At 35.1% G+C, this 72089-nt stretch overlaps 4 protein-coding genes across 4 annotated transcripts in view; all 4 read right to left on the bottom strand.

Moving 5' to 3' along the window:
* Positions 1-3082: 3082 nt before the first annotated feature.
* LOC125676258 (uncharacterized) lies at positions 3083-5119 on the bottom strand. The gene is made up of 3 exons (XM_056158773.1): positions 4522-5119; positions 3822-3989; positions 3083-3675 (listed from the first exon to the last, which is right to left on the bottom strand). The coding sequence occupies exons 1-3, from the start codon at positions 4577-4579 to the stop codon at positions 3377-3379; spliced, it is 525 nt and encodes a 174-aa protein (XP_056014748.1). The 5' UTR covers positions 4580-5119; the 3' UTR covers positions 3083-3376.
* A 3753-nt stretch (positions 5120-8872) lies between these two features.
* On the bottom strand, positions 8873-10858 carry LOC125676900 (uncharacterized). The gene is made up of 4 exons (XM_056158772.1): positions 10718-10858; positions 10581-10642; positions 10360-10488; positions 8873-9206 (listed from the first exon to the last, which is right to left on the bottom strand). The coding sequence occupies exons 1-4, from the start codon at positions 10828-10830 to the stop codon at positions 8929-8931; spliced, it is 582 nt and encodes a 193-aa protein (XP_056014747.1). The 5' UTR covers positions 10831-10858; the 3' UTR covers positions 8873-8928.
* Positions 10859-30996: 20138 nt separating this feature from the next.
* LOC125677174 (tripartite motif-containing protein 5-like) lies at positions 30997-53901 on the bottom strand. The gene is made up of 8 exons (XM_048915148.2): positions 53613-53901; positions 50888-50991; positions 50685-50780; positions 47907-48140; positions 47255-47277; positions 41349-41449; positions 40939-41232; positions 30997-33920 (listed from the first exon to the last, which is right to left on the bottom strand). The coding sequence occupies exons 1-8, from the start codon at positions 53893-53895 to the stop codon at positions 33325-33327; spliced, it is 1731 nt and encodes a 576-aa protein (XP_048771105.1). The 5' UTR covers positions 53896-53901; the 3' UTR covers positions 30997-33324.
* A 13353-nt stretch (positions 53902-67254) lies between these two features.
* LOC130052791 (multiple epidermal growth factor-like domains protein 10) overlaps positions 67255-72089 on the bottom strand; it is a 5520-nt gene continuing 685 nt past the window's right edge. The window contains exons 2-4 of the mRNA XM_056158775.1: positions 68756-68811; positions 68458-68637; positions 67255-68240 (exon numbers count right to left, since the gene is read on the bottom strand). Coding sequence (XP_056014750.1) covers positions 68047-68240; positions 68458-68637; positions 68756-68811 — 430 coding nt within the window. The 3' untranslated portion in view covers positions 67255-68046. The remainder of the gene's footprint in view (positions 68241-68457; positions 68638-68755; positions 68812-72089) is intronic.

The following is a 72089-nucleotide window of genomic DNA, read 5'->3' as shown; positions in this document are numbered from 1 at the left end:
GCTGTGGCCCAATACGTTTGAAGTTGATAGTATAGGGTTTTCAAAAAGTTCGTTTCAGTGAACATTTCGCAAATTCTATGGTTACTTTATTGATCGGATTTGCAAATAAATCTTATCATTAGGTCTGTTGGTGACTGAAGTGTTTCATGTCAATTGTTAGGTTGTTCTTCATATCCATCGAATTTCATAAAACATGTTCGATCAGTAGAACCTATTATATTCAATGTGATCGTCATTTACCCAGGTATGATTAAGGATCAAATTAACCAACGACGGTAGAAAGCTCGTTAGAGTTAGTTGTAAATAAACTCTTATCCGCATGGGTCATACAGGGAAGTCGTCTTCGTCTAATGGTGTTTCTAAGTAGAATTATGTTATAATGAAATTAATCATTTGTAGCCTGATTAGAAAAGTACAGCTTTCAAGAGAACACAATGAGAAATGTCGTAATTAATCCCTGAACAAGGAACCCAATAAAATGTATGACAGTGACAAACATTGCTAGAATGTTAGTGCTCTAGCGCCTGTAACGGCAGCTTGCAATGTATGCTTCCCAGGAAGCTGAGAAAGTTCTAGATTGATATAAGGTCTGCCGGGATAATAATGTACTGCAAAGCGCTTTGAACAACTGGAAAAAGCGCTATATATAAACCAATTATCATCATTATTATTATAATTATTTTTTTTTCATTATATATTATAGTTGAGAGAGAGAGAGAGAGAGAGAGAGAGAGAGAGAGAGAGAGAGAGAGAGAGAGAGACTCGCACACATATATTAATTAAGTTTGTTTGATGGATGCTTGCAGTGCATTACTATCAATTATAACTTCCATATGATCAGGAAGATACATGCAAATTGAATAGAGGTCTATATAGAAAGTTGATATAGAATAAAGAAATATCAGGAAATAGATATAAATATCAGAGAAGTTAAATGAATCACAAAATTATATTTTCAAAACTTTACAAATATATTTTTCAAACTCACATGTGTAGATAAACACAAAGCTACTTTATGAATAATACTCTTAAAAAGTATCAACTATGGAAAAATGTACATAGCAAGGTCATAGAACATAATTAAAATCCCAAGGTTCGTTAAGAATACTATTGGGGGGATGTCATTTTATACATACATGTACATGTAAGATGCTGGAATAAGTAGGCCTCAAGTATTTCTATATCGAAATCCCTATGAAGTGTATTGTTTTGTTACATTTAAAATATGGACGTGGTCTAAAATATATGAATTACAGAATTTGTAATTGGAAAACGTGTGTGCTATACCCATAGCCTAATGATATAGGAATGGATTATTTGTTAGAGGATTTACCAACAAAATACCCCCCTCCTCTCTCTCTCTCTCTCTCTCTCTCTCTCTCTCTCTCTCTCTCTCTCTCTCTCTCTCTCTTCTCATCAGAACAACAATCCACATCGTTACGTATACAATATTTTGAAATACGAATTGCATTATAATAAAAATTACATTGACATTTTGATAGAAGATAAATTATTTCAGTGAGAATTATCCAAAAAGCATGTTGAGTATGACGCAATATGAGGTGAAAGTGTGACGTTAGCATTGATACTGATTGAGTGTAGATAATGATTTAGATATTTCTATTAGGCGGATCTTTGGGTTTTTTAAAAGAGAAACAAATGTTCTACAATAGATATACTTCGAATCTTATTTACCGGTGTTTACTATTAATTTACTATCTGTCATTGAGGCAGTTTGTATGGATTTGGAATGATAACATGGATTCTAACTTCACTATTAACTAACATATAAAATTTGATTTACAAAAAAATATGCAAATCTCTAGACTACGTCACCTTTCAAGTTTCCTGTTAAATGAATTCCTAAATGACCATCCACAATTTTTTTATGATGTCTGCTAAATGATATTCATTCATTTCTTCCTTTAATTCTAGAGAGTTCGCATCAAGGGGAATAATAATTGTGTAAAATAGTAGGCACTAAAGTAGAGTTTTGAGGGATTTTACAAAAAAAAGGTAAATTGTTTAACTGTTTTTATTTACTATATTGGTAGTATACATAGCTGTCTTAAAAACGGCATGTAGAATTAATTAATGCCAGCCCTGCTGCGTTTCTGAAAAAATAGTGTCTGAAAAGAAGTCATAAATGCTCTTTTTTACCTTAATTTATGACTTATTTTCAGGAATAAGCAAGAGAATACACATTTTTTAATCACAAGTACAATAATATAAGTGTTTTCTTGAATTTCCATTCACTGTACATTGTTGGGAAAATGTTTTATTAGACATATTTGTGAAAAGATTAAAACCTCAACATCTAATGATTTAACTGTGGGTACGGTCCGTTGCCATGGAAACACGATGCATGGTTCCAGTAATTTTCACTTTTTTAACATTTACTATCACCATGCACAAAAGTGTGAGAGTTTCGTACAGATTTGAATTTTTGCACTTTCAACTTTTTTTAAAGACAATTCTCAATGGTTACTGACAGCTTCTCTTAAGCTGTTCATGACACACTGATTTTGACTACGGATAACCCCATTTAGCTGATCAAGATATAGGGCTCACGGCGGGTGTGGCCATTCGACAGGGGGTGCTTACCCCTCCTAGGCACGTGATCCCACCTCTGGTATATCCAGGGTTCCGTGTTTGCCCAAATCTCTATTTGGTATTGCTGATAGGAGTTATGAAATTGATCAATGTTTGTTATCTTCACCTTTCATCAGTTAGTATTTTCAAGAGGAGTAAAGATACATAATTGGTAGAACATTTACTAGATCCAGCAATGTTAAATCAGTTTGTAAGCTTTTTGTTTGTTGTTGTTGTTGTTTTTTTGTTTGTTTGTTTTTTTTTTTTTGTTGTTGAAATTTTGTAATCCAGTATAGGTACGGTAAATGATTCTTTGTATCATATATAGTTCTGATGTCGGAATTATGTTTAATCTACTTTCATCGTTAATTCATGAATCATTTTCACATAACATTATATCTGATTTACATATATACAAATCATACAAATCATATGAATTGCAAAGTTATGATTTTGAAGTGCATACATTCTAATGACAATTCAATATGTTTGGAAATATTTAAAAACATTTTACTAATTGACAACAAAACAACCAGGAGACATTTTAAAAGTCTCGTGTCATGTTTAGATGTACCTTAACTGAAATTCAGTGTCACAGTTGGTGTTGGCACAAAAATGGATCCTCACAAATAAATTCGTATATAGCTCTAGCATATGTCCGTGGCACTTTAAGCGAACTTGTTGTCTCCTTATGGTGAATAATTTCCGATACGACGTGAAAATTAAATCAATCAGTCCATCTAATGATCAAGTATTCATCATATCAGTATTGCACAAACTAGATTTAGAGATCAGTACTTAAATTTAGCGACAATTGTTCATATCTAGATGGACGACGCCCTTCACCGTCAGCATTGTCACGTGGTGTATCCCTCCATCTGCTCCCTGGAAGATCTGTTATGACAGTATCAATATATTTCTCAGTTTTAAGGATCCTTCGGGACAGGTGCTTTTTATTAGCAAGATATACAACTATCATTGAGATGATGACGAGCAGAAAACCAGACGATGTTATGATCGTTATCAGTATAAGGTTTAATTGTGAATGTGTTTCCATGGTTTTGTTTTCTTCTAAAGGTATAGCTGTGGAGAAAATATTAAATATACATGTATAGGAATTTGCATTGTACATGTACAGCTAAGTAATTTATCTTTGAGAAGTGTCACTTTAAGAAATTAGCGTGAGGTTTAAGATAAAAATAACAAATTCATTTAATTGAAAATCTTACTTGGTTTTATATATCCGTCATCGGATAATGTGGTAAAATTGTAAAGACATCCATATGTTGCGTTGCACAACTGTTCTTCACAATTACAAAACCTTTGACAGTCTAAGCCATAATTGGGATGCCTGCATGGTATTGAGCAGTTTGTTCCATAGAAACCAGCGTTACATTCTTAAATGTAAAACCATTCTTAATATACAATCCGGAAGAATTGAGAAGTTTGATAGATGAAATAATGTTCATATGCTTCGCTAACAAACACTGAAACAGAAATGCGTAATTTTTGCGAGATTTTTACTCGGAGGGTGTATCTAATCTCAAAACCAAATTCGGACACAAATGGAGGAACAGCACGGGATTTCAATAACGGATATTTACTAATGCTTAACGAAAACTATGCTCAAATTTCATGCCTACCATTGAGGACGCGTTGATTGGTAAAATGGTAGAAATATTACCATAACGGCGTTTATTCTAAAAAATAACCAACCAATCGTCCGTTCTTTTAAATCTACGTCATAATATATGCGCAGTTTCGACCCGACTGTATCTTGATACTTGAATGAATATTCTATGTAAATGAATATGTTGGATATAGAAAAATAAACTCGTTAACCATTGCATTAGCAGAAATAGTCAATTTGCATTGTGTATAGCAGTCTGCTACAACCTTGTGCTGACAGGAAAATACACACTCACTTACCATGTAAACCGAAACATACAGAAAGTGAAGCACATAATAGAAATATCGTGATCAACATGTCCCTTGTCTGTTGAAAACCGTTATTTGATTCCTGATAAAATCCAACTCGTTCCTGTTGCTGAGTAATACAAAAACCAATTTCAAAAGAATGACAAATTGCATTGAGCAAATATCAGAGCCAATAATATGAATAGTTCGACGTTAAACAATAAGGAAGAGGGAACATGTTATTCCTGTTCATTTACAAAAAAATATGTTATTTTACTCAATCAGTACAAATAATAAAATTTCATTTCACTTAATCCTGTGTTGTGACTGTCTAAATCAGAAAAAAACGCAAGCTATGTCGATTCAATATATCCAAGCAATCCCGTGGGGATCCGGGTTAGAATATGTCCTCAGTACCCCCTTGCTTGTCGTAAGAGGAGACTAAATGGGGCGGTCCCGTGTCACAAAAGGTGTGGATGCATGTTCCAAAAAGGTGGCAAAATTTAAGATCATAACCAGAAAATCACACAAAGTTCTTCAAAATGTTTACAAACACATTGGATACGATAGTAATTACAAAAAATAATTCCCTGTTCTCACTTGGCTAAACTGGTACCCTTTTGACTTCGCATCTCTTATGTTTGTGTGAGGCCACCAATCAGCGGGGTACCAGTTTAATATATTGTCCTCCAGACACATTTTTATAAAGGGCTAAAACGTCAAAATGACTTCAATTTCAAAGCACTGCAGCTATAGATAACTCATAATAATATTACAAATTTGTTTTTTTGGAGCTTTTGCAAATGTCATTTTTGAGATAAAAGATAGACCCTATAGCCTTTAAGAACAAATAGGATGACTTCAGCTCATCATAGCAACGTTCTGACTATGATCAGTTTTAAATCGAGGCACGCTCCTGACTGATTTTACAGATTTTCAATAGTCTCGTTGAAAATCAACATTTTGCAAATCATATGGTCGTTGTAACGATCTAATTTACCATTTAACCTGTCACTGTGTCCAATGCTGTCCGAAACGTTTCATATCTATGGTAAGTCCGTTCTTTCCACATTGATTTAGACTCAAACAAATTTGAAATGAAAAAAAATGTGGAAATGTAAATTGAAATATTATCGAAATACGATAGGGTTTTACCTTCAGTTGACTAAACGTCTTATGCCCAACAGCATATCGTAAGTTAGATCGTTATGTTTTATGTACATGGTGGTGTTAATAATACCCAAGAAGTTAGCAACTGAGAATCAGCCTAATTTTTTTTTATCATGACTTTGAGTCAAATATGTTTATCAAGTTCGTGATTTTAAATTTGAAAAATATGATTTTCCCTTTACGCTCTACTCGTGTGTGTCATTACAGTGTTCAATAAAATCTCTGTGGATATTTTATAAGTTCTTTACGTTTGCTGGATCATCATTTGGAAATTTTTTCTTCAAAATAGTATGCAGTTGCCAATCTGTTGATATTCAGTTTGCGATTGCAACATATTATTGTGTATGTTTTAACTTAACATCAAGTTGAAGCTCGTTGTACGATTTAAATGGGTGCTAGAACATCTATCTTTTCTCGCATTTGAAACCAATGGCTATGAAACAAATATCAATACTTCCTGCATTTAAATCAGTGTTTAGTAATGAGAAGTTGCAAGAGCTAGAAAATAGCGTGAAGAAAAATGGGGAAAACCCATAAGAAATTACACATTGATAAATTCTGAATTGAAACATTCTGAAGACGATTCCATTATCATGTTTTTCCATAGGCGTCTGGGTCAAGGATATTGTAATATAAACTATTTGTAAACAATGGAGGAAATTCGAACCATGAATAAATATTTTATCCAATTTATGGTGTCTCTTTTTACATTTCTTTTATGTTTCAGGAAGCTTAACTACATGTGTCATTACCACAGATCACTAATATATCCACGTTTTTAAAAATGTCTTATCCCACTGATTCATAATATATAACAAGGCTTGCAACTCAATTTACTCCTTTCCGTCCCCCATGAGATATATTTATCAATCAAAAGTTATTTACGCTACTTACCATCTAGTTTCAGAGCCCCCTTCACTCCCGGTAATTCTTCTTCAATGATTAAAATCCTCTAATAACAGCTGTCTATCCATTGCATACTTTTAATAATTTTTTTATCGAGAGTCATCTCATTCAAATTTCTAATCACGGAAGTGCCTAAATAGTACAAAATTCGAAACGGAATAAGGCATTACAAAATCAAGTGCCGGGTTGCTTTGTTGGTTGGTTGTAAATTGTTTAATGTCCCGCTCGAGAATTTTTCAGTCATATGGAAACGTCAACATTGCCGGTGGAGGGTTATAAAATTTAGAGCTATGTTTGGCGCTTATGGCCTTTGTGTAAGGAGATATCTTTATAGTGTCACACTTACTGTGACACGTGGCCTCGGCGTTTGCAGTCCCATCCGAAAAACCACCTCTTAGTCGCTTCTTACAACAAGCAAATTTTAGTCGTTGAAGCAGGACTGGTTAGTGATGACCGGTCACGGTCTACCATTATAGGAGTCCGGAAACCCATGCCAGGCTTGCTGGCCACTTTTCACTTTTATAGTTACGTGTATCTTATAATATGCCTTGTCTATGCCTCGAGTGATAGCAGTTAGACTCGCTATCAGATGAAAGTACATTTGTAGGCAAGGGTACTTAGGAAAATGCTCTACTGGAATTTCTTCAGAGTGACAATTTTGACATGAAATTTGTGCAATAACACACAAACACAATCTAAGTACTCGTATGAAAAATGTAATAAGTATGTTGTTCAATTTTCTCTCGCCACTCGATTTGGTCCTTCTTTTTGCACGGCACTAAATCTCTCGGTACTTGAGAAAAGTTTACCAACATATTAATATGTGTACGTGTAACACCTACAGTAGTTCCGTATACCAGTATTGGCGTCACCGTAATGCATTGTATCATTCAACTATTCAATTAGCGGGTTTTTTTTCTGAACAACGATAGGTCATTAACATCACACATCATACATATGAAACAGGTAACCACATTTGATGGTCTATTTTAACAGAATTGATAGGTACATTTATATTTATGGCGTCATTTTAATGATTTTGAAAGAATCAAAACTGCACAGTGTTAAACAAAATGGTGATTACCTCGGAATCACCAAACTCATATATTACTGGAAATATATTCGATATATTCCTGTGAACTCGAAATAAAACACACATCAGAGTCGTCAACATCTGCTTCATACTGAGATATTTGATTGAAAATAGATATTAACAGCAAACAACAACTCGACTTTATGATAAACGGGAGGATTTTAGCTTCTCCATCGTCAACATCCCATATTTATTTAGCAAAAGACCATTACTATCTGCAAATGGTATTCATATATCTCAACTGATTCGATACCCAAGAGCTTGTTACGCGTATGATCAGTTTTTCAATCTAAGCAGGCTATTGACAAGCAAGTTGGTGGTGGTCTTGTTTGAAGTCAGCATTTCGTAAATTCTTTGGTTGTTGTTAAATCAATCCTAAAATCGAAATGAATAAAATAATTTATTTTCACTAAACATTTCAATTAGTCTGAACATCATGCGGCGATAAATGTGAGATGTGTTGATGGTACCCCATGTCGTTTGTAACACGTCATACCCCGCTTCCTACTATTGTCTGTATCAACCTTTAACCTATTCATTATAAGGATATATTCAATAAGAGATATCATCACTCAATGTTTGTTTTCCATGTTATTCATATCCAAATGTGCAATTTAGTCATATATCTCTACTTTACTGTAATCGTGTCCTAGTCCAATTCATTATGCAAACGCAATATATAGTTTAGGTTGCCGTTATCGCTGTCTGTTATTAATGCATATCCATAATCGCCACTCTCAAATAGAAAACTGATGCCGAAAGCGGGGCATGGCGAACTGGGATCAGGATAAGCATTGCTGTGTGCCATTTTGCAACGGAAATGAACGCCTCCAGCAAGACTTGCCATTCCATTGAATGCCATCGCGTGTATTCAGGCAACGAGATAGGATCAGGACTAAACTTTACTGCACTCCGCCCATGCAATGAAAACAGAGTAATATCTGAAGTAAAGTCCTTAATAATCAAGTATTATGTATCAAACATGTGGCAACATGAGGGGTTATAATCTTTTGACCTTGTACTTTCCCCGTTATTTTTACATGCAAAATCCGCCTCGTTGGCTGGTTCCTTCTCGCCCTGATTTTTGTAGTAGTAGTAGTAGAGTAATATGAATAATTCATATCCTCCTGGGCTTTCAAAAAATGAAATTTATTTCTTAAAATTCAACGCAAAGATTGACAAAGCTATATTTCTTTATTTCTCTAATACATATAAGAATAATCGTCACTATAGATTGACATTTTCGTATTTCATTGTATTGCGAATGCATACGCTCCATTGTCAGTTGCTGTGGTAGCATTTACTGGGTTGGCCGTCCTGTGATATACACTTGTAGTGGGTGCATTACTAAATTGCTCTGCCATTACTGAAGCAACATAATGGGCGTTATTTCTTAGATGTCTTGTGAAGAACTTCCTGTTAGCCCTCCAAATCACAACGAAGGCTCCGATAATGAGTAAAGTTCCGCCTATCGCCAGAACACTGATCAGGATATTCTTACTTGAACAATCATCTTCATTATCTGCATCTGCAATTCATTTGTCGCTAGTTGATATTCAAATTTGCAGCTTTTTTTTATAATATTTTATTGATGAATATGCTTAAACGAATACACACATTTTGTTGTACATCTTTACAAATCATATCTAGAAATCTTGGTTGATATAAAGAATTTTTCATCACTCATGTTCAAGGATTTCTGAAGAGATAGCTAATTTGATTGAGAGAAAAGCTTGTAGCATTTAATTATTGGTTTGCAATGTAGTCAAAGTAATTCTAAATCAATTCACCTCGACCTCGCATAGAAATTTAAGTGAATTAGTTTCTACGCATTACATTTCTAAATCTTATCCACATCAAGAAAATAGTATTGTTGAAATTATGACTTTTTAACAATTATATATGATAAATAATCCATTTACATCCAAATATTTCATCACAAGATTGGATGTTACATTTGCGTTCATTAGTATAGTGGACATGAAATGGATATGGTGAATTTTTCATTTCTGTATTCTAAAGCTAAATTCAGCTATATGTACATGTATCATTTATTTTGATCTGAATATGATATATATATATATATATATATATATATATATATATATATATATATATATATAAACATAACTGCACTAAGTGAAGAAATATTTAATATCAAGTAAAGCACAGAAATAGCAATGAACTCTTAAATGAACATAACTGCCCTAAGTGAAGAAATATTTGATATAAAACTCAGAAAATGTCACTTTATTTGGATACCCACTTCCGCCCCTACTCGGGGTTGAACTCACGACCTGTGGAACCATATCTCCTAGCAGCATGTAACCAGCGCGCTAGACCGCTCGACTATCTAGGCAAGTCATAAAACTTGCATTTGATAACGATGGAATTTTCACCACGTTACATGCTGCTTGGAGATTTGGTTCCACAGGTCGTGAGTTCAACCCCGGGTAGGGGCGGAAGTGGCCATCCAAATAAAGTGAAATTTTCTGTGCTTTATATAGATAGATAGATAGATGTGTGTATTAAAAATGATTAAGAGCAAGTTATTAAAACTTAGACCCCACACTACACTAAATGTAGTTAATTTTAAAGAAATCATCCAATCAAATACGACTTACAAAGTATTCATGTATTCTCGTATGTATTCTCTATTTATATTTCTATCTTTCTCTTACCGTAAGCACATCCTGAAATATGACTGCAAAGCTCCAGTCTACATTGACAAAGGTTCTGGCAATCTTCACCATAATTAGGAAATCGACAGGACAAAGAACAATTCAAACCGTGGTAACCGGCGTCACATTCTGCAACATGTGGATAACAATATTTTGGATGGATAGTAATAATAGAATATGCAATGTCTAAACTAATGCTTATAATGAAAATAAAGACATACCTATACATTTTTCCTTTGAAAAACTAAATCTATAATTTTCGGGGCAAGTCTTCTGAGTGTTTCTGTAAAAGAAGTAAGGAAACAGAAAGAACATTTCTATCATAAAATGTTCTGATTTAATTATACATCGTACTCACATGAAATGAAAATATTCATACACACAGTACATCATCAACAAAGGTAAATATTTCATTTTGACAAACATGTTGATGGTATGTTCCATCTCTCTGATAAAAGTGTCAAAGTACATATGGTTTCAAAATTACAAGCTGAATGTCAAACACCAAGCAAATATAAAGTACTGAATCGAACACGTGTTAAGCACAGCTGCAGAAGGTTAAAACAAGTGTTACTAAATAAAACGCAGACGTACTTGATCATCGAAGATAAAATATAGAGTTTTCCTTGTTTGTGTCATATTCATGAATTTATTTTCCACCTATTATATGTCAAACTGTTCAATGTTCCATGCAAGGTGAAGAAAACGAACAGTGATCAATCTCATAACTACTATAACCAATACAAAATAGATAGTTGGGCAAACACGGACCCCTGGTCACACCAGAGGTGGGAGTAGGTGCCTAGGAGTAGTACACATCCGTTCTTGACCGGTCACACCCGCCGTTAGCCCTATATCCTGATCCGGTAAACCGAGTTATCCACAGTCAAAATCAGTGTGTCAAAAGCGGCTTAACAATCAGTATGAAACACTTCAGACAGCATATGACCCAATGATAGGTTGTATTGACGAACTAGATCGTTATAGAATTTGCGAAATACTGACTTCAATAGAGACTGTTGAAACCCCTGTGCCATCAACTTGTTTGTCAGTAGCTTACCTCGATTTAAAAACTGACTATACGTAGAACAAGCTCTTGCATATCGAATCAGTTGAGATATATAAATACCATATGAAGGTGATAATGGAATATTGCTACATAAATATGGGAAGCATGCATGTAATTAACACAATCTTCAATTGACGCTCTTCATTTGCTGAATCTAATGCATACCCAAAAGGAGTAGACCCACGAAAGGTCAAAATCGGCCCTGTCACAGAAATCAACGATATTGATGGAATGTGATGATAAAGTATCATAATTTGATACAGAAGGAATTATTCATAACAAGTTTATAGATGTGCCGTAACAGTGGATCAAATCTCAGTATGACAGAATGCCCCAGATAGCAGTCCATCGTTGGCCCAATGCCAATTTTTGGTAGGTTGGGTTAGCTGTATTGATGATCAACGATGACCCATGCAACAAACAATACTGATAGTTGGTCATGCTTTATGGGGCCAAGGTTGGGCTAGCTGTTGGTGTAATACCATACAACTGCTGTAGTGAGAGAGAACCGTTTGTTGGGTGATTGGTATTGGCCCTTAGTTGGCCCAATGTCTCTCCCACAATGCATTATGGGTAATCAGCATCCAGGGTACTTTGACCGACTGCGCCATTTTTTAAAAATTGCACATGGAAATGATGAGACCGACGAATGTTGCAAGTTTGTAAGTATTTTTTGTTTGTCTTGATAGTTTTTATTAATTTCATATCAGTTTTAATTTTGTTTTGTACAAAATCAAGAACAAATCGGTGAACACCATACGGAAGATGGGAAAACTGCGCTTGTAGGAGTGAACACCTAATGATTTGAAATACTCATTATCTATGAATGTGCTACACGGGCAGATGAAAACAACCCATGGTCTCGCGCGGAAGTAAGCGAAACGAAAGAGACGTATCCGGTAAATAGTAGTTATCCGGAATGATAGTGCGCAATGGCGGCAATAAACAAACGAAGCGGAGACGTTGAAGGAAAAACTTCTTTCTTTATTTCTTTCTTACCGTTATAATAGATCAGTGAAAATGATGAACAACGATTAATCGCATAAATCCCATGAAGAATACAAAACTGAAAGTAGGGAAAACAGATCTCTGGACATACCAGAGCTGAGGTGAGATAAGGTAAGCAGGGCTAATCTAATCTATGCTGATGTTATGAATGAAATGCGAAACTTAACCCAATTAGCCTACTGGTTTCACAATACCATTACATCGAAATGATCATTATATTTTCGTCGAACCCCGTTTCAATATTGACATAAATGCTTTAAATATTTAAGACAATGATTTCGGGGAGTGTACATAAGGCAGGAGGGCCTGGGGGAGACTAAAGTGTTAAGATGAAAATGGGACTCCCGAGGGATGTAATCAAATTTATCAGTTATAGCATGCATACCAGAACTAGTAAACACAGTGAAAGGTGAAGATAACAAACAGTGATCAATCTCATAAATCCTACAAGCAATATAAAATAGATAGTTTGGCAAACACGGACCCCTGGACACACCAGGGATGGATCAGCTGCCTAGGAGGAGTAAGTATCCCCTGTCGACCGGTCACACCTATGTTGTTGGACTGAGCATGTTGTTACTCACTCTGAATTGAGTAGAAGTGGATTAATTAACACAGTACTATAAGCCAACTCAAGACGAACATCAATGTAGAAACCCTTAACATGTATATATAGTATACATCTGTATATCGCATTGTGTAGTTATATTTAATTGTATACAATATTCAAGTAAGCTGTCTTGAATATATATATATACTACTCAAAATATGATAAGGATCATAGATATTTTTCAGTTTAAAAAATCAATAACTGCATAATTGGCAATATTGTGTCTAAGTGAAATCAAAAACGTCTTCAACAAACTTGCACGTGCATGTCATGCCATGGGAAATGCGTTTCTCATCACAGTTTATGCTTTTGCTACTATTGCACGATTTTCACTCAGGCATCGGTGTCTGATTCTTTCTAAAATTTCAAACTCACTTGAGTGTTTACACTAGGTTTATCAACACAATACCCCCTCAACGTGTAAGGCGTCGCCTGACGACAGAACAGCTGGGCAGATGTATTGGAATGTTTGACACTGGCTATTCACAACGTGACGTTGTATATGCACTAAACGTCAGCCAGAGCGTTGTAAACAGGGCCTGGAACCGACAGCAAACTTTTAGTACAGCAGCACACCGACATGGGGGTGGTCGTCAGAGGACGACAACCCAACGCCAAGACCATTTCGTGGCTCTTCAGGCACGACGCCATCCATTCTGGACAGCAACCAGCCTACGTAACGACCTCCTGAGCGCTTCGGGAGTGAATATGTCCACTCAGACGATACAGAATCGGCTTCACAATGCAGGTCTCAATTCGAGAAGGGCATGTGTTCGAGTCCTTCTGACTGTTCGACACCGGCGGGAGCGATTGGACTGGGCTGAAGATCATGTCACTTGGACACAGAACGATTGGGTTCAAGTTCTGTTCACCGATGAGTCCAGGTATTGTTTGGACTTTACTTACAGGAGGCACCGAGTGTGGCGACGACAACGTGAACGTTTCCATGATGCCAACATCAGTGAACATGACCGTTATGGTGGTGTTTCCATCATGGTCTGGGATGGAATCAGCAGGGATGGAAGAACAGATCTTCATGTCCTGGAGAGAGGAACAATGACGGGGGTGCGGTACCGGGATGAGATCCTCGATGTTTACGTCAGACCCTACGCTGGTGCTGTTCGTCCTGAGTTCATCCTGATGGATGATAACGCCCGTCCTCATCGAGCCAGAGTGGTGGAACAGTACCTTCAGCAGTAGACAATGGTCCGTATGGACTGGCCAGCGCGCTCGCCGGACTTGAACCCGATTGAGCATGTATGGAACATGCTGCAGGTCGCCCTTTCACGCCGTAGAGCACAACCCACGACTTTGGCAGAGCTCGGAAACGCCCTCGTGGAAGAGTAGAACAACCTTCCCATTCGAAACATCCGGGTGGTTATTGACAGCATGGCTCGACGTTGTCAAGCCGTCATTGATGCAAGGGGAGGCCATACCCGGTATTGACACTTCATCGACTAAGTGTAATGATGGACTATCCCCAAAACCTGTGTAATTCTTTCTCTGGTTTGCCGTTAACTTTTTGTAATGAAATGCCTTTTGGTGTTGTTATCAGATTTCAAGTATTCCGTATTGAAAAAAGTTCATGCCGTTCATGAATTTTCAATCATAACCTGAGTAAACACGTTTCTGAGTCAAATTTATGTATTTTGTTATGTTAGTGGTAAATTATACACATATAACCTAGTGATCCTTATCAAATTTTGAGTAGTATATATATTAATGCTTAATAAAAGCATTTATTTTGTACAAAAACAAGAGAAACCTAATAAAACGATAGATTGCCACTTTTAGTGTACAGAAATACATAAGGACGAATTATTGTCTTACAAGACAATAATTATTTAATTACCAGAATTCATGCTATATTTATACACATTTATGTGCCTGTTTTGAGGTTAAAAGGTGTTTGAAATAATTCAATACTGGTGTTATTATTGAAATATACATGTATGACATGGAGCAATTTTCATTTAATTAAATGTTTGGTATCAAAATGACAGCTAATGCCCCTTGAAGAATAACCATCTTCAATGCAAATCATAATGACCTTGTTTAGCTTGAAAGAAATATATAAGGAATCTTGATCATAAATATTAAAAATATTTTTAATTACTCTCATGGAGTTCCTTATAAACAAGCATACAATAATAATCATAGTACATTGACTGTTGTGTGTTTCAATCTTTTAGACTTTCCCATTGTATTGCATTTCTTGAAAGTTGTGTTAAAAGAATTGGTGGTCTTGAAAAATGCTGTTGTAGTGAACAGCAAAGGTCAACTGCTATTCAGAAGTATGTGTACCTAGTCACCAAGGGCAAGGATAGAGGTCGTGTGGTTCTGCATTCCACAGGACCAGTTAAGGGACTAAAAGAATACAATGTTAATGACAATTATTTCCATGAATAATGAGAAACATCTACCATTTCTTGTTAAAGTGTTCTTCTTTAAAGATTTTGTGAGAGATGAGAAATACTTTTTTTTGATGCACAAAGACACCAAATTAAAAGTGGAGCTTGTTGATCCTTAGTGACATCCTTGTCATTATCTTCCATGCAGTCTTTCATGTGTCTTATAAAGCCGTGCAAACACTAGTGCTTGTATAATGCACAGATACGTGAAGTGAGGGTAGTGTACGTGTACAGATGTTGTGTACATACCACCACCCCTCCACTGTCTACAATATATATACAAATATATATTCTGAACTCGGCAGGTATCCATTATATATTAATATGCTAAAGCAAACATTTATGTACTGAAGGAATTGTTCATAACAACGTTGTAGATATGTCATAACAGTGGATCAAATATCAGTATGTCAGAATGCACCAGATAGCAGTCCATCGTTACCCAATGCCAATTTGTGGTAGGTTGGGTTAGCTACATTGGCCCAACGATGACCCAACAAGCAATACTGATAGTTGGCCATTCATTGTGGGGCCAAGGTTGGGCTATCTGTCGGTGTAATACCATACAACTGTTGTAGTGAGAGAGAACCGTTTGTTGGATGATTGGTATTGGCCCTTAGTTGGCCCAATATTTCACGAAATGCATTATTGGTATTTTGTTAGTCTTGATATTTTTTATTAATTTCATCAGTTTTAATATTAGTGAGAGTATATGTGTCATTTTTTAACTCTATATTGGCCTAGTTATAGCTTGTACACTGGTTTATATTTACAGGTGAATGAGCTTAGAAGGCATCGGAAGCACATTGTAATAGAATAATCATATGCGACTAACTTCGTTAATTCGTTAATTAATTTACACTTTTGGAAGGAAAATGGAGAGACCTGTACATTATATATTTACGTGACCCCACGCCCCACTTCTTCTACGGTTATGGGCTATCATTGTATGGAGAATCATTGTATGGACCATCATTGTATGTGCTATCATTGTATCGACAAAATAGAATTGTTATACGAATCTATTTAAGAAATGATCAATTGGCAATGTAGCAAAACAAAGAACTTAAAACCCAAACAAAACTTTAACCTAAACCCCAACTTCCAGGAAACAAACAAATTCAAGGGCAATATTTTTCCATCATAATGGATAGCGAAACCATTTGAATGGAAAGAAGTTGAATGAAATATTTTATTTTGTTTTGTGATATTCTGCACTCCCATAGAATTGCACAAATTGACAATACTTTTGCTTTAATATCTGTAAAGATAAAAATAGTTCAACATTTGCAACTTTAAAATGATGACTTTTTCTGAAATTGTACTTGTAGGTTTTGTGTTTGAGAACCTATTGGAGGCGACATGTTTGTAGGGTAGTGGAATCTCTAATGACTAATTATATTGCCACCACGTACAACTAGATTTGTAAGGAAGAAAAGCTACCTTTCCAAGACTTGTCTTTATTTAAAGACAGTCAATCAAAGTAAGTACTCTACTGTTGTATCGAACGTTCACCTACAAGTAATTCTATTAATCGTTCAGACATGTACAGCAACAAGAGAAATATTCCTTTCTCACTTCTGTCTTATCATATTTAACAATTTTGATAATTTCACAATCTTTAATGAGTATATTCACTTATTTAGAAAAAAAAAAACATTTTGGTGAATTGTACTGTATCTTGTTTAACGTCTCTCTTGGAAATTTTTTACTTATATGGAGACGTCACCAAGATCGGTAAAGGACTTCATATTTAGACCCTTACTCGGCGCTTTCGTCCATTGAGCAGTGTGGGTTCTTTAGCGTGCCAGACCTATTGTGACACGGGGCATCCGTTTTAAACGTCATATCAGAGGATCCGTGACGATTACACCTTATGCCGAGCGTTTGTCGATGTAACTATCACTACCTGTTTTAACGAATTAGGTCTGTCGCGGCCGGGATTCGAACCCCGACCTTCAGTATGCAGGACGAAAACTTTAACCTCTAGGCCACCTCGGCGGTTTTTGGCGAAAACCATATTCTGCAAATAAAAACAAAAGTATATACATGTAATTAAGAGTAACTACTTCTCAGAGTGTGTTTGAAGAAGTGCTAAAAGAAAAGAAGGGAAGAGGCTGAGGGAGATGTTGAACAGATTGAAATGTTTGAAATTTGAAATAGATTAATAAAAAAAAATTTAACTTTGAATTTTGAATTATTCTCTCTCCTCTAGCTTATGTGCGTTTTTCTGTTTGTAGTAGCATGTAATACTATGCTGATAGATTACTTTAAGTCTTTTTTAATATAATCTGGCATTGAAAAAGATATTTTTAGCTCTTTTAAAGTAAAAGCCAATATCCAATTAAACAAGCTGACAGCATAATGTTACCATTGGGCCAACATGTTAATACAATTAAGGGCCAACATAAAAATCATTCATAGGATGTATGTATGAGGAAGGGCCAAAGAAAAAAAATTGTTGGCCCGATGATGAATGGAAACAGCGGCCCAATATGGGCTAAATATATTAAAGATACTGGACAAACATTGATCTCTGTTCGTTATCTTCGCCTTTCATTGAGGTAACAGGTTGGTCTGATTAAGGGCCGATGAGCAAATTGTGGCTGGTCCATTGTTGTATACCAGCAGTGGCCGAACATAAATAATACCGTTTGCCCAACAAACTTCTCCATTGTCAACTTCCCATATTTATGTAGCAATATTTAATTATCACCTGTATATGGTGTTTATATCTATCAACCGATTCGATACGCAATAGCTTATCCTGCGTATGATCAGTTTTTAAATCGAAGCAGGCTACAAACAAGTTGATGGTGCAAAGGTTCCAGCAGTTTCGTTTAAAGTCAGAATTTCGCAAATTCTATTTCGAAAATTCAGAGGTGGGATCAGGGGCCTAAGAGAAATCATCCCCTGTCGACCGGTCACACCCGCCGTGAGCCCTATATCCTGATCAGGTAAACGGAGTTATCCGTAGTCAAAATCAGAGTGCGAAGAACGGCCTAATAGTCGGTATGAAACACGTCCGACCCAATGATAGGTTGTATTGACGAACTACATCGTTATAACAACCACACAATTTGCGAAATACTTACTTCAATCGGGACTGTTGAAACCCTTGTACCATCAAGTTGTTTGTCAGCAGCTTGCTTCGATTTAAAAACTGACTATACTCAGAACAAGCTCTTGCATATCGAATCAGTTGAGATATATCAACACAATATGCAGGTGATAATGGAATATTGCTACATAAATATGGGAAGTTGACGATGGAGAAGCTAAAACCATCCCGTTTGTCATACAGTTGAGTTGTCAGTTTGCCGTTAATGTCTACTTTCAATAAATTATCTAAGTATGAAGCAGAGGTGGACGACTCTGTGCTGACTTTTATTTTGAGCCCACAGGGATATATCGAATCGACATATGAATGAAAGTCATTATTGTTAATAGATATATCCATATATCTAAATGTCGAATTGGAGGCCACAGCAAGATATTGTTTCCTCTCGTGTTGACGTTTTTGAATAAATTCTGCTTCATGTGAATATAGAAACAGGTCAGCTAACAAAGGAGCACAATTCGTGCCCATGGGAATTCCAACATACTCTTGGAAAACGTGATCACCAAAGACCACGAAGATATTGTCAATGAGGAATTCTAGCATATTTTTTTTAAAATTTCAACTTCAGAGTACTTGTGCGTGGAATCAGAGTGGTATCAATAAACCTACCAGGATGAATACGGGCTAAACTCTTACTAGATTATGAGCTTCATCTAGGCCTACTCGCCAGATTATGTCCCTAACGAGTGTACTACGACCAATCTTTAACATTTTGTTTTCAATTTACTGTTTACAGAGTCAATTCCTTTTTTAATTATGACCTTCATCTGACAAAACCAATTGCTTATGCGTAAAACTCATTTATTAGTGTACGTGATTCTCATGGCGGGTGTGACCGGTCGACAGGGGATGCTTACTCCTCCTAGGCACCTGGTCCCACCTCTGGAGTGTACAGGGTTCCGTGTTTGCCCAACAATCTATTTTGTATTGCTCATAGGAGTTATGAGATCGATCATTGTTCGTTATCTTCACCATGAGGTTCAAATGGCTTTATAGTATACATACATGTATTATACCAGGTGTATATCTAAATTACGAATAAAAGCAAATTCGATCTAAGGAAGCTATGTTTTTGGGGGGTTGAGGGATTGTTGAAGAATTATTTTATCTTTTACAATGTTGTTTTCGGGGGGTGGGGGGTGGGGTGTTATTCATCGGATATAAAAGAAAATTCAAGTCTTATACAGTATGTTTTTATACGCCCGTCATTAGTCCCGTATTATGTTATTGCGCCGTCCGTCCGGCTGGTTGTCCGTCCCGGTTATGATTTCTGGACTATTTTCCGTAACGGATGTATGTACAGCTTTGAAAGTTGGTCACATTATCTCCCTCAAGAATTGTAAGAGTGAGTTTGTATTACAGCTGGATTGGTCCATCGTTGACCTACTTTAGGGCTATAAGTAGGTCAAACAGTTTTCCGGACATTTTGTCGGTACAGATACAGATATTGCACTGAAATTTACATATAAGCTTCCTTTCAGAGAAAGACAAGTTCAGTTTGCATTTAAGCTGGATTGGTCCGTCCGTCTGTGACCTACATTAGGACTAAAAAAGGTGAAACAGTTTTCTGGGCTTTTTTCATTACGGATACAGATATTGCCATGATATTTAGTCAAAGGCTTTCTCTCAGAGGAATACAAGTTCAGTGTGCATTTCAGCTGGATTGATCCATCCGTGACCTACTTTTAGTCCAAAAGTAGGTCAGTTTTCCAGGCTTTTTTGTATTACGGATACAGATATTTCCCTGATATTTAATCAAAGACTCACTGTCCGACGGCGTATATTGTACCGTTTGCGGTACTCTTTTTTTTATTGATATTTTTCATGGTAAGTTAATGCTTTTAGAATACATGTACATATGTATTAGTATGAAGTATATGAAACGGTGGATTCTGTGGATGACTTCCCGCTCTCTCTGTAATGTCTGTCTCCCTTGTTCATGATAAACCTTTTATTTTGCAAAAGGCTGACCTCCTCATAACATTATTGCATACAATGTTTTCCGTTCCGTCTTCCGTTTCGTTTTCCGTTCCGTGTTTAGCAACAACTGGTTTCATGCATTGATTAAATAAAATGGCATTGAAATTCAAATGACGAACAATGATTGGTTCCATGACAAAAATTTTACTTTACAACTATATTGCACGTTTGTACAACTGATATACAAACTAGACGCACCAAACATTCGTGTGAATATATGTACCCCCAATGATAAATTAGTAATCTGTTATAACAAATTGATAATTACTTGTCTGTTAACCAAATCTCAAATAATCACACTCAGTTAATTACATAAATGTCAGTGAATAACATCACAGTTAATCATACGTCAGTTAAACACTTGTCAGTTAACCAAATCTCAATTAATCCCACTCAGTTAATTACATATCAGTTAACCACTTGTCAGTTAATCAAATTTCAATCAATCACACTCAGTTAATTACATAAATGTCAGTGAATAACATCACAGTTAATCACACGTCTGTTAACCACATCTCAATTAATCACACTTAGTTAATTATGTATGTCAGTGAATAACATCACAGTTAATCACACGTCATTTAACCAAATCTCAATTAATCACACTCAGTTAATTACATAAATGTCAGTGAATAGCACAACAGTTAATCATACGTCAGTTAAGCACACATCTGTTAACCAAATCTCAATTAATCCCACTCAGTTAATTACATATATGTCAGTGAATAACATCACAGTTAATCACACGTGTCAGTTACATGTTATATCCTGTATTTGCTGATGATTGTAAGTTGCTTTTACAACCATTCACTGATTCCAAATGCTTGTAAAATATTGCAGAGTAATATATGAAACTTCTTAGTATACAGGATGAAAACTGAAAAGACTGCTGATATTACCTCATAATGATAATTACATTATTAACAACATAACATCCCATACCGGTATATACAATGTACCATAGAAAATAAAAACTTACTTGTGCATAACTGTGTCTTCTCGCTCCTTCTGAAGTGTGAACAACACATGTGCAATTGTCTAAGTTTTTGAATTATTGTGCTAAGAATTAAAGTAATTAAGTATTTTATAAACACGTGTATGTATTAGTTTTCGTAGTTGATCTATAACAGTTTTATTTATATAGAAGAGAACAGAGTACGGATTGCATTTACGCATTAGCTGTACTGGCGAATTTGTATTTTAACAAAAGCATGAAATTAAGTCCCTCGAAAATTAATGAATCTACAGTATAACAATGTATAGTAAATATACAGAATGAACACATTTGTACTTACTGAAGGCATCGCTGGATGGATGACACCGTTCTGGACATTACAAATAAAACGAAATTTTCTAGTGCTACTTTTCGCACCTCTCCGGAATCTCTCTCTCTCTCTCTCTCTCTCTCTCTCTCTCTCTCTCTCTCTCTCTCTCTCTCTCTCTCTCTCTCTTTTCAATCTGACCGGGAACTGGTTTTCATTTAGTACCCAATAAAATCAAGGAGAAAAGGCGGAAGGAACATATTGATTTATAAACTTTAATCACTGCAGATTATTATTGCTAGGATTGAATTTGATTTTAAATTAAATCCACACCACAAAGAGATTTCGGAGAGATACGAAAAGCAGCACTAGAATATTTCGTTTTATTTGAAAAATAATCTGCAGTGATTAAAGTTTATAAATGTGAAATCAACATGTTCCTTCCGCCTTTTCTCCTTGATTTTATTAGGTACTAAATGAAAACCAGTTCCCGGTCAGATTGGAGAGAGAGAGAGAGAGAGAGAGAGAGAGAGAGAGAGAGAGAGAGAGAGAGAGAGAGGTTTAATCAGTTTGAAAAACATCCAAACATTCTAAGGCGCAATATGCAATACTTTTGGTAACTTGATTAATATTTCCATTTTCTATAGTTTTTATTTTACATTCAATGTGGTAAAAAACTGTTTGTATACCTGTGTATTATGGTCGTTCAATACCCATTCTAAAGGCCCAAATATATAAGCATACCTAACGCTGGTATTTCATATCAAATTAGATTTTGTGGTGAAAGGATTTTAAAAAAACCAAAACTTAATTGATTGTTCATGGTTTTACCATTCAATTTTATCTAATACATTGTATACGTCAATATTTATACTCTCATGCGTTACTATTAGTACGACCGACTGATGAGACATGGTGTATGAAGTTCCATGATCAATCCCAGAATCTACCATGTATAGTCTATTGTAGACAGTAGATTCAAAAAGTTTTATGTAGAAACAATGCTGCAAGAACAGCCCAAAACAGAAAGGATTGGAGGATGTATGTTCGAGGCCCTATTCTCTAGAAGGAAAGATGGAATGACGTCAAGTGAAGAAGCTAATGTTGCATTTCTTCTTTTCTTTTTTTTTTCATGTTATTCACTTCTTTGTCCTGAGAAAGGGATGGGTAAGCCAGAAGCAAATGACAATTTGTAGTTAGTTTAATTAATTACACTGTAATACTTAATTTATTCGGTGCAAGTATCATTCATTTAAACAAAATACAGCAAGTATATGAGATTAGGAAACGCACAAATCTTGCTTTCTATTATTGTACATAAGAGGATTACTAAATACATCTATTACACATTAAATCTGGATACAAAATAGAACAAACAGGAATTCATCAACAAAGATTATAAATACGTATTTGTAATACATACACGGACAATGAATATCTTCCTTAGTAAATATCTACACTACTGACTTCCTATCTATCAGAAAAGAGAAAATAAGAATATAGGCAATTTTTATCATGGTAGTCCATTTACGATATTGATTAGTAAAGCGTTTATCCAATATTCAGTTTTGAACTATAAGAAAAATACGTTAACATTTTCGGTCTCTGATGAGTTTCTTTCGAGAACTGCACAATAATAAATTTATGGAGAGTACACACCTTAATGTAGATACCGTTCTGTTTCTCACATTTGTAGAATTCTAACAACTATTGACCCACATGTGCAGAATGGTCAGTTGTTTTTAAATGTTTCTGCGTGACTTCTACATCCCAGTCTTATTTTAATATAAAGTACCTTACCATTCCTTGAACCAGTATAAAAATAATTTGGTGAGGCTACTATAATGACTGTATAAAAAGTGTTATACCATATTTTTTTCTTGTTTGGATTCTTTTAGCGAATTGGTTTGCCGAGTATTGTAAGTGTGGTCTGTGCTTTCATGAAATGTTTATAACTGGGAGAATTGTTCTAACGGTTAGACGAATTATGACTCTACACATGCGTACAAACACGTACACGTGCAACATAATCATACTAGTGCATAACTTAATAATATTTTAATGACATGCAGTAATATCAAATTATCATTTGATTATGAAAGGTGACGATAACAAACTGATCAATCTCATAACTCCTACAAGCAATATAAAATAGAAAGTTGGGCAAACACAGACCCCTGAACACACTCGAGGTGGGATTAGGTGCCTAGGAGGAGTACGCATCCCCTGTCGACCGGTCATGTTTGTGTTATCTTCGTAGTTATCAATGGGAACACTCCATATCCACAGGCATATTTATGTATATATTGATCGTGTCGATATATCAAACAAAAATAACGACTGATAGTTGATTTGAGGACATGATAATGGAAGCAATATAAGATTTGATGACAACATAATGATTTAGAACACTATTAACATTACTTCAAAAAAGCATGTAATATAAAAGAACAAAGAAGGCTATTTGTGATACTGGCCTAATTTGATACCTTAGAATAATATTTTTCAAAATTGTCCAATGAGACATAGAACAACAACAAACAACGGCAAACTAACAACTCAACTGTATGACAAACGGAATGATTTCAGCTTCTCCATCGTCAACTTCTCATATTTATGTAGCAATACTCCATTATCACCTGCATATGGTACTTATATCTCTCAACTGATTCGATACGCAACTGCTTGTTCTTCTTATGGCCAGTCTATAAATCGAAGCAGGCTACTTACTGATAAACAAGTTGATGATGCAAGGGTTCCAACAGTCTTGTTTGAAGTCAGCAGTTTGCCAATTCTATGGTCGTTATAACGATCTACTTTGCCAATACAACCTATCATTGGGTCAACTGCTGTCTGACGTGTTTCCTACCGATTGTTAAACCGTTCTTGACACACTGATTTTGACTAAGGATAACCCTGTTTACCTTATCAAGATATAGGGCTCACGGTGGGTGTGACCAGTCTACAGGAGATGCTTACTTCTCCTAGGCACCTGATATCACCTCTAGTGTGTCCAGAGGTCTGTGTTTGCCCAACTGTCTATTTTGTATTGCTTATTGGAGTTATGAGATTGATCACTGTTCGTTATCTTCACCTTACATAAAACAACAAACAAAACAATTTTTAATGTACTCAACAAAACAAAAAGATACAACAGTCTTCATATATTCATTTAGCGTGACCTTGAGGTACAGATTCATGTCTATTTACAGTACTACTATATACAGCTAAAATGTTGAAAAACGCATGAACTCTAGTAATAATTTGCAACTGCGTAATGTGATTCAGAAACGTTACAATTTCCAGACGTGATGGAATTAAGGATAGGTATGTGTTTTCTTTTGACGATGGTAACAACAGCAAAAGCGATGAAAATCAGAATGATACCTAATGATGTTAATATTATTCCAATGATAACAGGATTCATTTCGGAAGAGTCGGTATGGCTGACAACATTTCTATACACCACCGCTAACGCAGCTAGGAGGAAAAAGAATATGTTAAAGAATATTATACAGATGTATTTTCAAAATTATCAATTAGATTCATAGATTATCTGAGGTATTGAAATAATTGTACATTTGGCGTATTCAAAATATTAGTAGTGCGATTTTTGATTGTGAATATGTTTCATATTTTAGGATGTTTAAATATGAATTTGTGACCAATGAGACTGCACCCACGGCGCTGACATCTACATATCGCTTACATAAATACACGTATTGATAGAGAGAGAGAGAGAGTCATATGAACAATTTACAGGTTTGTTGAATTGATGGAACAGCAGTTGTCTGACATCCATGAGCTGGGTCGCACAAATCCTCGGCACAATCTGAACACGACTGTTGACAACTCTCCCCAAAGTTTGGATATCTACAAAGCTGTGAGCAATTGTATCCATAGTAACCAGATTCACAGTCTGTAAGAATACAAGATAAGAGGAGAAGTAAATATTGGTATGTGACACATTTTTGTTTCATATTCAGAAACTAAAATTCTCAAAATTTCATATTGAGGCAATTCATGCACGGATCTATAATTCAAAAAATTGTTTCTCGACATGATGAACAAGCTATTTATGATTTAAGAAGAGAATGTTGAGAGTTATATCGGCTGATGCGTAATCAAGTAAGACACTTACGTGTATATAAGTGGTATTTGTCCTGATATTGTATTTTTGATTCTAAGAAGCTCAACATCTAAACTACTATGAATTATAAATCACCAACCCATACATGTCCGGTGTCTCTCATTCCATTTGCAATCTTCATGGCATGATTGCTGAGGATGTCTATGATAAAATAATTTACTTTTAGACTCAATTTTGCTGTACGAATTTAGATATCTGGATTATGTTGTACAACATTGAATTATCCATACTGGAATAATAGTCAAGTTGAGGAAATATTTCCTTGACTGATGATATGTGCACACGTTCCTATCACAATTCCTATCTGTAGCTAACATAATAGGTTGAAGGAACCCGCCATGCCTTTCAACATGTTTGTTATATCTTCTGTATACTGACAAAGAACAGAGCTCGTACAGACCAGGAACTTTGTTATTTTCATGGATAATTTCAAAAGATTAGTATTGCTTTTAGGAGTTATGCGAATGATCACTGTTCGTTATCTTCACCTTTCATTAGTTAAAACGCTAAAAGTTGACATTTACAATGTATTCTGCAAAAATAACTATACTTATGACTAATACAAGTCCAAAAATGTAAGTGTGATGATAAATAAGCATGCGAAAACTGAATGAATTGAAGAATGTAGTGAAGATCAATTTGAGCTACCTGTGCAAATAAATATTGTATTTTGAATTATGATTACGAAGTGCCCTCTACCTAGTAACATGATGGTATATAGCTGTAGAGAGTAATGAAGTATTGCCATACTAAACATGCTCAAGTGTGGTTTAACTTTTGATGCAATTTTGTGATATATGGAAAATGCATCTCAAACACCGAGTTGACAATTTTCATTCATAATGACGAGATTCTATACAAAATACCTTAGCAGACGTGGGTAAGGCTAAGAATTACGTGAACATTACAAGATCAATTTGCCTTGAAAAACAACAATATATGTCAAATCCCCGGATAATACAATTCTATAGAAAACATTAAACACTAAGTGGGGCAAAAAGATTACATATGAAAACAAAATATTATCTAAAATAAAACAACAAGCACATACAAAAGCTGAAACGATATACTATGACCATGGCAGGGATAAAAAGTGATGATTATTCAGTTTAAGCGAATCAGCTTGATGGAAGTCTCTTTGGATGTTTATATGATGTTTTACGTCCATTTCTAGAAATTGTCACTTATACAGACAAGCCTTCAGCTTCAGGAAAAGTACGAAAAGTTCAGCTTATGCATGACGCTGTAGTTCGTAATAGTGAGGGTTGTTTCTCGTGCCAACATCTACCGTGACACGAGACCGTCTACCGTGACACGGGACCATCTACCGTGACACGAGATCATCTACCGTGACACGAGACCATCTACCGTGACACGAGACCGTCTACCGTGACACGAGACCGTCTACCATGACATGGGACCCCCGGTTTTAAGGTCATATCCAAGACAACCGGGCCTTCACTTTTAATACCAGGAACATAGCAAAGGAGCAAACACTACGTGTCTGAATGTTTTAGGCTTGAAGCGGCGCCGGTATGGAGAATCGAACTTCGGCCTTATGGTTATGAAGCAAACTCCGTAACCACAATGCTACTTTTCCGCTTCTTTAAATCGAACTATATCGATCAAACTCGCAGTAATGATTGGTTAATTGAGCTTAAGTATAAAAGCAAGACAGTTGATCATTGATAATCATGAAGCATTATTAGATTGTATACTTGGAGAAAGACATAATTTTCCACAAATGTTCGAATTTCCACCCGCACAAAATTCAAACATGAAAGGAACGATAATTCATAGGTCCACTTTAAAACCTTGGAGTCATACCAAACATTTGATGCGTGATTGCAGTTTCAGAAAATAATTGCTGTTGCCTTACCTCTCACAAAGGTGCGATATACATGGCGGTGCGCTGTAAAGGATTACTAACAGAAGTATGGATAGTTTTGATTCGTAATTCATTGTGGTATATTTGTTGTCCACTACTCTATTCCCCAACGTTTCTCTTTTATGAATAATCTGTATAAAATCTGTTCCCTCTGTACAAAGTAGTAACACGTGATTTAGCAGGAAGAAAAATCACATCGTAAAACATAGACAAATAGAGGGGAAATATGATAGAGGAAATTATATATTTTGCTTCATAGCAAACATTTGAAAATGTATATATTTGGCGATTTGAACCCATTAGATTGCAAAGAATTACAGGTTCCATAACCTGTGTCAGTTACCTTTCTTTAGTTTCTTAATTTTTCAATTTTCAATAGAATTCTTTTTTAAACTCTAGGAATGAGAGTTTGAGAAAACTGGTTACAAACAAGCATATGCTATGGGTCCTGTTTCTTCCATTATAAGTTTGCAGGCATTTTTTTTCGGTAATGGGAGAAACTTCATGTTGAAAATCAATGACTGACATGCCTCAACAACAACTAAATAATAATAATCTTTATGAACATTACTTCAATACTAGCTATTTACCGAATTGCACGGATGTTGTCGCTAGACGATCATTTTGTGGAAAGAAACCGGAGAAAGTCCGCGCGTCCGAGTGGGCGACCATCATACTCTCTCACATACAACCACTTGCTATCACGGGGATCGCACTCAGGTCACAGCGGTGAAAAGCGAACGCGTTAATCACTACGCACTTCGGACACCCATAATTTTACAAATATACCATAGGTTTGTCTCACTGAATTTAATGTTTTCTCTTCAAAACAGTAAGGTTCTTTAAGGATGAATTCCTGTTATATTCCTGAAACAAACCAATGTTGATATCAACAATCTAGAGTTTGTGTTAAGATTGATTTTGCATACCAGAGAATCCCGATATTCCGTCAAAGTAGAAACTACTTTTATATATTATCATTTTGTTACAAAGGTACATGCATGTACTAATTTGCAGCATAGACCCTGCACAATATGTCATTGAAGCATATTGTATAATGAAGAAGCAACAGACAACGATAAGGTCGATATAATTCGACCAAATTTCTTCTGATGCTAATATGTAAAACTTATACGGTACCAATTTTGATGCACCAGATGCGCATTTCGACAAATAATGTCTCTTCAGTGATGCTCAACCGAAATGTTTGAAATCCAAAATAACTATGAAGTTTTAGAGCTAAATATAGCCAAAAAACAGCGTGCCAAAAAAGTGGAGCCAAATCGTCCAAGGATAAGGGAGATATTCCTTAATTTTGAAATGAATTTTTAAATTTTATAACAGCAATTCAATATACATCCGTATTTTCAATCTAGTAACGAAGTACTTAGCTACTGGGCTGTAGAGACCCTCGGGGACTAACAGTCCACCAGCAGAGGCCTCGACCCAGGGCCTGGCCATATATAAGACATGACCTTCATAGGGATACTACTTCAAAATATCATGGAAGCTTCCTATAGTCTGTAACATATGCCAATTAAGGTCTATTCCTTTGGTTTTGAAAAACATTCAGTCATGCAATGATATTTTTTCAAACTGATTGAAAAATATTAACCACATGGCTAAGACATAGTAACTTATACACAATTTACAATACTTTTAGACTTTTGTTTTAAACTCCTAATTCTATATGATTGATATTTGCATATTCCAAGTGCAAAACGTCCCTTATATATTTTTAGTCAACTAGTATTTAACTTCTGCATTGGTTTATGTAGTGTGCTTATATTGTGTTGAAACAAACCGGCCTCTAAACTAGTTTATGTAAATATTGAAAAACATACATGAAATAGTGAAGATAATAAACAGAGATCAATTTATAAAATCCCACCGACAATGTAAAGTTAAGAGTAGGGAATACACAGAACTCTGGGCACACCAAAGATGGGATTAGGTGTCTAGGGAGAGTAAGCATCTCCTGTTGACCAATCACACCCACCGTGAGCCCTATATCGTGTTCAGGTAAGATGTTATAACTCATGATCCGGGTTAGAATAGCTCCTCAGTACCCCACTGCTTGTCGTAAGCGAAGACCTAATGGGGCGGTCCTTCGGATGAGACCGCAAAAACCGAGGTCCCATGTCACAGCAGGTGTAGCACGATAAAGATCCCTACCTGTTCAATGACCATAAGCTCCCAGCATAGGCCTAAATTTTGCAGCCCTTTACCTGGAATGGTGACGTATAAATGTGAGTGAAATATTCTCGAGAGGGACGTTAAACAATATTTAATCAATCAATCAATCAATCAATCCATCAATCACTGCCTATCCAGATGAATCGCTTTTACCGGCTATCTGATGGGTTTAATTTTGCTAGGTGAAATTTACTGGTCCCTTATTGACGAATTGCGTCCCATATTATACCACAGTCTTGTGTTACATGATTCAACGAATTCCAATAATGATAGAAGATCACAAATTGTATCTTGTATTCTGTAATGAGACTTTTAGTATCACTTATCTAGTGTTATGTATGAGACGCATGTGAAATACTCTACCAGGTGCCACAACGTTGGAAGCAAAATTAAGTATGTTAACAAGGGGCTAGAGTTTCCTTGGTGTGGTCTGTTTTGGATTGTTAGAATATGGGTGTTTATTGCAACAAGATTGGCTTTGGTATTATCTGTACGGCTAGGAAAAACGAGTCTGTTTTGTGTGATTGAAGAAGTTTATCAGCTCATTAGCAATTGTTCATACATATACATGTATGTACAGTGCTAACTACAATGTCTACAAAAATAAGCCGATTTGTTTTTTGTACCCCATAACGCAAAATCTAAAACGACATAGGAATTTGTAATACGTCTGGACCCAAGGAAAGGGATTATTATCGGATACCCTCAGTGTGAACCAAGACATGGACACTTCTTAGAGAGCACAACTTTATATTGACGGTGGAAACGAATAATCCCAAAGTGACAAGTTATGCATCTTGCAGTTTTTATAATAAAATCAGTGTTTCACGACAAATGTCTACTGCCTAAGACCAATCGACTAGCAAGGCTTAAATCAAAATTGAAACATTTGAGGTAAAATAAAGTATTCTGGACAATTCCAAGCGTAAGAAAAAATTCGTCTCTTGATGCGATTTTATTTGTCATGACAACATATGTTGAACAATATATATGTAATACACATTAAACATGGCAACAAGATAGATGTAACTATGGAAAATCGTGTTCAGTAAGAAATTATAAAAAATTGGGGGTACAAATAACTGCCACAAGAGCCAACGAGTTTTTGTACAAATTTTTATGCACAAAGTTATTCCTCGCTTTTGCATGCTTCCTATCACCGGGTACATAAGTATGCATGTATTAAAACATCTTCAGAATTAGAAGTGTATGTCCAGACTAATCCGGATTCTTTAAAGTTAGTACTAACGACAATCACACATCTATCATAATATCACCAAAACCTGATGCCACTATTCAGATACTAATTAGTTAGTCTAAGTTACAAAAAATACGTATCGGAGAGGATTTCCTTTCCTGGTGTCACATAACATTCGTGGTATCGGTTACATTTGGGCACAATATCAAACATTGTTAAATTTAGGGATTTATTTCCGCCACAACAATACATTATAATAACAGAACAAAGAAAGCCGTCCCTTTCCTGATGGAAATGCAAAAACACACGTGTTTCTTTTGCTGGTTTAAAGAGATGTGAGAGAAGAATTTCCACCTTGCACTTTTCCAAGTGGCTGTGTTGACAAAATTGACTTTCTTATTCTAACTCCAATGTATATTAGTGATGTTTTCAAGGTATAATATTAAAATAATATAGATTAAAAACTAAAGACATGTTTGATATACATAGGAAATTGTATATATTCATATTGTCTGCTCTATGTTTAAGTGAAATAGAAATCAATATGTTTTTCATTGAGAATAGATTGAAATATATTCTTGACTTCTGGTCTCGCCTCCCACGTCTCCAGAATGGAAGAAACCCCTCCCCCTAAATTCAACAAAAATTTAAAACCATTTCATTGATGTTTTGTAAGGTACTTTTTAAGAAGGCATGTGGTTTCTGTGAAGTGTAAACTATTCAAAACTGAACGCTAGACAGTAACAAATACAACATGTCACCCAAGTGACATTTGTAATTTGATGTTGTTCGCGTACAGATTATTTGATATAAATATTGCACACCCTGCAAATTTGCAAACATTCATGTGATGAAAAACGTCTAATATCAACTTTGGACAAGTGTGCAAAATATCAAAACAATATGAACACAAACGTGTAAATGTTTACTCATTCAAAAAGGTACTGAAGACTATTGTAACATCCAATGATTATTTGACGTCAATAACGTTGTAAATGCAATTTTACAATATCCCCTTATATAAATACAAGTTTATGATCAGAACACTGAAAAGTACAACAGTCTATCGAACAATCGTCTGGGCATAGGATATTTACAAAATATAGTTTTAAATTTTTAGCTATGACACAAAAAAAAATTATATGATGCAGTACTACACTAAGTCCAAATAAGACACGTGTACCTTCAGTCTCACTGATCCTCAGTATCTGGACCGTGAATAACGTACTGTGTCTGTCAACTCCATAACGTACATTTTAACAAACTTTAATTTATACTATGTCAGGAAGTTTTCATGTAAATTTGTACGTTCTGGCCTAGTGGTTCTCGAGAAGATTTTCAAAGATTTTCCCTATACATTTGTATGTAAAATTTTGATCCCCATCCTACCCACGGGGTCATGATTTTGATAAACGTGAATCTGCACTATGTATGAAAGCTTTCATGTAAATTCATACTTTACGTCGTCTAAAACATGATCTCTACAATATTTGTATTTTCCGTGCACTGTTCGTTATCTTCACCTTTCATTCTCAAAAATAGGTCTTTATGTCTCCCCCAGGTTTTTCTAAGCTAAATACATTTCACATTTTGGAGGGGCATTTTCATCAGGCATTACAATCAAATTACCCCAGGAATGAATCTGGGTGAATTTTGAAAGTAAGGCATAATTGTGTATTCTAACATTTAACATGGTGTATGCACAAAATATCAATGAGGTTGCTCCGAGTAAACATGACATAACTTATTTTCAATTTAATATCTAAAGAAATAGAATTCAGTGTCAAGAACAGAAGTTAAAAGAATAATCATGTACAATGTGAGATATGTACACCTACAATTGTACCGTATTCGTTAGTTTTACGGCGGCGCTTGTCTCAATTTTTATCACCCCTTGCATACATTTTCTTATACTTCATATTGTTATACATGTAGTCTCATCAACTTTACAATCACATGAATGAACTTTACAGAATTAAAATCGTCAATCTTCAACATAAATGTTTCACTGTTTTTCACTGTATACGTGAATTTCCAAATACATGCATATATCTGACAACATATTTGATAATTCACCAAAGGTCGGACAACACTGATGGAAGTTCTCGTAGTTGTTGTCCAGATATGATTTCAATAAAGCCAGCATCATCAGTTAGATTAAATATTGCAGCATATTGGTTATCTTCGTGTGGCGCTTTTATAACATAAAACTGGCAAATCAGCTCATTTGACTCGACATTTACAACAAAAAAAGTTTTATGTTTTAGATCTAGAAGCATACCGATGTGAACAATGACGTTTTTTCCTTTAATTCTTGGCAACTCAGTGCCTTTTATCATTTTCCCTTCTTTTAAACAAAATATTTCCAACCTATTGTTTGAATTTTTCCCCAAACCTACAATATACGCACTGTAATTCCGCAGAATCGATGAAACGTTGTCGATATCCCTTCCTAAACAAATACCTGTTGCGAAGACATATCCATCGCTTTCAATTCTTTTAACATATTTTGACCCCATTCGTACTTCCCAATACATAAGTGGTTCTGTCAATGAGATGTTACTCATTGTGCATCCAGAATGTGTAAAATTCTCTATCGAGTCTGGTGTTATGATATATCTAGAGGAGTGGTGGTTTCCGTGCATCGTGTGGAATGAAATATCAAAACCTACAATGATTGTGAAAAGCAGAATTATTCTCCATACTCACAAATATCTAAATAAATTCTTCCACAATCATACTATACCGTAGTTTACCATCAATATCATGAATCATAGAGCCGAATTGGCCATCTTCCAACGTACAACAAACTGATTCAAATACTGTACATACAACTATTAGTGCTGTATATTTACACCCCGTACTCATATAAGCTAATTAATTGAATTGGTGGGTGTGACCGGTCAACAGGGGATGCTTACTCCTCCTAGGCACCTGATCCCACCTCTGGTGTGTCCTGGGGTCCGTGTTTGCCCAACTATCTGTTTTGTATTGCTTGTAGGAGTTATGAGATTGATCACTGTTCGTTACCTTCACCTTGCATTTTTCAATCAATCACAATCACAAATATAAACACAGAAAAAGACGCTAGATATGAAATATTTGCTTACCGCCACAGGGGTCGAAATTAACTTTTTCTACAACAGGCTAATTTTAGCCTGTGGGTAAAAAATCCACAGGCTAAAATGAAAACCTACAAGCTAAAGTAAAAATAATGAAGCAGTTATCTTTTTCATAGTTTTTTTTAAATCAATGATTTTCCCCATCATTATTGAGCCTAGTGGGACAACAGGCATCGTTTGGACAAGACACTAAGTTACGTAAGTCATATGGTGCAATGTTTAGGTCTCTTGACCATCGCACCTCCAATCCACAACCTGTTTACCGTAGGTCTAGATCCAATGTCTTCCAATTTCGTGCCACATCAGGGGTGTCACTAGTGATTTTTTTAAAGCGATGATTTATAAGCAGCACGATCACGAGTCCCATGGACTTTTTTGATAATCGTCTACGCGCCGAGCAGTGCACTCGTGTCATCACTACAACCCGACATCAATAAGACAATAAATTAATGTAGATACCGCGTAGGTCATTCTGATAAAATTGACTACCGGACGACTTGGTAAAACATAAGACTCCGATTTTTAAAAAGATAAATGAATAACAAAAACCTTATACTTGGAATTCAATTTAATCACCCCTATAAGTGAACAGGACTCGTGGCACATATCTATATTTTTTATCATAATGCGATGTCCGACCTCTAAAGCATTTGTTTGACACCGAGTTTTTTAAAAAATCATAAAAGAAAAATCCGGATAGAAACGGTTGTTGAAATCGGTCGTTCATGTAAGCGTTTGTATGATTCTGAGTGCAAGTTTCAGAAAAGCTAATTGCGCATCACCGTATAAAACGGATACGATACGATCATGGTTTGTAAATCACCACTCGCTAAGATTTTCGAGTGTCCACTATTTTTACTCGCTATTTTTCAAATGTACTCGCATTTTGCGAGTATTTCTCGCTAATTTCGAGCCCTGCGCCAGTAAAACGTCAAAGAACTAAATTCGTCGTATGTTTGTGACCTAGTGAGATCATCTAGTCATGGTATCATTTACATGTTACATTACCATTCCATTTTTTACTTCCTCTCCAATATCATAAACCTCCTTCATCTATTCAGGGGAAATCATTTTTAGATTTAAAATACTTAAATTTTAAAACTATCAAAGTGTTTGATAGTGTTAAAATCAGAGAGGGAAAACTATCAAATTAGTCAATTTTATTTTGCCTAATGATATGCCAGAAGACCAACTTTCTAAAAATTTGATAGTTTGCCCTCACAATCTTTCTTAACACGTTAACACTTTGCCTTCTGTTATATCGCAACCATTCCTAACACTTACTCCAGGAATGTTTATCTTTTAATTGTAGTCCTTACAAAATATCGTATTTTACTCTGACCGCCCATATACACGTTTCCTAAAACTCTAAAGATTTTTTCTTTGTGATCATGATATCTCCTAACACTTTGGTAGTCTGTCCTCTTTGATAATAACACCATCGGATACTTTGATGGTTGTTCCTCTCTGATCATAAGACAATATAACACGTTGGTAGTTCTTTCTCGCTCTGATATCAGCATTGTCTAACACTTGGTAGTTCGTCCTCCATGATCACAACCCTTCCAAACAATTCTATCAGGGATGACCATGTTTTACTTCTAATTCTTAATAACATATTTAAATATATTGTAATTCACCCCGAGCCTCATATCAAATGAAACAAATTAAATTTATCATAAATGACTACTAGCTGAAAATGGCATTCTCAATTTCGCATTTTCAGTAGATCTAAATATCCACATCTTAGAGTCTGATTCCACAGTCCTTGATTTAGCTAGTGTGGTACCCTGTAGATGCTACATATACACATTATGTCATTTAGATGCTAGATAATCTGGAGAAAATCACATGTATTCAACCTTCATATGTGTACGAACTTTAGATATCGCTACCTTATACCCTTAAACGATGACATAGGAGTAAGAAGATGATTTCACTATATTGTTTCTAGGGGGCATGGCACGATTTTTGATCGATTGACTTTGAAAGTTTTAAAGATAGAAATAAAGATCCATTATAAAAGGTGGATTAAAGTAATTTGTACAGGATGCACTTTATACTAATATGATAACCGGCTCCCAATGTGGTGTTTGTAAACATGGTGTTTGTCTAAATTAGAGTGAAACAAATGCACGTGCATTTCGTAGAATGGAAACAAATGTTTGCTATTCGCCAGGAAACCACGTGCAGATGAGAACACCAAATTAAAAAACAAGTATGCCAAAAGCCTTTAATTCGACATAGGTTGATGATAAATGAATTTAAGCACACGTACAAAGGTTTGACCAACGAGTAATCACTACCTATTTTAATTTCTTAGGTTTTACGCGGTCATGGCACGAGTAGGGACCCAACTTACAATCTCCCGGTTACGTTACGAAGCGAACGCTCTACCACTGAGCTACCGCGACCGTTTAGAAAACGAACCGAAATGTTTCGTCCTAAAAACGCTTTTCATCAACGCCATTAACTTTGGCACAATTTTGATAGATGAGTCATGTAACGTAAAACTTAAACAGGGCTCGTGTCTTGGTTTGTAAATAAAACGTTTAAATGTCTTAAATACATCTTTGCAATTGTATTTTGTAGAATTTAGTTTTGTTGTTATGTTTTACACGTTTGGAATGCTGTCATATCATTAATCAATTATCTAAATGATATTTTTATCAAAATCGTGTCAATGTCCCTTTAAGGGTCGTTGATAATATTTTTTAAAGCCTCTCAACATATGGTCCAAATGACAGTCTATAGCTTGAGTTTTTCCTCTATGTGCATAAGCTTCAGAAAAATTACAATTTTCAGACTTTATAATGAAGTACTTTATAAATTTCATATTGGCAAATTAAACCCAGTACCCTATGATGTAATACTTATACGGTACCAATTTTGATGCACCAGATGCGCATTTCGACAAATAATGTCTCTTCAGTGATGCTCAACCGAAATGTTTGAAATCCGAAATAACTCTGAAGTCATAGAGCTAAATATAGCCAAAAACAGCGTGCCAAAAAAGTGGAGCCAAATTCGTCCAAGGATAAGAGCTATGCATGAGGGAGATAATCCTTAATTTTGAAATGAATTTCTAAATTTTATAACAGCAATTAAATATACATCCGTATTTTCAAGCTAGTAACGAAGTACTTAGCTACTGGGCTGTAGAGACCCTCGGGGACTAACAAGTCCACCAGCAGAGACCTCGACCCAGGGGTCATAATGTAAAACTTATACGGTACCAATTTTGATGCACCAGATGCGCATTTCGACAAAATACTATGAATTACGTCTTATACGTAACTTTCAAAAATATGTAGTATTAGTTGTCGAAAATCATTTCCTATAAGTGTATAGGAAATCTGTAATGTTATCGTATATTCATATCGTCAAAGTTATTTATAGCCTTAGCCTAGCTAGCTACAGTGTATCTTGTGATGAAAGTCTTTCAAGGAATGATGTTGCAAATTACTCGTACAAACATATCCCAATCAAAGGAGGACTTCGACATGCAGTCCTTGAAACGTTCTACTTTTCCATTTTCCCGTTCGCTCACCGTGCGTTCACTGTGCGCTCACCATGCGCTCACCGTGTGTTCACCGTGCGCTCTCTGTTTACAGTTTTGCGCTCACCGTGTGCTCACCGTTCACCGTGCGTTCACTGTTTACTGTCATTCGGAACACCAAAGTCAAAGGATCGATTTTCATAGCAAGGGAATCATGAAAAAAGGAACGTCGGCATAAGAGTAAAAGTAAACTTTCTTATTTTATCAGAAATTCGATTTACAAAGTACAAATATCAGGATTATCAACTGCGAAGATTCAAAGAAAACTGCGGATCACTCATCAATATCAAAGAATAGAATAAATCATAGTTATTATCATTACAAAACACAAGTATTGTTTGGGTAAAAAGAGGGAGAAACTCTGAATGAGAAAAAAATGGAAGAGCCTTCAGTTATGAATTTCACCCTTATACGTGTACATGTAGCGAAGGACGAACACTGAGCGCTGGTGAGTGTAAACAAATCTACCTAATCATAAAGTAAGTACAATCCAAGGGGAAAATCCGAAATATACCGATTGAATAGACCATTTTGCGTTCACCATGCCTTCAACGTTCATAAACTTGCGTTCACTGTTCGCTCTGTGTACGTTTACTGTTCGCTCACCGTGCGTTCACCATTCAAGTGGAAATGTAAAACGTTTCAGGGACTGTAATAAATTGAAACCGATTTCCGTTCTTAAGAAGACCTGACCTAAAATTGATTGATTGTTCATGGTTTTACGCTCTTTTGGGAATATTTCAGCAATTTTACTAAGTAAAATACATTTGGTAGTGCGTATTGAAAATTCCCAGACGGCCCCTAGTGAGCCTACTTTTTTTCGAAAATCAAGGAAACGATCTTTTGCGTGTCAAGTGGGTTAAGATTATTGATAGGGGCACCCTTTAACGTCTCATCCGACGGACAAAAAAGTTCGAAACACGGAAACAGGTAAAACGCACATTATTACGTGTATATAAGCAATTTTATAAAAGTATTAAGATTTTTTCTATTAAAATCACACTCTTGTAAAAATTGTATTCAGTAATACTATAATTGTCAATATTTGTAAATAATTTAATTTTTATTGTATCCTTGTCTCTGATTGGTCAAATTCCAATTGATGAACGCAAGTTATTTTTGTATAACCTGGTTTGGTATGGGACACCCCCTTGACAACTAGATGCAGGAACTATTTTTTTTTCTCTCTCTCTAAATTTACATCACAGCACTCTTTTCAGCTTTCTATGGAATAAAAAGTCAACGTGTACAATAAGATACTTCGGTTTGATACACATATTGTTTTCTCCTTGTCAATATTAGCATCTACTTATACGCAAATCACTGTTGTAAAACATCTTTCTATGTATGCATGGTAGAATAATAGATTAAAACAAAGATATTATATTCGAATTAATGGTTTGTCAAGTAAGCATTACCCTGCTCATTTTGAAATACATTTATCACTGCGGGGAAAAAAGGGGGGGGGGGATGTTTCATTGCTTGATCCGTCTTTTAACAAAGCAAACAAAAATTCTTACGTCACATTTTATCACTGAAGAGATATTATTTGTCGAAATGCGCATCTGGTGCATCAAAATTGGTACCGTATAAGTTTTACATCATATGATGTCAGACACATTGACATGTGGATCGCAATTTGTCACTTGCTTACATATTTTCTTGTGTCGGATTTAGTATTAGCGACAACGTTGCATACAAGGATAAGTTTTCTTGTAATAGAAGTTTTCACAGAGTTAAAAGCCGCAAATTATTGGATTTTCTGGTATTTGAAGATTCATTTTTGGGTAGGCCTAAACAATGCAATTTCCTGTATTTTCTCAATCTGTCGGAGATAAGCAACTTCAAAGTCGATCTCTATCTCTAAAGGGCAGCGAAATGCGTATTACATGCATAGTCTACACATATTTTTTTATCATGACAAACTCTCACTTTCGATACAATATTTTGATAAATGGCTGGGCTCCGTAGAACTAAGATTAAAGATGGCGACCTTCACAGTTTTCCGAGTTTATGTACATTTTGATAAACGAAGGTTAGCATATTTGTCTCTTGCATTAAATTATAAGGAATTATTTTAATTCTGGGGCAAGTCATACGAGTATAACCTGGTTTGGGTCACTTTACGCTGACACAAACCAGGTTATACTCGTATAACTTGCCCCAGAATTAAAGTCATTCCTTAAATAGTTCTTGCATTGGTTGCACATTACTAACAAGAGGTCCACAGGCCTTATCGGTCACCTGAATACTAGTGAAAAAGTATCACTACTATACAATATAGGTAAGCATGGGCAATGAAATCTAGAAACAATTCCTGTTCTGAATATCTAAGAAATTCTAATGTTCAGCAACATTATAAAACAAGATATGTTCTTAAAACTTCAATGCCTTCAAAAGTGCATTCACTGATGAAAGGCTTTAACTGATAGGTGTAATAACATTAAAACATCAAAGGATATTACTAATATGGCCTCATCCTTACGTCATAACCTTGGGTTGTGAAATTTACCATTTTTGTACATTCTTTTCTGCTATTCCTAAGTATGCATTAAGATTTTAAACAGTATCACTAAACTTACACATAAATACTATATATTAAGTTTAGCCCCACCCTGGGATCAAAACCCTTACTCTGGGGGAAATCAAATTCACAATTTTGGTTAAAGACTACCTGCTCTATCTATTTAGTTTCAATTTAGTATCAAAATCACTAAAGAAAATGTTATTTTAAGTAGTTTACACATAAACACTATATAACAAGTTTGACCAAGTTTACTCAAGTGACCTAAAAAGTATATTTCGTGTGAGCGAAAGATTGTACATTCCAAAGGAATATGACCTATATTGTATAGTTAATGGACAATCGCAAGAAAGTGCCAGGAAAGCAGAACGTGTCAAAACTAATTAAACGGAACAAACATATTTCGTAGGAAAAAAATTATAATGGACTTGTTTAATTAAGCTAACGAAATTTGAATAAGCAGATTATAAATATTGCTTACACACAATTAAGGGCAAAGTCTGGAAGGTATATGGCTCTGACCCCGATTTGCTATCTTCATGTAGGCTGACTGTAACCGTGTACTCCGTTTCAGGAAGTAATTGTGTACACAGCATACTCCTGCTCTGTACATTTGAATACTTTAAAATATACTCTGGATTTTTTGATTGCAATGAAACAAACGTGACATCATATGTAGAATTTGGGACATCTGACATCCAACAAACTCCTACACTTGCAAAATGCATGTTATTGCTAGGAATGCAATCACAGCGTTGTATTGTGATTGGGGATTCTGTAAATGCAAAATAAAAAAGATCGAACAGCAAATAATTTTTATCATTTCCATGTTACCAATTCTAACTATCATGTATTGTTATCGTAAAATAATAGAAATATTTATGTAGTTACGTGTAGTCTGTGCTGAAGGAAGACCTTGTGAACTGAAATCAAATTCCAAATGTGAATCCACTATGTGTATGGCAGGCGCTCTTTCAATCAATTCATTTAATCTGCAAGAGTGTAATATATTAACGGCAAACTAACAGCTGAACTTTATGATAAACGGGAGAGTTTCAACTTCTCCATCGTCAACTTCCCATATATATGTAGTAATATTCCATTATCAGCTGCATATTGTGTTTATATCTCTCAACTGATTCGATACACAAGAGCTTGTTCTGCGTATGCTTTGTTTTTAAATCGAGGCTGGCTACTGACAAACGAGTTAATGGTGATGGGTTGTAACGGTTTCGTTTAAAGTAAGCATTTTTCAAATTCTATGGTCAATATAAAAATCTAGTTTACCAACACAACCTATTATTGAGTCATTTGCTGGCTGACTTCTTTCATACCGATTGTTAGACCATTTTTGGCACACTGATTTAGACTATTGATAACTCCGTTTACCTGGTCAAGATATAGGGCTCACAGTGGGTGTGACCGGTCGACAGATGCTTGCTTTGCCTAGGCACCTGATTCCACCTCTCACCTTTGTCAGGGGTTCGGGTTTGCCCAACTCTCTTATTTTGTATTATTATGGTAGTTAGGAAATCGGTCACTGTTCTTTATCAAACAGATTAGTTCATGTATCTCGGATTATCCTTGGAGATATCAAAGATTTATCATATATACAGTCGTCAGATTGTCAGCTTTGGTACAGAAACAAAAATTCCTATACCTATATCAAAGACTGTTATCTTAAGAAATGCTTTTAATGATTTTTTTTCAGATCTCATATGCTCGATCTCAAAATGTTATGTAAAAATTGTAAAACTTGTGATCACTAGAAATGTACGCTGTAGAGTGTAACCTATATGGCTTGATTTATGTGGGAGAAACTATGGGTCCACTTAATATCGGGGCACATATTTCAAATACATAATGGTGGTAACCAACTTTTTCACAAGCATTTTAATTCCCCTGACCACACCATCTTATCGATGAAGGTCAGAATTCTAAAAATAATTTTACCATCATACAAACAATCCAACCTTAAGTACCCCTTTTTATAGACAACGAGAAGATAACTTGATCAGGACCATAGGTACTGCATTTCCACATGGATGCAATAATAATGTATATGAAGTGGGAAATTTGACTAGTCCACAAGGAAATAACGTGAATGTGATGGAACTCTTTCCAAATACTGAAAGACGGATACGCAGTCATGGACATCGTTCATATAGCAGATCACGTACAAATGATGTCACGTTTGACGTCAACAGACACTTAGGTCCACATCATATTTGTAAAAACCTTTACTATGTTCCATTGAGAGTTTTACATACGTTATTTGAAGAAGCCACAGTTAATCTGTACTTGGATTTTTCAACACCTGAATATAGACTGAACTTTATGATTATGGATGTTGCGAATCACAGGCTCATCAAATCACCAAGGGTCATGGATGATATTCCTTCCGAATCATGACGCCACTTCCCTAATCTCAAGTTTAGAAACAGAGGAATAGATGTCGTCAACATAAGCAACATCTTCGTCATAAAAGATTTCACTCTTGCATCCCACCTTATTTCAAGTTCAAGTCTACATCCTGTATTATCTAAAAATATACCTCTAATATTGCATCCAAACTTTAAAATTATATACAAACTTTGCAATGCCTAGATTTAGACCATCTCATACTCAACCCACCTACATGTTCTTCTTTGTTTTCTCTCAACTATAGTCCAGTACGACAAGTCATTACTGGTGATGATGATATGGTGAACTTCACACCACTTATTCTAAAACGTCCTAAATACAGAGAACACCGGTCTTTCAATTAGCGACAGAACGTCATCTCTATTATGAATTCTCTAAAAACTTATGCTAGACGATGGGGTGAATATGAAAAATAAGTTGTCGGAATGAATTAAAAATGTAAGAGGGATATTAGAATCCCACATTAGACATATCAAAACAAAAGTACGTACCATCTATCCTTATGTGTTTAGTAAACCAGAAGTGATAAGATAATTAGATAGGTTACAGGAGGAATATTTTTTACTTCCAGCTAACAAAGCTTGTAAGAACATTGTCTCTGTATGGCTCATTATAAGAAATGTGTTTTAAACGAACTTGGCATTAATTCCGATTTTGGTAATCGTACGTATACTCCCGCTATCCTTCCTAAAGATGATTTTTTCAAAGCCATGCTTTAGTTTTAGACACGATTAATATCTCAGTCAATGAATATGAGTTACCGTACCTATACTGGATTCGTGAACTTCATAACAACCCTTACAAAGATACATTGCTGGATCCAGTAATTGTTCTACCAAGCCTCTCACGGATATATTAACAGCTGTGAAGGAGAAACTTCAAATGTACTGTGCCACTACATATGCCAGAAGTGGTGTAAATCAAATGTAAGTTCTAACATGATTACAAAAGCACGTATGCAAATTTATTAAATCAGCCAAAATTGCCATAATTAAAAACCAGGAGACTTCTAAAAGTAGCTCTGGAAACTTTAAAATGATTCACCAAATTAGCCCAGTTTTCGTACAAAATTTATTTGTTATAAAAACCCATTCATATAATTTTAGATACAACACTACAGCTGAAATACCCAAATCAAGAACAACCCGGTATGGTATTAAATCTTTCAGATATGAAGCAATAAAGCTCTGGAATTCTCTGCCAAATAACGTCAGAATTTTTTCATCATATAGTCAGTTCTCAAATTATATCCTAAATTGGTGAAAGGTGAAGATAACGAACAATGATCAATCTCATAACTCCTATAAGCAATAAAAATTCGAGAGCTGGGGAAACACGAACCCCTGGACACACCAGAGGTGGGATCAGGTGCCTAGGACGCGTAAGCATCCCTTGTCGACCGGTCACACCTGCTGTAAGCCCTATATCCGGATCAGGTAAATGTAGTTATCCGTAGTCAAAATCAGTGTGTCAAGAACAGCCTAACAATTGGTAGGAAACACGTCAGACAGCATTTGACCCAATGGTAGGTTGTATTGAGGAACTAGATCGTTATAACGACCATAGCATTTGCGAAATGCTGACTTCAATCGAGACTTTTGAAACCCCTGTACCATAAACTTGTTTGTCAGTAGCTTGCATCGATTTAAAAACTGACTATACGCAGAACAAGCTCTTCCGTATCGAATCAGTTGAGAGATATAAACACCATATGCAGGTGATAATGGAATATTGCTACATAAATGCGGGAAGTTGACGATGGAGAAGCTGAAATCATCCTGTTTGTTATACAGTTGAGTTGTCAGTTTTCCGTTAATGTCTACTTTCAATAAAATATCTAAGTATGAAGCAGAAGTGGACGACTCTGTATGGCTTTTTTTCCAAGCTCACAGGGATATATCGAATCTACATATGAATGAAAGTTATTATTGTTAAAGGACACAATGCATGTTTCTAAACTTTTTCATTTTTTCAGCAAAATTAATTCTTTTCATGCCTAAAACTACCTTAAATGTGTTTTGAATGAAATATTTTGCGTAGTTTACGAGTTTGAAAGCGATGAAATTCAAATCTTCGATATGCATATTTACTTTCGCTATTTTACGCGCCATTATGTGTGACGTCATATGCGCCCTCTGGTTTGAAAACATCTATTAGCCATTTCATAAACAGATTATATTTAATCGACAAAAAACCAATTATCACGTTAACGGCTTGTAAATAATATTGCACTAGAATATTTTGTGCCGTGTTCGGGTGTACTAATTTTCAGTAGAAAGGATTTAGACTGAGTATTTTTCAATTTTACGAAGGAAGGTACGAGAAAAAAGACGTGGATAATTTTCTGTTGGAGCAAGAACTTTACCTTTAAAAAAAACCCACCCAGTCACCCTTTTCAATAACCGCTCGGACAGAGGCCCTGCTAAACTGCGAGAAAATGAATATATCGAAGCTAAGCACTACATAATTCTGTTCTGGTCTTCAAATTCAATACACACTTCTGATCAGCTGACCTTCACCTTGTAACAACATACGCGGCAGAACTTGTGCGTCCAGTTTCTACCAACTGGTAGATTTACAAAAGAAAAAAGATATAAAGATATATAATAATTGAACTTTTAATTATATAAATAATAGAATATTGTATTTCCTAACTTTAAATTGAATTATGAAATCATTTCCTCATTGAACTTGTAAAAATTTGAGTGCGTCAGCACAACGCCGTGCTCCCACTTCCTAACGACGTGCTGATCACAATTCAATAATAATAAGATTGCTTTATCAAAGTAAAATGATGTGGTTTCCACTTTAAATTTGGTTATTTTTATTGATTTGTGTGTTTTTCTTTTCCCTTCTTTCCGAAATGCACCCGTGACAGTAGCTTGGCCTAGGGCCTAGTTGTCAACAATGTAACGTATTATAATTTGTCTAATCCAAAACTAAAAAATAATTGCACTGTTTAGTTTAGAAAAACAGCGCCAATTACATGCAAGGTGTACATATTGATAAAGGAATAACAATACCAAACAGTTTGTAAATAGCGACCCATATAAACAATATTTACTCGCAATATTACTGATTTCATACACGCTTTCCTCGCTATATTTGGGTAGTTACATCACTATATGTATGCACTGGTGGCGAAAACATATAAAACTTGGAAAATTTGTCAACATCGATTTAAATGTTGCCCATGGTGAATAAATTAGGCCCCTAAAAGCTGAGTTTTTAATAATATTTCACACTACTTTCACAATCCAAAGGGCGCATGTGACGTCACCGTACCACGTGACTACCTACCTAATTAACTAGACTTTTTGAAATTGGGTTAATTATCGCAAAATTTCGGAGAATGAACTATTAGAATTAATTACTATAAGCATAAAGAAGAGAAAATTCATGTAATTGTGTATACTTTGAAAACATGAAATGTGTCCTTTGATAGGCAAATCATCGTCGATATATCTAAATGTCGAATTGAAGGCCACAGCCAGATATTTTTTTGTGTCGCGTAGAAGTTTTCGAGTAAATTCTGCTTCATATGAATATAGAAACAGGTCAGCTAACAAAGGATTACAATCCATGCCCATGGGAATTCCAACAGACTGTTGGAAGACCTGATTATCAAAGACCACGAAGATATTGTCAGTGGGGAACTCTAGCATGTTTTTTTAAATTTCAACATCAGATTACTTGTGCGTGGATTCAGAGTGGTGTCTAACAAAGTAAGTTTTGGATGACTGATCACTAGATATGAATATTTTCTTTTTCCATTTTTGTTGAAGAAGCAACTGTCTATGATGTTGAAAAGTCATAGGTTTTGATGTTATTGATTTGGGAAAAGTTTTGCAATTTCAAGTTTTATACTTCTACCAACCGGGGGTACTTACCCTACCTTGTCCTTTCTTGATGTGTGTAAATTTGAAGGGTGTTATTTCAGCGAATTTTCCATCTCAGCTAGTCTCTTGAAATATATCTGAGGTTTATTTGGAATCATAGTTACATTGCCTGTCTTTAATTTGCTAAACAAGTGATAGGTCCCAAGTTTAGCTCTTGATTCTAGCTGCTATGCCATTTGTAATATGTATACAATAGGTTGTGGCTGTTCCTTCACTACGCTTCAGACATTTAAAGAGTAAGTGACGAGTATTTCGGATATGGCCTTGAAACGGATGGCCTTCATGTAGATAAAGGAAGGCGTTGACACAATAAAGAAACCCTCATTGCTACGGCCTCGAGCGTCATGTATATGCACAATTATGTGACACTTTACCTACAACTATATGAGTGAAAAAATTATCGATAAGAAACGCAAAACAGAATTAAAACATTCAAAGGTACTTTTAGGTAACGACAGATGTAATTGTACCTACCTTGACCTCAACTGCAGGAGATCCTAAAAATATCAAAATTATGATAATTGACTAACATCCTTTGTAGTATTTCAAAATACATTAACAATTTAATAGACCTGATAAAATATATATGAATCTGAAACTGTATTTGTTTTAATACATGATCATATTAATTCCTGAAAAAGCCATTCTTTGAAGTTAAGAAAAAAATCATTCTTTAATTCATTCATCAATAAACTTATTCGGTACATAAGAGCATATCGTGCGTGTGATCAATTTCTAAAGCAAACCAGGGTTTTAAAATTGTGTTCATGTTATAAGAGGTTTCTACAGTCTCATTAAAGTCATCATTTGCAAATTCAATGATCAAATGTTCACCGAAAGCTAGTGAGGGTTTTAAATGAGAGATGAAATATTAAATTTCTATTAAAGATACTAGTAGTTGCATGAAGATTTGTCCTGAAACAATATTAACAACATTTTAGGATTTTAAACGGCATAATAAACCTATAAAGACCTTTGCTACATTTTAGCTAGGCATTAGGTAAACAAGAAAATAATCCACCCCCTAAAATACTAATATATGATTTTATGTACTAAGGGAAGAACTTATTGAACAAAAGAGAGAAACACTTTGACGGAATAAATTACGAATTACATAGAAACATACCTTTACTTTCATTTTATCAAACTTTTCTTTTGATTCACATCTTTGTATTTCTTTCAGAGTTGATTTTATTTTCCCGTCATGTTCTTGCCATTTTTGAACGGCCCCTTCTTGTGTGCAAACTCGGTCTGAATGCAGTTTGATGTCTTGTAGAAGAGAATCTCGTCTTTGCTCTAATTCATTTAAACTAATGTTGAATTCATGTTTGACGGTATCCACCGCCGACAGTTCTTTTTTCTGTAAGAGCAAACTAGAAACCTCAAGTGCCAAAGTTCACACCAAAATCTGTTTATGACTCTTATGTAAGTTTGGATCGAGATTACAAGACAATATGGCTTTGAGCATTATAAAAAGAACCTTGCTAAAACAATGCGATTTTGAACCTGGATCTTTACAGTCGCCTTACTCTGGAAAGCGTAGTTTTAATGCTAAACAAATTCAATGAGGTATAAATGAAAACTATGGGCTAGGTGTAAAGGCTGGATTGTCCCCATGTGTTATTGTGACGATGTCTTAGATATTGAAAATCAAAAATAAATTTAAAAAAAAAGTATAGCGGGTTTTTTCCGCGGGGTGTTAAATTTAGCTTATTTTAGCGATTAGATGGTTTTCAACCAAAATTGTGCTTGCTCCTTTTCAAATATTCCACCAAGCTGATAATATTCATACTCCCAAGAGCATGTTCCTGAATACATAACACATACTAATAAATTAGAGAGTTTGTTTCCCTATAGCACTAAGCTTGCTGATTCACATCAATGTATACTATCAATCTTATATCTAGTCCAGGGACTCGAATTTGTACTCTCTAACTCGCAATTGTAATTCCTCGTATCTGCTTGACTCCCATATTTAAGTACAAAGTTAACCCCAACAAATTCAGAATGTTCAACGCATATACATATATAAACATATATTATATAAGATAATATCGGACAAAGAAATTCTGGATACTCGTCTTGTTGAATAAAAAAAATATAAATTCTTACATTATCCTAGAAATTGTTTGAAAAATGAAAGGAATACAAAATAGGAAGTTGGGAAAACACGGACCTCGAATATAAATGTACCAGAGGTGGGATCAGGTACCTACAAGGAGTACGCATTCCTTGTTGACCAGTCACACCCGTCGTGAGCCCTGTATTTCGATAAGGTAAACGGAGTAATCTGTAGTTAAAATCAGTGTGGCAGGAGCGGCCTAATAAATGGTATGAAACACACCAGACAGCATTTGACCTAATGATAGGTAGTATTGGCAAACTAGATCATTATAACGACCAAATATTTTACAAAATATTTACTTTCAATGACACTGTTGAAACCCCTATAACATCAACATATTTGTCAGTAGCCTGTCTCGATCTAAAAAATTATCATACACGGAATAATATATTGCGTATCGAATCAATTGAGTGATACAGGTGCACATATACAGGTGATGATGTAATATTGCTACATAAATATGGGAAGTTGACGATGGAGAAGGTTAGATAAAACTGTTTGTCATAAAGTTGAGTTTTTACTTTGTCTTTGATAATCATTTTCAATAAATTATCTAAGTACGAAGCAGATGTGGAAGACTATGTGGTGTCTTTAATTTCGAGGTCACAGGGATACATCGAATCGACATATGAATGAAAGTGATTATGGTTAATAAAAAAACTTCGTCGATATGTCTAAATGTCGAGTAAAATGCCACTGGAAGATTTTTCTCTTCTGAAGTAGAAGCTTTTGAATAAACTCTTCATAGGAATATATGAAAATGGAAAAAAGGAAATATTCATATTTTGTAATCAGTCTTTCTAAACAATACTTTTTAAACACTACTTTGATTCTACTCACAGGTAATCGGTAGTTCATATTAAAAAAAAATGGTGAGGTTCGTCATAGACACTATCTTCGTACTCTTTGGGGATTAGGTTTTCCAACAGTCTGATGAAATTCCCATGGGCACACATTGTGCTTCTTTATTAGCTGACCTATTTTTACATTCTTACGAGGCAGAATTTGTTCAAACGCTTCTACATGAGAAAAAATATCAACTCCACTTTTCCCATAATTATGTTGCAAAATTCCATCATCACCAGCATTCTTGTGTTTGTGTCTCTCAACTGATTCGATAAGCAAGAGCTTGATGGACATATGATATTTTTTTTAATCGAGGCAGGCTACTGACAAACAACATGATGCTACTGGCTTTTCAATAGTCTTATTCAAAATTAGAATTTCGCAAATATTATGTTGTTATAATAATCTAATTTACCAATACAACCTGTCATTGGATAAAATGCTGTCTGATATGTTTCATACTAATTGAGACAATGTTTTGCACATGAGTTTGTCTACAAATTACTCAATTTACCCGATCGACATAATGGGGATCATGAAGGGTGTAACCGGTCGACAGGGGGATCTTACTGCTCCTAGACACCTGATTTTACTTCACCGGTATGTCCAGTGGTCCATGTTTGTCCTACTCCTAATTTTGTATTCTTTATAGTAGTTGTAAGATTGATTATTGTTCGATATCTTCACGTTTTCACTCCCCCCCACTCTACTCCAATGTCAGGATTTACACAGATTTGAATCTACAATTTTTGATAAAATTTTAGAAGTGCAGTAACCTTTATTTGATTAATTTTAATTTTGGTGAATCTGGAGATTTAAAAAATGTTAAGTCTATGAACAGACGGACAATAGATGATCAAAAGCAAGTTGTGTGTCTGAAAGGGAAACGGGTTGTTAGCGAGAAAAGCGAGGATGGTTGTGAGAAGTGCCTACTCTGAATTCAGCTATTCTTTTGCGTTGACGTTTAATTTCTTTTGCTTCTGCGACGTTGTTTTGCTTTATCTGAAGAATCCTCTTCTGAATATCCGTCTGTGTAAACACACATACTGTATGTTATATACGCTTATCCTTATTTATCAATTCACAAGCACAAAAGAAAATAATGTCACATATTTGGTGTAAAGTCTGAATATTACCGTAACAATTTTTCTCGCTGATTTTAAATCTGTGCGTTCATGACTTGCATGCGTGACATCTGCTGTGGACACTTCATCATTACAGGTGAAACAAGCTTCAACTTCTAAAGCAGAGGGAAAAAAAGCTTCACAACAGAATAAACAAATATGCCTTCTGAAATATTCTTGACAGGGACCTAGTGACAAAGTAAAGATTCTGAATAGTGATTAATTTCATCAATCCTATTTGAACCCTATTCATAGTGTATACATTTGTTGGTATAATAAAAAAATGATCAATGTTCTCTAAACCATTTTGAATTGCATGAAACGGATCCAAATCAAATTAATTCTTTTTGATTGATATAAGAATGCATTCAATGGGTTGGGCAAATGAATATAAAGAAAATGTGAATGATATGTAAGACTTGTACGGTACCAATTTTGATGCACCAGATGTGCATTTCGACAAATAATGTCTCTTCAGTGATACTCAACCGAAATGTTTCAAATCCAAAATAAAAATGAAGTTTTAGAGCTATTATAGGAAAATTCGTCTAAGGATAAGAGCTATGCGTGAGGGAGATAATACTTAATTTTGAAATGAATTTCTAAATTTTGTAACAGCAATTAATTATACATCTGTGTTATGTGACACAAAGCAGAATTGCAGTATATATGACAAACAAAAAAGAAACAGAAAAGGTAAGTTAATTGTGCCGTCACATGAGATAATAATATTATAGTGCGGCCTAAAGTCAAACCAAGGTTGTGCAGATAAAGTCTAACAAACTAATGGAATTGTAAGTAGCGTGGATCGCAGTATGTATCTGGAATGACTTAGTATCTAGGGAAAGATATACGTATCGTACACAATCCCCAAAAATATTAGGTGAAGTATTCATGCGTTCATAACTCTAGTGTTAAGCTGCATTCGTATCTTATTTCTAGCAAACATGTTACAAATTTAAGCACTAGAAGGGAAAATGTGGTTCTGTATTTGTCTTGTAATATTATTGTCAAATCACGATGCATTGATTGTGTTAAATAAAGTGAACTTCAATTGTATGAAGCATAATTTTGTTTATTCCTAGTTTGTGATGCATATTGCATCTGCACATATAATAAATGCTTAGGATATGGCATCACCCGTATACCGATTTTTAACTTTGCTCATTTTGTACCGTTTTCCGTTTAAAAATTACGAATTTACCTGGAGTTACTTGCTGAACAGCATGTATATCACTACCGCTACCTATCTATCTTTCAGAGATACTAACAGTCTAATGAAATTAAAATATTATCAATTGTCCCTCAGCATACATCCGAAATGTACTCTTTCACTGCCCTACAGTGTTAAAACGTATTAAAACGCTAAAAATCCACAATGATCAATCTAAATTGAATTATCCCTAGACACGACTAATCACAAAAAGAACACATAAATACCAACAAAGCAATACCGATATATGCACTGTACATGTTCATAAATTAACGCAAATCCTTTTTAGGTGCCCAATCAATTGTGACGTAACAGTTGTCTGAATAAAGTAGTACAAGGGTCAATGACTGAATGAAAGGCGAAGATAACGATCCGAAATAGACTTCAGGGGGAAATGTAATCATTTAGTTTTTCAACAATAAACAAGCACACGTGTAGTTACTAGCTATCAAATGAATACCTATATTGTATTGTGCATATATACTGCAACTGATTTACATTTTTGTATGCAATAGCCTATAAAATAATGCTGATAAACAGAGATTTTCCCCTTATCTAGAAAACATCTATTTTCGAAAAACTAAATGATTATATTTCTCCATGAAGTATATTTCTAGAGGTCGTGTACATTTTCTACCCTATTTTGAAAATTAACGGACAAATCCTATATAAGAGCTCGGTTAAATGAAATCGGCTTTCACTTAAGGTGGATTGACTGATTGATTGTATATTGTGTAACATCCCTCTCGAGAATTTTTGACTCATATGGAGACGTCACCAATACTGGTGAAGGGCTTCAGATTTAGGCCTATACTCGGGACTTGTGGTCATTGAGCAGTGAGGGTTCTTTAGCCTGCCACACCTACTGTGACACATGGCTTCCGTTTATAAGGTCATTCACACCTGATGCCGATCGTTTCGTGATGGAACTGTCACTACCTGTTTTAACGACTTAGGTTTATCACGACCGGGATTCGAACCCCGACCTTCCGCATGCAGGGCGAACGCTCTACCTCTAGACCACCGCATTTAAGGTGGAAGATGAGTTGTAAGAGTCGTAATATTCAAGAAAATTGGTAAAATGAAAATCGTTGTAAATCTTGAATTGAATGCTGACTATACGAGGTTGACAATGTCACCTCGTAAAAACTAGATATAGCTCTGATCATTTGATTGATTGATTGCATATTGTTAAACACCCCTCTCGAGAATATTTCACTCAAACTGAGGTGTCAATTTTGCCGGTGAAGGGCTGCAGAATTTGGGACTATGCTCACCGCTTATAGGAGGGGGAGGGATCTTTATCTTGCCATACCTACTGTGACACGGGACGTCGGAGTTTGCAGGCTCATTCGAGGGACTGCTCCATTTAGTTGGCTCTAGCGACATAAAAGGGTATTATGGACCTATTCTAACATGTATTCCCACGGTATGATCTAATCTCTGCTCTGTTTGATAAAATATTTATTACTATATAAATATGCAAATATTCACAGAAATCATTCCTTACAACTGCATACTTACTTGTACGTGGTTGTCGTGAGGTATCCTTCTGAATATGAACTCCGTATTTACTAACGATGTTTGCTAATGTAAAATTCTTCCTTAAAGCGTAATCACCACGAGTACCAATATTTTCCACGTGTCTACACTCCGGGCAAGTTAATGTACTGTTATTTGAGCTGTCGTGTTTGATTAAACTTATGATACAAGCTTTACAGTATGAATGCATGCACGTTAAGGAACACGGGTCCACAAAAAGTTCTAAGCATATGGCACAAGTTAAGTCCGTATCCAGAGAGGCCATTGGTGAGAGTATGATAAAGCTTAATGACCTTGTATCACGTATTGCTAAAAAGATAAGGATTACTTTCGCTTTCACTCTTAAAATCTAGTACAGTTAATATGGCGTAAAGACCCCCCAAATACCGTATGGTTTGTTCACTGATCACTTTGATGTGGGTGGAGCTTACCTATGATCCTCGTTATTTACCTGAAATTTGCATGGCTAAGATATTAATCTGTTATGTTTACTTATCAAGTACACAGGAAGCGCCTAATCTTATCGCAAATTATTCTTAGTGTCTTTATTTGTACAAGTTCAGCAGAAGAAAATTTTGTTTACCGCATTTTAATGCATGTGAACCTTCAAATTTAGTCATATTAATGTATTACGCCATCAATTTACTTCTAAACATGTATGTTAATTTGTACTAATTAACTTCGCATTACACCGTTATATACATGCATCTACCACCAATATTATGAATTGCCAAGTGATTACATAGCCCAACGGATTCAATATAACATTATTATTGACTAGCAGTGATTACATTGAAAAGGGTATTTATCTGTTTTTATTGCTTTATGTTTTGTTTTAAAGATATGGAAAAATTATTTTGCTGTTTCACTTCATGTTTTGCAAACATATTATTAAACAATTAAATTTCATGCCAGAACTATAGTCCTAATGCATTATCCAAGATAACATGTAAAGGTACATATATTGAAGACGAATACCACTCTATATTTATTTGTCCTTTTGAAAGATCAAGATACAGACCCTGAAGCGTACTACTACACCACTTGCACAGAACGGAACGAACGGAACGGCACGGAACGGTGAACGGTCTGCACGAAGCGCTGAACGGTCTGCACGGAACGGTGAACGATTTGCACGAAACGCTGAACGGTCTGCACGGAACGGTGAACGGTTTGCACTGAACGAAACTAAACGCTTTGGGGGTGTAGTAATACGCTTCAGGGCCTGTAACGAACAGTGATCAATCTCATAACTCCTTTAAGGAATACAAAATAGTGAGTTGGGCAAACAAGGACCCCTGGATATACCAGAGGTGTGATCAGGTGGTTAGGAGAAGTAAGCACCCCCTGTCGACCGGTCACACCCGCCGTGAACCCTATATCTTGATCAGGTAAACGGAGTTATCCGTAGTCAAAATCAGTGTGCCACGAACGGTATAGCAATCGGTATGAGACACGTCAGACAGCATGTAACCCAAAGACCGGTTGTATTGGCAAACTACATCATTGTAATGACCATATAATTTGCAAAATGCTTAATTTAAACGAGAATTTTCAAACCCCTGTTACATCAACTTGTTTTTCAGTAGCCTGACTTTATTTGAAAACTGATCATACGCAGAACAAGTTCTTGCGTATTGAATCAATTGTTAGTGATTGATGATTGTTATATTGTTAGTGATTGATGATTGTATATTGTTTAACGTCCCTGTAGAGAATATTTCACTCATATGGAAACGTCTAATCAATTGTGAGATATAAACACCATATGCAGATGATAATCGAATATTGATACATAAATATGGGAAGTTGACGATGGAGAAGCTGCAATTATCCCGTTTGTCAAAAGTTTAATTATTGGTTTGCCGTTAATATTTATTTTCAATAAAATATGTGAGTACGGAGCAGATGTGGTGTCTTTTATTTCGAGTTCACTGCGATATATTGAATCGATATATGAATGAAAATGATTATTATTAATAGATAAAATGTCGTTGATATATCTAAATATCGAGTTGAAGACCACAGCAACAGCTAGAAGCTTTTAAATAAACTCTGGGTCATAGGAATATAAAAACAGCTAGCTAAACTTTTTGGAAATATTTATGTAAAGCTTCTAAACTGAAGTCTGAGAGGTCACATTATCCTCAACAAATCAATAAACTTGTTTTTTAAAAATGTTATTTGAGATACATAAGATATTTAGTGTTTAAAAATTGTTATCATTACCCTTATTCGTTGATTTTTACTAAACAAAAGACAAGTGGAATGTTAGTCCCCGATGGTCTCTACGCCCAGTAGCTAAGTACGTCGTTACTAGCTTGAAAATACGGATGTATATTTAATTGCTATGATAAAATTTAGAAATTCGTTTCAAAATTAAGAATTATCTCCCTCATGCATATCTCTGATCCTTAGACGAACTTGACTCCAGTTTTTGGCACTCTGTTTTCCTTTTAGTTCGACAGGGGATGCTTACTCCTCCTAGCACCTGATCCCACCTTTGGTGTGTCCAGGGGTCCGTCCTTGCCCAACTCTCTATTTTGTATTGCTTATAGGAGTTATGAGATTGATCACTTTCGTTACTTTCACCTTTCTTACAAGTTTATTGTTATTTCGGATTACCAAAATTTCGGCTTGGGCATCACTGAAGAGACATTTTTTTGTCAAAATGCGTATCTGGTGCATCAAAATTGGTGCCGTATAAGTTTTCATATAGAATATTATCAACAATAATCAGAGATAAGAGAACACACGTACCGGTGTTATGTAGTGAGACTTCCTCCGTAGTAAGACGTCCCCGAAGGACTAACTATATAGTGAGACGTCCGCCCTGAAGACTGGCTATATAGGGAGACCCTACTCCGGAAAACTGGTTATATAGTGAGACTGGCTATATAGAGAGATTCCTCCCCGGAAGTCTGAATTAAGTCTGATAAAAATAGGGCCCAAAAGGGTATATACTATCAATGATATGTTGCAAATTCAACGGTTATTCTCTATTGACTATGTTGATTAATATTCTAGCATTCAAGCAATGATTTTCGCCTCACCAGGAGGGGATCCAGGATTTCAAATGGAATGGGTGGGTGGGGGGGGGGGGCAGTCGGTCGTTGGGCGAAGAAAGTCCTAGTGGGGGTCAGGGATGACATTCCCGGAAGTTCGTGGATTCTAGTGATTTTGCAAGGCAAGAATGAAGTCTTTTAAATAGACATTTTGACCATTTCTTTCAGTCATGCATGATTGATGTTAAACTTAATAGAATTTATTTTGAGCATGACATTTTTAAAGGATCACGCGCTGGATGCGTTCCAACAATAATTCCACAAATGCACACCTTTCCCTTTTTAATTTTTTCTAGATCCTCGCGTACAAACAATGAAGTAAGACTTGGATATGGATTTACAAAAGTAGAATTTATTTCTTTTCCAATTCCGTTTTATTTCTGGGTAATTTTCAGAGATATTGATTTAAGTTAATTATTGCTAATAAATTATAAGCCCCTATTTGAAAACTTCATTTAAATACAATGTGCATGATATTTAAGCAAAGGGACAATTATCACTCGACCCGCGTCATTCATTTACCAGTATTAACGCGTGATTATTATTTAGACACATAAATTCTGAAACAAATGTATTCCCGGTGCTATATAGTGAGACTTCCCTATACTGAGACTTCTCCCCGGAAGACTGGCTATATGGTGAGAATCCAACCCCGCCCACCCCCCAAATAAATCAATCGTAAGCCCCACTCCCCACCCCCCTTGCATGTGCTTGGTCTGAATTTTATTTTTAAATTTCCACCGGAAAGACTGATTATGGAATTTAGTTAATCATCTGTAGAGCCCCAAATTGATATAAACTCAAATAATTGAAGATGTTTTTCATTATTTGAAGACATCATCAGTTCAATTATTGCGCTCATCAATTGATGACAGAAATAATGTATTTGATGCGCACATCAATTCAATTGATGATAATTATTACTCGCATTAATTGAATTTATACGCGTATTAATTTAATTTTTGCCCCTTTCAATTGAATTGTAGCACGCATCAAATGAATTGATGATACCTTCAAATAATTAAAGATATCTTTAATTATCTTGATGAATGTTAATTTTGCGCTGCATAGTCACCCCCTTAGATAGGTGACTATATCCCTTAAGAAATAGTAATGAATCTTCCCCTACAAAACACATACGTCGTTGTTTGCAATTTTATCTATAATATGTCATATACATATGTTAATTGAAAGGGTAATTTCTTTTCTCAGTCGTTCAACTACTAAATTCAATGAGGTTATCAAGGATTCTGTTTTGAATAAGATGTATATTCAAAGGAATTTAAATCGAAGTGTACAGAATATCATATATTGTTCATCCTTTCCATCAATGAACAAATTATATCATACACTAAATTGAAGATATTCTAAATAATTCAACTACTAGTATTGTGTGCTATATTTCATTTATTCAATTATTGCACATAATACATGTAGCTGAATGTATGATATCTTTAAATCAATTACTGATATCTTAATGTATTAAATTTAATAAACCAATAGCTGTTTTACCCCATGTTTGTTTTTCTTCTCAAGTAAATACATCTTCAGTATTTATTACATTTCGCTATATAGCCATATTGCCATGGTGGTGACACTACTAGTTAGCCAGGTTCCCGGGGGTGGATGGGCCTGCTTTATAGCCATGTTTTCGGAAGACAAATGGCTAGGGGAAGGCTACTCTTGTACTCTGTACAAGGAAACAGTCTATGGGCAGACGAATACGTATATTATATCATATTTACAAAGAAGTTTCCTATATACATGTATCAGTACGTCTATTGTTGCCTAACCCTATACGCGGGACCATGATCTGAATAAACCTGAATCTACTCTATATCCAGAAGTTTTCATGTAAATCTCCACTCTTATGACACAGTGGTTCTTGAGAATTTTTTTTAAAATTAAACCTCCATATGTTTGCATTTTCTTGATTTTCTCTCCTTTGAAGGAGACATGTTTCTTCATTTGAACAAACTTGAATTGTCCTTACCCAAGGATGATTTATGGTAAATTCTATTGCAATTGGCCCAGTATTTATGGGGGAAAAGTCGAAAACGTTTAAAGTTTACGGATGGACAGAAAGACGACCAAAATGCTATCAGAAAAGTTCAATTGTGTCTTTGACCCAGGTGAGCTAAAATTGATCTGTGTGACTGATAATTAAAACATGCAGCAGATCCAACGGAGAAGGATGATAAGGGGTTAAAGCTCCGTACTCCCAGCCTCCACACTGAAATTTATGACTTTTGAATTTTTATTATTTCTATGTACCGCAAAAACAGTTTGACCACATGGAGAGATTGGGTTACCAGAAAAATAAAGTTCAAACAAAGACTGCAGATTTGTAACATTAAAGTAATTCCACCCTCCTGTGATGTCATCAGATTTTGCAAAATCAATGATTTATTTAGATTTATGCATGATAGGAACAAATTTTGTTGGAGTCTTTTCCGATAAGTATTGTAAAAAATTCTTGTAAAAAAGTAAAGTATTTCAAAAGTCTAAGTTATAGATTAATAATCAAGGATACGTTTTAAAATATTGAATCCAAGGCCAATAACTCTGTTTTTTTAAATTTCTCTATCAAGTCTATTATGCGATATATTTCCTATATTTTTTACAGATATTTTGTATATTTTTTTGAAGATGCAGTTTCATGAAATTGTTATGAATGCTATTATATCGTCATAAGTCATAACCAGTTTGTATGACATTTTGATAAAGCTGTTTAAGGAAAATTGCAATTTTCTGACGGTGATATATGATTCTGTAGTATATACGTCTCACATCTTAAAAAAGTGTGATGACCTATGTATTTTATTTGATAATTTGTTAGTTTTAACTCTAATGAATGGAAATAAATACACTTTTAAAACTTGTATCAGATAAAACTGCGAGTATTGAGTTACCTTAAGCGATGATATTGCGACGCTTAATGATACAACTTGTAGTATGAATAGCAGTTTGGACTGCAAATGTGTGGTTGTATCATTAAGCGTCACAACAACAATGCCAATGGAACGCTTAATGATACAATTGTATCATTAAGGGGATTGCATTATTAACGGTTTATACTGTAGACCGTTAATGTGATAATCTGTATCATTAAGCATTGCAACTGAATACCTTAATGTCTGTAGTTTGTACCATTAAGCGTAAATGTTTCATCAGCGGTGTCTACAAGGCGTCATTCAGGTGAATCAAATGGTTACCGTCATATAATTTTCTTGTGGTTGCCATATCATAAATTTGTAATCGCTTTTCTCAGATGTTTCGAAAGGGGTTCTGTACCACCTCCTGGTGATAAGCTATAACTATAACAACTTTTGCTTTAAATTCTGTAAAATAATATTTCTTATCAAGATAGGTTCTGGTTCGTCTTCTGATTCTGCCTGGTATTGGCCACAATCATCTGGTTGATTATTATGCTATTTAAAAAGCGCACGTAAACATTTAAAAATAAAAGCTTAAACTATGTAGATTTCAATTTTTTTGTTTGGACACCTGCTCCCTGAAGGTTTCAGGTGTTTTGGGAGAAACAATTCCTGGTGGTAATGCGTTCCTTTCGCTGATGGTATGTGGGAAGAATGAGAATTTGCGATAGGAAGTATTCCTTGATGGAAGTTGAAAGGCAAGATAGTGAGAATGTCTGGCATTGGCCAAGTATGGTAAAAGTCTATCGCTCTTAACAATAATGATTTCATTGTTTACGATTTTTAGACGGGGTCACGTGACCCTGTCTATTAGTTTACTGTCAGCCGAGGCTTCAAAACGAAAGCCGTGCCGAGAACACATGAATTGAATCTACGTGGAAGAAAAGAGTACATAAATTGCGCTGATCATTTTGAACACAGTTTTGAGATATGTAAGATGAATATTTTTGAAAAAAAACAATCGTTTTATTTTTCATTTATTTATTAGATGAATTTGAATTATCTTTCAAACAGAAACGATTGTTGTTTTCATGAGCAAATATTCTTACTTTGTGTATATCCGGCCTTTTTAACGGAAGAAACCGATAATATGCGAATGTATCCGGAGTTTGTCGTGTTATTTATTCTATGTAAGCAAGAATAGTTTTAATGCAAGCCAACAATATTACCCCCGACAACTGTACTGGACGTTTTTCTCATTTATTTTGAGTTCAAAAAGTCAAAGTCTCTTTTTCACTATATACTGTAGATTTGAGCTTGCCTCTAACTTTTATACATGTACTTGCTGGTGCATGTTTATCAGACTTCAAATCCTGATGACATTCAAGATTCATGTTGCTTTGAAATCCAGAGGCCAAAGGTCAAGGTCATTATCACACTAAATACCTATTGCGGCCATTCAAAGCTTCATACTTATAAACTATATAAAATACGTGCCTGTTTTTACTTCGTGGATACATGCGTGCATAATTTTCCAAACTGCAACTCGGCCATACGCATCTTTGATGCATAATATTTTGAAATTATATAATTTACAGTTCTCTATATTATATTATTTAAAAAAAGATGTCTGACTTGTGGACTTGTATATCACTTGTATATATCTTTCATTGCATACGAAACTTCTAGTCCTAATGTGTGTCAAAAGATTTGAAATTATGTAAATAATTTATTTACAGTTTTAGTAGTTTGGAAACTATTTTATGCCCCCGAGATCGAAGATCAGGGGGCATATTGTTTTTGTCCTGTCTGTCATTCTGTAATTCTGTAATTCTGTATGAAACTTTAACCTTGCTAATTCCTTTTGAACAGTAAGTGATAGAGCTTTGATATTTCACATGCGTATTCCTTGTGACATGACATTTCCGTGGGTACCAACATTTTTTACCCTGTGACCTCCATTTTGGAGTTTGACCTACCTTTTAAAAACTTTAACTTGCCAATAACTTTTGAACAGTAAGAGCTAGAGCTTTGATATTTCATTTGAATATTTCTTGTGACAAGACCTTTTTGTGGGTACCAACATTTTCTACCCTGTGACATTGACCTTGGAGTTTGACCTACTTTTCAAAAACTTTAACCTTGCTAATAACTTTTGAACAGTAATACCTAGAGCTTTGATATTTCATTTGAATATTTCTTGTGACAAGACTTTTTTGTGGGTACCAACATTTTCTACCCTGTGAACTTGACCTTTGAGTTTGACCTACGTTTTGAAAACTTTAAACTTGCTAATACCTTTTGAACAGTAAGAGATAGAGTTTTGATATTTCACATGAGAATTCCTTATGTCAAGATTTTTCCGTGGGTATCAACATTTTTGACCCTGTGACCTCGATCTTGGAGTTTGATCTACTTTTTAAAAACTTAAACCTTGCCAATAACTTTTGAACAGTAAGAGCTAGAGCTTTGATTTTCTTGTGACATGACCTTTTTGTGGGTACCAACATTTTTGACCCAGTGACCTTGACCTTGGAGTTTGACCTACTTTTTGAAAATATTAATCTTGCTAATAACTTTTGAACAGTAAGTGATAAAGCTTTGATATTTCACATGATAATTCTTGTGACAAGACCTTTCTGTTTGTACTAAACCTTTTGACCTTGACATTTGACATACTTTTAAAAAGATTGATATTGGTCATAACTTCTAAATGGTAAATATTAGAGATTTCATATTGCACTTGAGCATTTCTTGTGACATGATCTTTCTACCGGTACCAAGATATTTGTCTTTGTGACCTTGGGCATCTTTGGACTTGGTCATTATCGGGGAAATTTTGTGTTTCACAAACACATCTTGTTTTATACAAGTTTGGAATGTTTACATGTCCATATCATTATAAAATTTTCCGTGATACTGAAAATAGCGATGAGAACCCAGCATTGCAATATATTTAACCCTGATCAGTCATCAGTCTGTATTATTAACTCAAAATCTCACATTGCAACAGTATTATATTCTTTACACAATCATAGTTCACTGTTCTGTATCGATGTTATTACTATTCAACAGCAATGCTTTTACAATTGTTAATTGTCTAGGTACTGGCGTGGTATATGCATAATATTCTAAAATGCCTGAATTTGCAGCACTTTATGTTATATTGTTTCACTTGAGAAGACAGTTGTCTGGATTGTGGACTTGTTTATTTATGTTGGACTGTAACATGTAAATATTTTTCATTGCATAGGAAATTTATAGCCCAAATGTGTGTCAAAGAATTTGAAATCACTATGTTACCAATTTTGTTACAATGTTTACAATTTACATGTTCTTGTTTACAGTTCTAGTAGTTTAGATAATTGTCTTCACTAAAGAAAGAATTGGAGTGTCTACATATCCACTTGATTTGAACCTTTCATGTTGTATTGACAGGTTGTATTGTGCAATTCCAAAGTATGTCATTATCAATTTTATATTTAACATTTGGTTTCATCATGTTGGTCCATAAAAAATAAGCTATTAAACATATACTGTCATATGTCAACCTATCATATGTTATCTTTCTGTTCTGTTGACATATTAAACTTTGTTCCATACCTTTATCTATATTTCTTTTCATTTACTTTATTATAGCATTAATGCCTTTTCACAAGAGTTCAGCACCTGATTTAGCTATAAAAAGCTGAAGAACTAAGTGCACAAGTTAAAATGGTGACCATCACTATAAGATACAAACCAAGAATATTGAGATTTAATAAGGAAGGAATTATCTCGGCGAAATGATAACCAAGAATATCGAGTTCTGGATCATATTGGTTAAACAAAACTGGTCACAAGATTAGGAAGTCACAATACAAGCATTCCTTTAGATATTCGTTTTGGCCTCAAAACCATAAAAAAGGAACAGACTTCGAAAATTTCAATTTTGAACACGTCTTTTCGTATATCATAAACACGAATAGGAAGTTGTACGTAAATCTACAATTTAAGACCTATGTCTGATTAAAGTATTTGTCTGGAGAGTTTTCATATAAATTGTCATATTAGCATAACTGCACCATTTCAGAAAGTTATGCATTAAATGATTTGACCCCATCTTTCAGTACTTTGATTTATGGTGTGGTGAGCCTGGCATGTCTACGACGATGCTCTAGTGGTATCCATTCGAGATATTTTATCATCCACACTAGATATGTTCCCGTATTTGTTGCTGACATAGCGGGTGCTCTTCGTTTCACCATTACAAGCCTGGGGATGCCTTTATGATGATGTGGTTCCCAAACTGATGACGCATACTCAAACAGAGGTCTTGTTAATGATTTGTAGGCGTTCTCTTTGACAGATGTTGAACTGATATTGATGTTACGACGTAGGAAGCCTAGGGTTTTATTAGCTTTACCACAGATTGTATTTATTTGATCGCCCCATTCCAAGTCAAATGTTATAAGGCAGCCTAAGTAATTTCGAACTCTCCAAAGTTTCAATTTTTGTTCATGTAGCGTGTATTGATGACGTATGATGTTAGTCCCTCTGTTGATGGTGAGTACGTTACAGGATGGAACTGCATGTGCCATACCTTCTCCCCCTTTCCGAGCTTGACCAAGTCTGCCTGGAGTGTATCGGCGTCTGCATCTGAGGTAGTATAGTGTGGTCAGAAAATAGTCTTACAGTTGTGTTGATTCCTTCCGGCAAATCCCGAAAACCGACCCCTATGACACTCCAGACTCCACACTATGAGTATATCTTCCCCCGTTCACTACAATTTCTTGCGTGCTGTCGGTGAGAAAGCTATGGATCTAAGTGCAGAGTTTACCTCTAATTCTATAGTGATCTATTATAAAGTGAATGTGATTCGCCTTGTCAAAGGCTTGAGAGGAATCCATTATCAGCACGTCTGTCTGCTTACCTGCCGCCATGTTGTTTGAGACAGGAGCGTCTGCTGTGAAAGCCATGTTGGAGCGGATACAGGATATTGTTTTTATTGACATGTTTCATAATTTTGCTTGTGAAAATATGTTCCATTTAAAACATATCAACAATATCACAACGTATGACTTTTCAACACTTTACACGACCATTCCTCGCGACAAATTAAAAACTAGACTTTTTGACAATATGGACAGTTGCTTCTTCAACAAAAATGGAAAACGGAAATATTCATATCTAGTAACCAGTCATCCAAAACATTACTTTGTTAAACACCACTCTGATTCCACGCACAAGTACTCTGAAGCTGAAATAAAAATATGCTGGGGTTCCTCAATGACAATATCTTCGTAGTCTTTGGTGATCAGGTATTCCAACAGTCTATTGGAATTCCCAAGGGCACGAATAATGCTTCGTTGTTAGTAAACCTGCTTGTATATTCCTATGAAGCAGAATTTATTCATAAACTTCTATGTGAGAAGAAAACATCGCTTGCTGTGGTCTTCAATTTGACATTTAGATATATCTACGACGGTTTATCTATTAACAATTGTCACATTAAAATGGTCTGTGAATGTTTTAGTCTTAATACCATATAATACGTACTGAGTCCCTGTCAGTTCAGTTTTTATCACTGTAAATATTCCATTCTGGAACATCAGCTCACTGGACCTTTAAACAACCAATCCGTACTACAATTCATATCGGACAAGATAATCCAAGGAGAAGAACAATAATATATTTCTCTCAATATATCTTTAGAATAGTATCGTCATTGAATTTTTTATATCCAAATGGCTAGCAATGCGATGGCGATTTTCAGCTATATGGTCCTGCTTTTCTGAGGTAAGGCTTTTATATTATCTATATTCCTATCTTAGTAATTTAGTAATTTTCTCTAATTTCATTCATTTGTCCTAAAACACCGCATGTCTCATTTGTTTAAGGAAGTATATTTTAAAATGTTCAGTTGCTTTCTATGTTTAGAAACGTCTTTGAATGTTGAAAGTATGGTGTACCTATACGGTCATCAAATTACAAGTTTGTGCTTCTTTGTAGTAATGCACAACGTGGCCATTATGTATGAAGTTTGTGTATTATGTCTTATGAGTAACTAAATGTCAGTATATTTCTTATATCTTACGAAGACAGTATCATTATCTAAAATGTGATAATGAGTAGTACCATATGTACGTGTAAAGCCTGAATGCTTGTTTCATGTTGTATAACGTGTTTTGTTGGTATATGTTGGAATAGGTCCTGTATGCCTGTGAACTCCTTCTTGTGACTTCCTTTTATCATCTTATTCAGATGAGGGTGGTGTCCTACCCGTGGACCCGTAAGACGAATGTGTGTGTGAAGGGACCGTTTAGTCGTAGAACACGTCTTGTAGCAGGGACGAAGTGTGTGAAGGACAAACAGTAGTGACAAACCAGGGACCGTTTCCCGTAGAACACGTCACAGGGAGAGAGTGTATGAAGGGCAAACCAGTAGTCACAAACCATAACAATCAGCATCTTATTTTTATACTTGTATCTTGATTATTAATTCCATCAAATGTGTAAAGTGTTACAACACTCTTGTTCTCTTTGGGTTGTCCCCACGTAAATCGTCATTAGCTTAGCTATTCGTAACAACAAGAATAATTTTCATTCATATTTCGATGCAATATATCCTTGTGAACTCGAAATAAAACACACCACAGAGTCGTCCACTTCTGTTTCATACTTGGATATTTTATTGAAAGTAGATATTAACGGCAAACTAAGAACTCAACTTTATGATAAACGGAAAGATTTCGGCTTCTCCATCGTCAACTTCCCATAATTATGTAGCAATATTCCATGATCACATGTATATGGTGTTTATGTCTGTCAACTGATTCGATACGCAAGAGATTGTTCTTTTTATGGTTAATTTTCAAATCGAGGGAAGTTACTGGCAAACAAGTTGATGGTGCGGTGCTTCAATAGTCTCGTTCAAAGTCAGCATTTTGGAAATTCTATGGTCGTTATAACGATAACGATGTAGTTTGCCAATACAATTTTTCATTATGTACGGTGCTGTCTGACGTGTTTCATACCGATTGTTAGGCCATTCTTGGCACATGGATTTTGGCTACGGATAACTCCGTTTACTTGATTAACACATAGGGGTGACGGTGGGCGTGACCTGTCGACAGGGGATGCCTACTCCTCCTAGACATCTGATCCTACTTCTGGCGTGTCAAGGGGTCTGCGTTTGCCCAACTTTTTATTTTGTATTGCTTATAGGTGTTATGAGATTGATTACTGTTCGCTATCTTAACCTTTCATATGGAGGTAAGCGAGAAAGGGCAATGGTTCTCTGCTTTGCGTCGGTTGCATTTCTTATACGCCGATCTTACGTTGGAACTTCTCCAATCCGCTTGGAGAATATCGGTATCAAGAGATTTTTGAAAGATGACAGTAAGGATCGGAGCTATATCTTTAGCTAATTCTTGAGGCTTGATACCATCTGCAAATTGTAGATGCAGATTTACAGCTGTCTGACAAAATATTGGGACAAATAGACCTGGTATTCCAAAGAGTAATATATCTACAACTAAATAAATTGTATGATTATCATTGTATATAACCTACTAAAATATTACTAAAAACTAGAAAAAACTAGATTTCACCTGTCTCAGATTGATTCAAACGATACACTTTGTAAGTCTGCAAATATATTATAATAGTTCTACTCTAGGTTACAAAGAAACAAAATAAGATTGTTTGAACACAAAAAAGCTGCTATTTATTTAATGAACAATCAATAAGTGTAATCAATTTTGTTTCAATGGGTATCTAAATTTGGCAGGCAGATATCAAATATCGAACACACCTACATTTTTATACTAAGAAAGAAACATATAATTTTACTCCAAAAATGCATGCAGCATTATAAGACAGCGGAACATTAATTGGCAGGAAATGAAATACACAGCGTTCGTAATTTTCGTTCTTTATATATAGTCAAAATATTTGACGTCACAGTGCACTAGCTCAGCGCAGAATCTTTGTAAACATGGAAGTACTACGTCTATCATCCTAGGAATGATGACATTTTACAGCAAGGACAATTTGAAAAAGATGATATTGAAATTTGAGTTTTTAAAAGTCAATTTTAATCCACCTTGCTTTAAACATATGTTTTGCATAGACAATATACAAAAGGTGGGAACACAAGTTCTAACAACTTACGAGGTTCTTATATAAGCATAATTGATAACACTCGTCTTAAAACAATGTATATACATATATGTGGCACTTCCCCTATATTTGCGGTTATGCAACAATGTTTTTATACGAGAGCCGGAAAGGGTTCTATATGAATGATGTTTAAACAGGACGTAAAACAACAAAACTATTAGAATAAACTGTACTGTAGTGTAAAACCGTAGTGCTAATAAATACGACAGGACGTTACACTTTGAGAGACTATACATAGTTTTGATTAAAACTCAGACATAATTTCTTCAATGCAAGATTTATATTCCGGTTTGACTGTGCTAAATGACAAGTCTTAAATAGCGGTGAAGCTTCCGCTATAAGAGGATAGTGTTCTTTGATTTGATTTGCATTTTCTTTTGTTGATGACCGTTAGTAGGTATATAATGTAAACCATTAGGACACCGCAGAATATTAGAACTCCTATTACTATCTCTTTGCTAGATGTCCAAGGCGATTTCTCCTGGGTCCGCTTTGTAGTATAATAGACTGAAATATATTGACATAGAAACATTAATATGAGAGAGAGAGAGAGAGAGAGAGAGAGAGAGAGAGAGAGAGAGAGATTACAGTGTAATAAATCAATTCTTTTGTCGATGAAATGCTGGTATCTATGATTAAAAAAAATTACGTTTTAAAGGTCCTTGTGTTATAAAAATATCATAAATTTGTGAAACATATATTTGAATGATATTGTACATTATACCTGAAGTAGAAATATCATACACACATCCCATGCGTGCATTGCAGAATTCCTTATGGCAATGACACTTCATTTGACAGTCCAGGCCAAAATTTGGGTATCTACAGGGTATTGAACAATTGAGACCATAGTAACCCGCTTTGCAATCTTCTTTGATGAGCGGTGTTATCATGACTGGTGAATCTGAAATTCATCCATACGCATGGGACTGATAATTGTATAAAGGTAGGCATTGTAGAACGGATGTACTTAAAAATTAACACTTCTCCAAAACTGAATACTCTTAATAGCGATTACTTACTCATGCATGTGCATACTCCGTCATTCCATATCTGGTGCTGACCACATTCTGTGCGACTACAAAACAGTTATCATAAAACTTAATTATCATGCCAACAATAAGCATGTCATACAAATGTATAACTTATAAGCTTGACATTTTAATGGACACATCACATGTTTCTAAACTTGTTATTTTTTTCAGCAAAATTAATTCATTGCATGCCTAAAACTACATTACATGTGTTTTAAATGAAACAGTTTGCGTAGTTTTAGAGTTTTAAAGCGATGAAATTCAAATCTTGCGGTATGCATATTGTCTTCGATATTTTAGGCGCCATTATCTGTGACGTCATATGCGACCTCAAGCGAGAAGATTTGAAAACAGTTGTTAGCCATTTCATCAACAGATCAGATTTAATTGACCAAAAAAACAACAACAACCAATTATCACATTAAGGACTTGTAAATAACACTGCATTAGGGTGTTTTGTGCCGTTTAAGGGTGTACTTGCAATCAGAAGAGAGAATTTGGACTGTATTTTTTTTTTTTCAATTTTCGAGGGACAAGACGTGAATTTTTTTTGGTCGGCACAACGACTTTGCCATTAAAAAATCAGTAGAATTTGTCCCTGTACTTTTTCAAACAAGATTTGGACAAAGATGTAGATAAATTTCGAGAAAATAGTTCTATCGAAGCTACGCACTGTTACATATAGGCCTACGGGACAAAGACGTAGATAAACTGCGAGAAAATGGTTCTATCGAAGTTAAGCACTGTTACATGTACGCCTACGGCATATGCTTTCCGTTCTGCTCTCAAATTCAATACACACTCGTACCAACTAACCTTCACCTTGTAACAACATATAGGCAGAATTTATGCTCGCGGTTTCCACCAACTGGTAGTTTTAAAAAAGAAATTTGAATATAAAAGATAATTGAAATTACGATTATAAATAATAAAATATGATATTTCCCAACTTTAAATTGAATTATAATGCTTTCATTTTTTAAGGAACCCGTACGTAACAACAACAGCACGCCACGCTACCACTTTTTATGTAAGAACGTGTAGATTTAAAAAAAAAAAGGTTAATAAAATTACTTGAATAAAATAATTTAAAAGTATTGTGATTTTCACTATAAATTTAATGATTTTCATTTTATTTTCATTTTGTTTTTTCGAAATGCACCCGTGACAATAGGCCTAGTTGTCAATGATATGTAATCTACAGGCACTCGACGTTTTAAATATCTATGATAAAAAGATTGTTTTCCTGCAAAACATAATATTCACAATATCATGTTTACAGGAAGACTTTTAATTTTTTTTCATTATAGTTATTTAAAACGTCGAGTGCCTGTGATGTAATCGAATCATAATTTAGGACTTCCTAACTTATCCAACAATAAATTTAATAATAATTGCACTGTTTATTTTAGAAAAGCAACAACGTTAATTACAGTTGTTTAAATAACTGGCATTATCAAATAGTGTTTAGACAGCAATTCCATGTAAACGTTATTTACTCGCAAATGCAGATTTCATACTCGCTTTCCTCGCTACATTTGGGTCGCTATTTGTATGCACTGGTGGCTAAAAGATATAAGACTCGGGAAATTTGTCAACATCGAAATAAATGAATAAATTGGGCCCCTAAAATCCGAGTTTTAAAAAATATCTAACACTACTTTTTCAATAAGTTGATCGACAAAGGTCGCATATGACGTCACTGTACCACTTGACTACCTATCTAATTAACTAGGCTTTTTGAAATCAGGGCTTAGATTTAAGTCCGTATTGTGGCTAATTATCACAATACTTCAGCGAACGAACTATTACAATTAATTTCTATAAGCATAAGGACGACAAACGGCTTATAATTCTGTATACTTTGAAAACACGAGGTGTGTCCTTTAAAAAAGTGTAAAGTGCAAAAACAACAAATCTAAACTTATTGTAAAAGTAGTGTTAGATATTTTTAATAACTCGGGTTTTAGAGGCCTAATTCATTTACCATGGATGACATTTATTTCGATATTGACAAATTTACCGAGTCCTATATCTTTTAGCCACCAGTGCATACAAATAGCGACCCAAATGTAGCGAGGAAAGCGAGTATAAAATCTGCATTGGCGAGTAAATAACGTTTACATGAGATCGCTGTCTAAACACTATTTAGTAATGCTATTCCTTTAAACACCTGTAATTAGCCTTGTTTATTCTAAAATAAACAATGCAATTATTATTAAATTTATTTTTGGATACGTAGATAGGCCTAAATCATGATACGATGTATCATTGACAACTAGGCCTACTGTCACGGGTGCATTTCGGAAAAAAGAAATTAAATGAAAAGGATCAAATTTATTGTGAAAATCACAATACTTTTAAGTTATCTCATTCAAGCAATTTTATTACTGATTATTTTTTTAATCTACACATTGTTATTTAGGCAGTACGTGGGAGTGCGGCATGCTGCTGTTGTTACCTACGTACGCGTTCCTTAAAAAATGAAAGCATTATGATTAAAATCAAAGTTAGGAAATATAATATTTTATTATTTATAATTGAAAGTTCAAGTAATTTTTATCTTTAAATTTCTTTTTTAAAACTACCAGTTGGTAGAAACTGCGAGCACAAGTTCTGCCTATATGTTGTTACAAGGTGAAGGTCAGTTGGTGCGAGTGTGTATTGAATTTGAGAGCAGAACGGAAAGCATATGCCGTAGGCGTACATGTAACAGTGCTTAACTTCGATAGAACCATTTTCTTGCAGTTTATCTACGTCTTTGTCCAAGTGTAGTTTTTTTTTTAAGTTCAGGGACCCATTCTACTCTTTATGGCAACGTCGTTGTGTCGACAAAAAATATTCACGTCTTTTCCCTCATACGTTCCTTCAAAAATTGAAAAAAAGTCAAAATCCTCCCTATTGACAGCAAGTATACCTTTAAACGGCATAAAACCCCCTAATGTAGTGTTATTTACAAACCGTTAATGTGATAATTGGCTTTTTTGTCAATTAAATTAAATCCAATCTGTATATGAAAATTGTTAACGACTGTTTTCAAATCTTCTCGCTCGAGGTCACATATGACGTCACAGATAATGGCGCCTAAAATATCGAAGAAAATATGCATATCGCAAGATTTCAATTTCATCGCTTTCAAACTCGAAACTACGCAAACTGTTTCATTTTTGTTAAAACACACGTAAAGTAGTTTTAGGCATATAATGAATCAATTTTGCTGAAAAAAAATCAAAAAGTTTAGAAACATGCGATGTGTCCTTTAAAGACAATTCTCAATGGTTACTGACAGCTTCTCTTAAGAAGTTAAGAAATATATTAGACT

The sequence above is a fragment of the Ostrea edulis genome, chromosome 3 (genome assembly GCF_947568905.1).
Source record: "Ostrea edulis chromosome 3, xbOstEdul1.1, whole genome shotgun sequence".
In the NCBI taxonomy this organism is placed as follows: domain Eukaryota; kingdom Metazoa; phylum Mollusca; class Bivalvia; order Ostreida; family Ostreidae; genus Ostrea; species Ostrea edulis.
The sequence above is the reverse complement of the archived record's forward strand: the minus strand, read 5'-3'. Positions and strand labels throughout refer to the sequence as shown.

What these genes read in the sequence shown, in the direction of transcription:
- LOC125676258 (XM_056158773.1), bottom strand. Translation starts at nt 4,579, where the DNA reads ATGTTGATCACGATATTTCTATTATGTGCTTCACTTTCTGTATGTTTC. An exon ending in TGTATGTTTCGGTTTACATG is followed by an intron (nt 3,990 to 4,521) that starts GTAAGTGAGTGT and finishes TTTACATTTAAG; the next exon opens with AATGTAACGCTGGTTTCTAT. An exon ending in TGACGGATATATAAAACCAA is followed by an intron (nt 3,676 to 3,821) that starts GTAAGATTTTCA and finishes TTTTCTCCACAG; the next exon opens with CTATACCTTTAGAAGAAAAC.
- LOC125676900 (XM_056158772.1), bottom strand. Translation starts at nt 10,830, where the DNA reads ATGTACTTTGACACTTTTATCAGAGAGATGGAACATACCATCAACATG. An exon ending in TTCAAAGGAAAAATGTATAG is followed by an intron (nt 10,489 to 10,580) that starts GTATGTCTTTAT and finishes CACATGTTGCAG; the next exon opens with AATGTGACGCCGGTTACCAC. An exon ending in TATTTCAGGATGTGCTTACG is followed by an intron (nt 9,207 to 10,359) that starts GTAAGAGAAAGA and finishes AATGAATTGCAG; the next exon opens with ATGCAGATAATGAAGATGAT.
- LOC125677174 (XM_048915148.2), bottom strand. Translation starts at nt 53,895, where the DNA reads ATGGCCTCTCTGGATACGGACTTAACTTGTGCCATATGCTTAGAACTT. An exon ending in CTCACGACAACCACGTACAA is followed by an intron (nt 50,992 to 53,612) that starts GTAAGTATGCAG and finishes CCTCTGCTTTAG; the next exon opens with AAGTTGAAGCTTGTTTCACC. An exon ending in TTGATAAAATGAAAGTAAAG is followed by an intron (nt 47,278 to 47,906) that starts GTATGTTTCTAT and finishes TGATATTTTTAG; the next exon opens with GATCTCCTGCAGTTGAGGTC.